This window comes from Dermacentor albipictus, chromosome 7 (genome assembly GCF_038994185.2).
Source record: "Dermacentor albipictus isolate Rhodes 1998 colony chromosome 7, USDA_Dalb.pri_finalv2, whole genome shotgun sequence".
Taxonomy (NCBI): domain Eukaryota; kingdom Metazoa; phylum Arthropoda; class Arachnida; order Ixodida; family Ixodidae; genus Dermacentor; species Dermacentor albipictus.
In genome coordinates, this window is record NC_091827.1 from 117,246,264 (window position 1) to 117,306,842 (window position 60,579).

A 60,579-nucleotide genomic window follows, 5' to 3' on the forward strand; every position below is an offset into this window, starting at 1 on the left:
GTCCCATAAGAAAACCGCCGCCCAGCAATGCAAGAAAACATGATCAATGGTCTCCGGCTTCTGACAGATCAAGGAGTGGGATCCCCACGGCACAAGAAAGCCTCGTTCTTCGAGAAAAGTTTTCACAGAGAGCGTTCCTATGTGGAGCTTAAAAAAGAAGGTTTTAACACCTGGTGGCACCTGCATTCGTTTCACCCGTTTAAGGACGTCTTGTCCAGGCCCTCCACTGTATATGGCTCTGTATAACGGCACAGGAAACACAATGTCGCACACATCTTTATACAGTGTTTTCCTTTTAACGTGACACAGATAATCGTTTGAAAAACGAACTGAAAGGAAACGCACACTGTCGGCCACTTCCTTAAAATAACCACGCAGTGTTCCGGTCATGCTTGCCGTACTGACAACATATGCAGACAATGCGTCGCTCAACCTGAGCTGACATACGGTGCACAAAAAAGGATCGCGCACATCGCGAAAAAACAAAAAGCGGTTGACAAGCTGTCGAACAAAAAGATGCGCCAAGCCCAGCCCCCCTTCCTTCACGTGCCTGAACAGATTTGTTCGGCTACACCTTTCCCAGGTAGAGCCCCAGATAAAAACCACGAACACTCTGTGCAGCTTTTGCACGTTTACCCTTGAACAGTACAACGTCTGCATGACATACCACAACTTCGTAATAAAAAACATGTTACACACCGTTGCCTTAGCGAAAATCGACAGGTTGATGCCTTTCCACCTTTCTGCTTTTTCTCTAGTTTCTTTTGTTTGGTTCATCCAGTATTCGTCGCTATTTTTGTAACTGTCCATGGGAACACCTAGATACTTGGTCGGGGTTTTCATCCAGTTCACATTTGCAAAATGGTCCGGGGTGGAAGACCACTCTCCGTGCCACAAACCGATGGACTTCCCCCAGTTCACTCTACTGCCCGTCACACCACAAAAACTTTTCACTACGCTTATCGTTTCCGTTACACTTTGTTTGCTTGTACAACACACTGCGATGTCATCTGCATATGCCAAGAGCTTGACTTCTGTGTCTGCCAAATTATACCCGCGTATTTGATCATTTTGAATTATGGCCAAACACATAGTTTCTATGTAAATGCCAAACAAAATAGGACTGAGGGGGCAGCCCTGACGCACAGAACGCAGGACATTAATGGGGGCCCGCAATGATTTATTCACAATTAAGCGTGTTGTGCAGTTCTGATACGCCAACGCCACTCCCTCAGCGATGATGGAACCAATATTAACGTGATTCAAAATGGCAAGCAAAACACCATGCGAGACACAATCAAAGGCTTTCTCGAGGTCGAGCTGAAGCACTGCGACTCCGCCCTAGGTGACGTCGCAGCACTCGAGCACGCAGCGCATCGTGTGAATATTCGAAAAAATCGACCTTCCTTTGATCCCACATGTTTGGTGATCTGCGACAATTTCCTTTATTACACTTTGAAGTCTGGCTGCCAAAACCTTCATGAAAATTTTATAATCTACATTGGTTAAAGATATCGGCCTGTAAGATGTCACCAGCCTAAGTTTCTCTACTTGATCACTCTTAGGGAGGAGTATGGTATGCGCTTTGCCAAAAGAAGGTGGCAAAACTTTGTTCTCATGCGCAGCATTAAACAGCCGTGGTAGCAACGGTGACAGTTCCTTCTTGAAAGCTTTATATAAACAAGCGCCCAGGCCGCCAGGTCCAGGTGATTTGCCTTGATTCAAATCCTCAATTGCCTTTTCAACTTCGCTTTCTGTTATTTTCACTTCTAATCGTTCTTTTGTGTCGTGAATCAATCGCGGCATGCGACTGAGGAAGACCTTTTTGAACTCGTCTACATTCGCTTCTTGAAACGCAAAGAGTGACTGGTAATATTCTAAAAACGCTTGGGCTATACTCTTACTGTCGTCGGCAGTTGTGCCATTCCATAGAATCTTATCGACGTGATTCCTTCGACCGTGAGCTTTCTCAAGTCCAAGCGCCCTTTTAGTGGGCGTCTCTCCAGCTACTAATGCATTTGTTCTTGCACGCACAATCGCACCTTGATACCGTTCTTTGTCGAGCTGCTCGATCTTTTCTTTAATGGTTCGCACATCTTGTTTATACGACCCTGGCTCTTCGCACTCAAGCGCTATCAGCTGCTTAAGTGTCTTTCGCAAGCTCTTTTCTTTCATTTCCTTCTCAAACTTTAAGCAGCTCGATCTTTCACAGGCTTTCATTTTTACGTTTTGTTTGAACCCTTCCCATTTCTCTGCTGTTGTTTGACTATTATCCTCACAAACCTCCCTTACGGCCTCATGTACTGCCTCTACAAATGGTTCGTCTTTTAGTAGTAAGGCGTTCATTTTCCATAGGTCCTAATTAAAAGATTCTCTCTTCTTCTCCGTGCCTATGTTACATTTCACCAAGCAGTGATCTGAGAACGATACTGGTGCCACAGAATAACTATGGCACTTTGCAATCATGTCTTGCGATATGTAGTACATGCGGTCTAACCTCGCGTGACTGTTACCTTGAAATCGCGTGTACATTACTTCCCGCTCCGTCTCCAGACACTCGCAAACATCGTCCAGTTCATTTTCACGTATTAGTTTAGTCAACACACAGCTGCTTCTATCACGAATACCGGCATTATTGGCTCTATCCCGAGCACTCAAAACACAATTAAAATCCCCCAACAAAATCATGCACTTCTCGCTGCAAATATACTGAAAAAGGTTCTCAAAAAATAAGGTGCGCTCTTCTACAGAATTCGGCGCATATATGCACATGACTCGAAATTCAATTTCACGATAAACAAAATCACAAAAAACAATCCTTCCAGACTGGCATGAAAATAGACTTTGAACAACAAGATCAGGCACCTTCTTTACAAACAGAACACAACCAGCGGACGTCCCTACCGCGTGACTCACGACCGCATGATATCTAGTCGTGAAACGCCGCACCATGCTCCCGGTCTCTTCCTCTCCGTCAACCTTGGTCTCCTGGACGGCTAGTACGTCTAAGTCTTGGTCAGTGACCAACCGTAGGACCTGACTTTGCCTACGACTAGCCACCAACCCTCTCACGTTCAATGTGGCGATAGTAAGTGACGGTAAGAGAGCCATCTTAACTAAGGAAAAAAAAAAAGTAGGCCCGGAGCATGGTGCTTACCCTTCACGACTAGCCCTCGGCTAGCCGCCTCCGGGACCTTGCAGCTTGCTGGCGTTGGTCACCGCCCCCACTTTGACAACAGGCTTTTTTTCTGGCGGAATATTAGGTTTTGGTTTGAAGCCCATCCGCTTCCCATGAGGCGCCTTCGGCGGCGGCCCCTCGTTGGTGCTGGTTGCACTACCGTCCCGGTCCTTCGTCGCGTCGTGGGGGCGCAGGACTAGGGCACCGAGAGTTGCAGTCTGCTCACCGTCGTTGGTGTCCTCGCCCTGCAGCATTGCTGTCGTGTCGTCATCGGGTGCCTCGTCGTTAACGCCCCCCGTAGCATGACCCACTGAAGACAGGACCTGTACCATCTTGCTCGTTTTCTCGCCAGCCTCAGTCACCGTGCCTTCTGCGCCAACGGTCGATGTCCCACTGACTGTCGCTGTCGGAACCAGGTCTCCGGTTCCTTTGGCGGCGTCCTCCGTCTCGACCACGTCCATAAGGTGCTCTGCAGCAACGTCACTCGCTGCTGGTCCTGTCACGGCTGCATACGATTTGACGCAGTCAGCATCAACGTGGCCGAAACGCCTGCACCTTGAACAGCGGGGAACTTTACAATCTCGGTGGACGTGTCCCGTGCATTGGCAGCGCAGACACTGCATGGGCCTCCCGGGAACGACCACCAATGCTAGCTCTCCGCCGACGCGCACCTGATGAGGCAGGTCTTCCAGTTTTACGCCGCTGTTCAGCTTCAGGAGCACGGTCCGGGTAGTAGACGACTTGTCTCCCATGCCTTGGACACGCCACCGCTCTCGGCTCACCTCTTCCACCTTGCCGAATGCAGCGAACGCCGTCCGGATGTCCTCATCAGAAACGCCGTGCAGCAGCCAGTGAAGCCTAAGCTTCACCTGCTGGTCTTGTGGGTCAACAATGACGCACCGTCGTCCCTTCACTTGCATTTCCTTCATGGCCAGCAGGCGTTTTGTGGCAGTCGCATCATTGAGAGTCACCGCCCAGACGTGGTTAATTTGATACGCCCCTATGCATACCACGTCAGGTAGCAGGCCCGTCGGCAATAGGGCGTCCCTGAAGTCTTCAACCTTGTAGGGTCTCGCACGTACATCCCCGTGTAAAAACACGGTGTTGATCGTTACTCGTCCTTTCGGCAGTTGCGGCGAAATAAACGGGTACTCCTTGTCTTCGTCAGTAAGCCTGTTTCCGCGAGCAAAAGTGGCCGCTGTCGCTGCTCCACTGGAGCCCATGATTCTGCTGACCGCTCAGCTCGGCTGCCGGAAGCAGAATGACTGAGCTATAACGGCGACTCGAAATGGCGCACGAGATGGTTCAGCTATGTAGCGCTTGAATTACACTCAGATGAAATATGTGAATAGAAAAAGTATGCACTGCCACTAGTGAGGATTGAACTCACGACCCCTGGTTTACAAGACCAGTGCTCTACCACTGAGCTATAGCGGCTTTTTTTTTCTTTATTACCTTCTTGGTACATGAGAATGAAAGACATACAAAACACTAATATCGCTTTACAAGTAAAAGATGCGAGCGGTGCACTGGCCAGCTCACACCAAAGGATTAAAAGCGTTTCAGTTTGGCGAGGTCATCCATTAATGGGAGCCATTACGGCTGTTCTTTTTGAGCCTTAAACACATCTCTTACATAAGACACATTTTCAATGAAATACTCTCGTACAGGGAGAATAATTTCATCTGCATGCCTAAACGCCATTCGATTTTTCCATATACTGTGTAAGCTGATAAGCATAAACATGTCCCACGGCACTTCGTCACCGCTATCTACCGATAGAAATCTTATGCCGTAAGGTGATATTGGAAGCTGCTTTTTTAAAGTTCGCTCCAAGACGTCCCAGTGAAATACAGCGTCTGTGCAGTGAAGGAACATGTGATCTATAGTCTCCGGTTTTCTACAGATTAGACAATTTGTGGACCATGGGACAAATATTCCTTTCTCTTGTAGCGATGGTTTCACGGGCAGTGTGCCAGTGTGCAGCTGAAAGAAGAATGATTTCATTGAGGGCCGCACCAACATCTTTTTGACCCTCTTAAGTACATTCCCTTCAGAGCCAACACAGTATATGGAACGGTACAAAGGTATAGGCAACATAGTATCAATAAGGTCTTTATAAAGTTGTTTCCTTCTAACATCAGCAAGATACTGTGCAGAAAAGCGAACTTTCAAACACTGAAAAGCGCGCACAACCTCCCAAAGAAAGCCCCGCACCCGTACACGTTTCACAGGGCTGGATGATACAACATATTCAGGCAGTGCCTCTTTCAAGCAAATTTGCATTACCGTACGCAAGAAAGCATCTTTTTGGTCTCGGAGGAACATAAATCTTGACACAAGTTGCATAAGAAACAAATGAGCCAAACCTAGGCCACCCTTTCCAACGGACAAAAATAGATTTGTGCGACTTGTCCGCTCCCAACTCGACCCCCAAATGAACACTGCGAAAGCTCGGTGCAATCTCTGGACGCTGGTCCGTGACATACACAGTGCCTGCAGCACATACCATACCTTGGCCACCAAAAAGAGGTTACATACTCTGGCCCGAGCAAAAATTGAAAGATCGCGGCCACCCCATTTGTGCGTACATTCGCGTGTGCGCTCATTTTCCGCTTCCCAATATTTTGCAGGTTATTGATATTGGTCTAGGGGCACTCCCAAGTATTTGACAGGTGACGTTGCCCACTGAACGCGCTCAAACATTTCAGGCGCATAATCCCATTTTCCGTGCCAGAAACCAAAACACTTTTCCCAGTTTATCACACTTCCGGAGGCTTTGCAAAACCTAGCCGCGTCCTTCACTACTTCAGTTAGACTTTCCCTATCTTCGCAAAATATGGCGATATCATCCGCATACGCAAGTACTTTAACTTCAGTGGACAACATCGTGAAGCCACGCACTTTTTCGTTTGATATAATTTTCAGGCAAAAAGGTTCGAGATACAGTGCAAACAACAACGGAGACAATGGGCACCCTTGCCTCACGGAAGAACGAACTGTGATACTTTCACTCAGCTGCTTATTAACAATAAGGTTTGCCGTACAACCACCATATGCCATTTTGACACCTTCCAAGAGCACTCGGCCGACATTCACGTGTTCGAGGATACAAAACAGAACATGGTGGTTGACGCGGTCAAAGGCCTTTTCCATGTCCAGTTGCAACATGGCTACACGTTTATCAAAAGCATCGCAGCATTCTAATATGCTCCGTGCTACGTGAATATTTGTCGTTATCGTACGTCCTTTAATCCCGCACGTTTGGTGCTGGCCTACAATAGCTTTTATGACATTCTGCAACCTTCTGCCCAGAACCTTCATGAATATTTTATAGTCCACATTCGTGAGACTTATGGGCCGATACCCTCTGACTGACAATCTCTTAACCGGGTCTTCACTCTTCGGTACTAGGACGATGTGACTTCTTCGGAAGGACGGAGGCATCATCTGCTTTTCGTATGTTTCTTGAATTACGCTGTGTAGAATATGCGCCATGTCAGACTTAAACGCTTTGTAAAAAGCTGCGCCCAGCCCGTCGGGACCAGGTGATTTTCCGGAGCTTAACTCGTCGATTGCGCGCTCTATTTCCGCTGCACTAATCGATGCCTCGAGCCCCAGCTTGACTTCATCCTCTAAGATAGGCATCAGTGCCAAGAACTCCGCCGCGAGGCCTTCTTCAACACGTGACTCGTGACCCAGTAGTCCTTCGTAATAATCCACAAACGCACGTTGAATAGTATTAGAGTCACGAGCCATTTCGCCCTTGTACTCTATCGCTTTTATATCGTTCTTTACTGCATATCGTTTTTCGTCGCACAGGGACCGCTTTGTCGGCGTCTCGCCAAACCACAACCGTTCTGCACGTGCGCGTATGACCGCTCCTTTATATTTCTCTTTATCCATCAGTTCTAACTTATTTTTTGTTTCTTTTATTTCTTTTTCGTACTGGCCCGGCTGAGCACTTTCCCACCTCAGCAGCAAATCTAAGCGGCTCTGAAATTCTTTTTCGTCTGCCTTGTTGCTTTGACGCAGCGCACTCGCTCTTTCTATAGCGATCATTTTTATTTCTTCTTTAAAATGTTCCCATTTCCCAATAACGTCCCTCTGATCACCCGTTTGCAAACAGTCTATTTTTTCTTTTACTTTAAACACAAAACGTTCATCCTCAAGAAGCCTTATATTAAATTTCCATAGTTCCCAGTTGAACTTCGACCTTTTGGTCTTCGTTCCTATTGTAACCATTACCATGCAATGATCGCTGAACGCAACGTTTTTAATCAAGTAGTCACTGCACATTGGGACCAGGCCAGCAGACGCATAAACCCTGTCAAGTCTTGCATGACTTCCTTGTTGGAAATGTGTGAACTGCAGACGGGCACCTTCTGACAGAGCACTACCGACGTCTTCTAAATTGTGCTCCAGGACAATTGCGTTCAAAAGTAAAGAGCTCTGGTTTCGAATGGTCGCGTTAGTAACTCTGTCTTCGGGCATGCATACGCAGTTGAAGTCACCCATCAGAATAATGTATCTAGGAGACTTCAGATAGGGCTGAACCATTTCGAAGAAAGCTTTGCGCTCATTTTCCTTATTTGGGGCATACACACACATTACGCGCCACTGTAAATCAAGATACGAAAAATCACACATCACAAAACGCCCGGTGTTGAAAACTGTAACAGATTCTTCAATAACACCTAAAGAATTTCGAATTAAAATGGCACACCCTCCTGACGTACCAACAGAATGACTGACGCATACATTGTAACGGCTTCTAAAAGGCTCAACCATGCGGTTCGTCTGAGCTTCACTTTCCACCTTGGTCTCTTGCACTGCCACTACGTCCACATCGTTCTCAAGCAGGAGGCGGCTTAATTGATACTGACGCCACCTCGCTGCCAGTCCCCTTACATTAAAGGTGGCAAATTTAAGTGCTGCTTCTGTTCTGCCTGCCATTTGCGCGATAAATTAAATAGGCCGAACGGCTTCGTGCTCACCTTCAGCCTTAATACACCGATAAGTGAAGCTCAGCCATTTTCCCTTCTCAAGAGTTCTCGAGCCCGCCCAAGAGGCGTGCTCGCGTTCTGCAGCAGGCTGGCGCAGCCTCAGCGCGCTGGCCGTCGTAGTCCCGTTGTGGGTCGCCTCTCGTCCCTTGTCAAGCCAGAAGGGAGCCATGGTTGCTACGTCGGTGTAGTCTTCGCCGGCTTTTTGTCCGGCGGGATGTTGGGCTTCGGGCGAAACGTCGGCCGGCGCTGCCCTCCCGATTTGGGGGGCGGTTCGTCGATACTCGCAGAAGGATGCTGAACCTCTTCGACACAGGCCTTGTCGTGTGCCCTCTTTCCTGGAGCGCTACTCATGCTTGTTTGGACGACGTCCATGCCTTCTCCCTCCTCTTGAGGTTTTCCATGCACTGCTTCCGTAGCAGTACTTGTGCTTCGCTCCGCTGCGTCAATCTTCGGGGCTACAACAGCCTGCTTCGACGCAGTGGTCTGGTCTTCAGTCAGTATCGCTGCCACGCCCCCCTTGACGGCGTTAGGCGCTGCCTGCGGCGTATTCTTTTCTGCTGTTCTCGCTGCCTCCTCGGATTCGTCCGCATCCATGAGAAGTTCGGAGTCGTCTTCTCCTCTCATGTGCCCTGTGACATTTGCGTACGTTTTGACGCACTGCGATTGGTCATGCCCGAAGCGACGGCACTGACTGCAACGGGGAACTTTGCATTCCCGTCGGACGTGTCCTGAAGTATGGCACGTTAGGCAAAGCGGGGCTCTTCCAGGAACCACAACGAGGGCCCGCTCTCCAGCAATGCGCAGCTGGTGAGGCAGGTCATCAATTGTGACTCCAGGCTTCATCTTCAAAGACACACAACGCGTTGACGAACCTTTGTCCATGACTCCCTGAACGCGCCAGCGTTCCTTGGCGACTTCCGTCACCATTCCGTAAGGTGCAAAGGCTGTTCGCACATCTTCGTCTTGCACGTTGTACAAAATCCAGTGGATCTTCATCCTCACGTCCTGGTCGTCGGGATCAATGACAATGCACCGTCGTTCTTTAACAGTCACTTCACGGACTGAAAGCAGCTTCTTCATTCCGTCAACACTCTTGAACGTGATAGCCCAGATGTGATTCATCTGGTACGCCCCCAAGGCGACAACCTCGGGGAGCAGTGCCAAGCGAACCAGTGCGTCGCGAAAATCCTCGACCTTGTAGGGCCTTGCTCTGACGTGGGCGTGCAAAAACAGCGTATTTGCAACAATTCGACCTGTTCGTAGCCGCGGCAAAATAACTTCATAATCCTGGTCACTCGAGCCAGCAAACCTGTTTCCACGGCCAAGCTGGGCCGCTGATACCGCTCCGTTGGAGCACATGATGCGCACGTCCGTCACGCTCGGTGGCCGGAAGTGGATCTCCGAGATATAGCGGCGACTCGAATGGCGAACGAGATGGTTCAGCTATGTAGCGCTTGAATTACACTCAGAGAAAATATGTGAATAGAAAAAGTATGCACTGCCACCAGTGAGGATTGAATTCACGACCCCTGGTTTACAAGACCAGTGCTCTACCACTGAGCTATAGCGGCGACTCGAAGTGGCGAACGAAATGCTTCAGCTATGTAGCGCTTGAATTACATTCAGATAAAATATGTGAATAGAAAAAGTATACACTGCCACCAGTGAGGATTGAACTCACGACCCCTGGTTTACAAGACCAGTGCTCTACCACTGAGCTATAGCGGCCACTCGAAGTGGCGAACGAAATGGTTCAGCTATGTAGCGCTTGAATTACACTCAGATAAAATATGTGAATAGAAAAAGTATGCACTGCCACCAGTGAGGATTGAACTCACGACCCCTGGTTTACAAGACCAGTGCTCTACCACTGAGCTATAGCGGCGACTCGAAGTGGCGAACGAAATGGTTCAGCTATGTAGCGCTTGAATTACACTCAGATAAAATATGTGAATAGAAAAAGTATGCACTGCCACCAGTGAGGACTGAACTCACGACCCCTGGTTTACAAGACCAGTGCTCTACCACTGACCTATAGCGGCGACACGAAGTGGCGAACGAAATGGTTCAGCTATGTAGCGCTTGAATTACACTCAGATAAAATATGTGAATAGAAAAAGTATGCACTGCCACTAGTGAGGATTGAACTCACGACTCCTGGTTTACAAGACCAGTGCTCTACCACTGAGCTATAGCGGCAACTCGAAATGGCGAACGAGATGGTTCAACTATGTAGCGCTAGAATTACACTCAGATAAAATATGTGAATAGAAAAAGTATGCACTGCCACCAGTGAGGATTGAACTCACGACCCCTGGTTTACAAGACCAGTGCTCTACCACTGAGCTATAGCGGCGACTCGAAATGGCGAAGGAGATGGTTCAGCTATGTAGCGCTTGAATTACACTCAGATAATATATGTGAATAGAAAAAGTATGCACTGCCACCAGTGAGGATTGAACTCACGACCCCTGGTTTACAAGACCAGTGCTCTACCACTGAGCTATAGCGGAGATTTTTATTTCTTTATTGCCGTTTTTGGACGCATAACACAAAGTAACATGATAAAACACTTCAGCCACACTTGGACTGACGCGAGTGGTGCTAAAAACTTTTCATTTGTGACAAATCATCAAACAGTGATATCCACTCTGGTGGATCAGTCTGAGCCCTGAAACATTCGCGAAGATAAACAACACTTTCGATGAAGTTTTCTCGTGTGGATCTTGTATTTATGTCTGCATGTCGCACCTGCATTCGCGTTTTCCACAAACTGTGGAGGCCAAGAAGCATAATTAAATCGTAGGGCACTTCTTCACTTTCAACTGATAAGTACCGGATGCCGTAAGGACTTAAAGGTAGTTCCTTTTTAATCGTCCTCTAAAGGACATCCCAATAAATATTTGGATCCCAACATTCTAGGAAAACATGTTCCACTGTCTCGGGCTTCCTGCATAACAAGCAGTTTGTTGTCCATGGCACGAAAAGACCCTTATCATGCAGCCAGGTTTTAACAGGCAGCGTACCGGAATGTAGTTTTAAAAAAAAAGTTTTGACCACAGGTCTAACGGGCATGTTCTTAACTATTTTTAAAATATCTTGCCCTGGGCCTCCAAAGTGAGGTGTCCGATAAATGGGTACCGGCAACATCACGTCAACCAACGCTTTGTACAGCTTTTTCTTATTGACATTACACAGGTATTCAGGGCTGAAACGTACTTCCAACATCTTTCACGAAAGTACAACCTCGCGCAAGTATCCTGTCACAGCCCCACACATGTTATCACAGGAGACTATCCTTCCAGGGAGCAGTCTCTGTAGGCGCACTTGCATACCAGATCTTAGAAAGGGATCACTTTGATCACGCAAAAACATAAATCGCGAGACCACTTGACGCAAAAAAAAGATGCGCCAGGCCAAGGCCTCCGCTTTTAACGGAAACAAACAGGTTAGTTCGGCTGGTTCTTTCCCAGGTTGACGCCCAAATAAAAACAGCAAAAACACGATGCATTTTTTGAATAGCTGTTCGGGTCGCACACAGCACATTCATGACATACCAGAGCTTCGAAATTAAAAAGACATTACAGATAGAGGCACGGGAAAACATTGATAGCTGTCTTCCTTGCCACGCGACCGCTTTCTCTTTCATTCTCGAAGTTTCTTCTTTCCAGTACGAGCTGGGATCCCGATAACAATCCAGAGGTACTCCTAGATACCGCGTCGGCAAGGTGGACCATCGAAGCCGAGAAAAACAACCCGGTGTTACGTCCCATTCGCCATGCCAAAAACCGGAGCCTTTTCCCCAATTGATCTGACTTCCAGTCTGAGCGCAGAATTTTTCAATCACAATTGTCGCTTCACAGATGCTCTGTCTATCAGCGCAAAACACCCCTATATCGTCAGCATACGCGAGTACTTTCACGTGTGATGAGTGCAGTCTGTAACCTGAAATTCGGTCAGAGTTGATAATTGACAGGCATAGTGGCTCTAAATACACTGCGAAAAGCAAGGGGGAAAGCGGGCATCCCTGTCTTACTGAAGAACGTACAGCAAGTTTGTCAGTGAGATCGCCATTAACTATTATGCGGGTCGTACAGTTCTTGTAGGCCATTTTTACGCCCTCTACTATAATGTCCACTAGTTTGGAGTGTTCCAGGATGGAAAAAAGGATTTCATGGGAGACGCGGTCAAAGGCTTTCGCCAAATCGATCTGCATCATTGCTATCTGACCGCCAACTGCATCGACACACTCTAATACGTTGCGTGCGACATGTATATTTGTAGCGATGCTACGGCCTTTAATTCCACACGTCTGGTGAGACCCTACCAATTTCGTGATCACAGACTGCAGTCTTTTTGATAGAACCTTCATAAATACTTTGTAGTCGACGTTGGTGAGACTAATCGGTCGATATGACCCCACCAACAGTCATTCTTCCGGATCATCAGTCTTGGGAATTAGAACGATGTGGGACGTATTGAAAGACAATGGAACCCGTTTGCGCTCATAAGCCTCAGTTATCACATGGAGCATGCACTGTGCAACAGGAAGCCGAAAGGTTTTATAAAAGGCCGCACTTAGCCTATCTGGCCCAGGAGCTTTCCCAGATGTTAGGTCGTCTATTGCCTTTTTCTATCTCCTGTAAAGATATAGGCAGTTCAAGACGTTCCTTAATTTCATCATCAAGTCTTGGAACCAGCCTCAAGAAGTCTACATGGATGCCTTCCATGGTTTCGGGCTTCTTTCTAAGAAGTTCTGTGAAATGTTCGGCTATAGCACACTGAATGTCTCTCGCATCTTCCGAAGTCCGGACGTCAAATCGGATGCTCCTAATTTCTTTCTGGCAAGCGTATCTTTTCTCGTCTGATAGCGCTCGTTTTGTCAGCGTTTCGCCAGCCCACAATTTTTCAGACCTTGCGCGTATGACGGCGGCCCTATACCTGTCGGCGTCGATTCTTTCGAGCTGGCATTTCACTTCCCGTATTTCTTTCGTGAAAGTTCCCGGCGCGCTATTTTCCATGCTCAGCATCCATTCAAGTTGCCCGTTCATTTCTTTTTCTTTTTCTTTCGCTTTATAGCGAGCCACGCTGCTCTTTTCTATTGCTTTCATTTTTACCCACTCTTTGAACCCCTCCCATTCAGTTGCAAAACTAGCTGGCTGCGCGTCTAGCAATTTGTCTAGCTTGGTCTTTACTTGCATAATGAACCCTTCATCCCCCAAAAGCTTTGTGTTCAATTTCCATAAGTGCCAGTTAAAGCGCGATTTCCTGCCCTTCATTCCTAAAGTCATGCTCACGAGGCAGTGATCACTGAAAGGCACAGGTTTAACGTCATAACTTGAGCATAGCGGCATAAGATCGACAGATACATACATTCTGTCTAGTCTCGCATGGCTCTCCCGCTGAAAGTGCGTGTATTCTGGGTGGGTCCCAGTGGAAAACACATTGCCAACATCCTCGAGACCATACTCATGCACAAAAGTATTCAAAACTTCAGAGCTCTTGTCTCTAAGTGGCCTAAACTTCACTCTGTCAGCTGCGGCGCACACACAGTTGAAGTCTCCCAGTACAAGCAAAAACTTGTTGCCATTCAACCATGGCTCAAGGGATTCAAAGAAAATTTTACACTCGCTTTCTACATTAGGAGCATATACACAAACAATTCGCCAACAAAAATTCGAAAATGTGAAATCAGCAATCAAAAGGCGACCACTTGGGCATGCAAATACAGCCTATACGTTCACTCTTAAGGTCTTACGTATGAATACAAGGCACCCACCCGACGTCCCAACAGAATGACAAACGCAAACATGAAAGTTTGCTTGAAAGGAAGACACCATGTGGTCAGTGTGCTCTTGGCTCTCTATTTTCGACTCTTGTAAAGCAATTATATCAATATCGTTATCCAGAAGAAGGCGATTAAGCTGGTATTGTCGCCTTCTTGCTCCCAGACCTCTGACGTTCAAGGTCGCAAATCGAAGTGGAGCAATAAGATTAAAAGCCATGTCTTAGAAGAAGAAACGCCTCTATCCGCATGGTGCCTACCTTCATGGTTGACGTAGCCTTCCTCACGACTGCCAGGACCTCTTGACACCGGTCAACCAACACAACCGGCGCTGACACCGACCAGGACACTGTGTTACTACAGAGGCGGTTTCCCCGCCTTCCGCGGGTCGGCCGGAAGGTTCGGCCGTGGTTTTAACGACGAGCGTCTCACTCCCCCTGCCTTCGGCGGAGGCTCATCGCCGCTACCGCCAGGCTGCACCTTGACGTCTCCGCTTTCTTCATGCGGACGTTTTCCAGCAACGGTGCTCGCCGCTTCCTGGTTCGTCTCCATGGTGTCAATGCCGGGGGTCTCCACGCTGCTTTCTTTAGCGTCCGCGGCTTTCGCCGCCTCCTTCGCATTGTCATCGTCGTCCTGTTCAGGCTTATGCTGCGCCTGCTGCGCCTGCTGCGCCTGCGCCATCTGTTGCGCCGGAGGGACCCGCCTTCTGCTTCACCAGAGTCGTGAATGATGGCCGAGTCTGGCGCTGTGGTTGTCCACCCACACGGGCTGCTTCCTCAGCATCCGCCTCGTCCATGAGCATCTCGGACGAGTCCTCGCTGGTTCCAGGGCCTGTAATGCTCGCGTAAGTGCGAGTACACTGGTCGTCTTCGTGCCCGAAGCGTCGGCAGATTCCGCAACGCGGGACTGGACATTCCTTGCGCATGTGGCCCGTACCGCGACACCGAAGGCACAGCGGGGGTCTGCCTGGTACCACGACAAGCGCCAACTCACCGCCAACGCTCAGCTGGTGTGGCAAGTCATCAAACTTCACGCCCGCATTCAGCTTTAGGGTGACAAGCCGGGTGGTTGATCCCTTCTCTGTCATACCTTGCACACGCCAGCGCTCCCGGCCTACTTCGGTAACTTTCCCATAGGGCGCAAAGGCGACACGCACGTCCTCATCAGGCACATTGTGTAGACGCCAGTGGAGCTTCAGTCGAACTTCCTGGTTCGCCGGGTCAATCACCAGGCAGCGCCGGTTTTTTACACGCAGCTCCCTGATGCTCGAGATCTTCTTCACCGCGTCCGCGTCCTTGAAAGTGATAGCCCAGACATGGCTCATGCGATACGCCCCCAGGGCGATAACATCCGGAAGAAGCGAATGCGGTGCCGATGCGTCACGGAAATCTTCAATCCGGTACGGTCGCGCCGTAATATCAGCGTGCAAAAAAACTGTATTTAAATCATAACGACCTGTTGGCAGACCTGGCAGAACAACTTGGTAGGTGCCCTCCTGTTCCATCGTCCTGTTTCCGCGGCCAGAAAAGGCCGCTGAAGCCGCTCCAACGGAGCCCATCATCATGCGTCCGTCACGCTCGGTGGCCGGAAGCAGAATCGCACTGAGCTATAGCGGCGACTCGAAGTGGCGCACGAGATGGTTCAGCTATGTAGTGCTTGAATTACGCTCAGATAAAATATATGAATAGAAAAAGTATGCACTGCCACCAGTGAGGATTGAACTCACGACCCCTGGTTTACAAGACCAGTGCTTTTTTTTTATTACCGGTTTTCAATATAACATTGCACATATGAATTTCACACTAATGACACAGATGCAAGCCTCTTGCAAGAGAAAAAGGGAGACGAAGCAAAAAAGCGCTAGACAGCCGTCCATCCTCATAGGACTGACGTTGTTAAATTAAAAGCCCTTCATGACTGTCAGAGGTTCGAGCCTCGACAGCCAATCCGGTACACACTCTTGCATTTTGTGCATTTCAATAAATGAGGACATACACTCTCTGAAATACATACGCGCTGGCCGAGCGTCGGTGTCGCAATGGTACCCGGCCATGCGAGCTCGCCATATAGAGTGGAGGGCATTCAACATAATGAGATCATACGGCACTCCATCTTCATCTTTAATTGGCAGATACCTGATCCCTTGGGGGTCCACCGGTAACTCCTTTTTCAGCGTTCGCTTTAAAACGTCCCATAGGAAAACCGCCGCCCAGCAATGCAAGAAAACATGATCAATGGTCTCCGGCTTCTGACAGATCAAGCAGTGGGATCCCCACGGCACAAGACAGCCTCGTTCTTCGACAAAAGTCTTCACAGAGAGCGTTCCTGTGTGGAGCTTAAAAAAGAAGGTTTTAACACCTGGTGGCACCTGCATTCGTTTCACCCGTTTAAGGACGTCTTGTCCTGGCCCTCCACTGTATATGGCTCTGTATAACGGCACAGGAAACACAATGTCGCACACATCTTTATACAGTGTTTTCCTTTTCACATGACACAGATAATCGTTTGAAAAACGAACTGAAAGGAAACGCACACTGTCGGCCACTTCCTTAAAATATCCACGCAGTGTTCCGGTCATGCTTGCCGTACTGACAACATATGCAGGCAATGCGTCGCTCAAACTGAGCTGACATACGGTGCGCAAAAAAGGATCGCGCACATCGCGAAAAAACAAAAAGCGGTTGACAAGCTGTCGAACAAAAAGATGCGCCAAGCCCAGCCCCCCTTCCTTCACGTGCCTGAACAGATTTGTTCGGCTACACCTTTCCCAGGTAGAGCCCCAGATAAAAACCGCGAACACTCTGTGCAGCTTTTGCACGTTTACCCTTGAACAGTACAACGTCTGCATGACATACCACAACTTCGTAATAAAAAACATGTTACACACCGTTGCCTTAGCGAAAATCGACAGGTTGATGCCTTTCCACCTTTCTGCTTTTTCTCTAGTTTCTTTTGTTTGGTTCATCCAGTATTCGTCGCTATTTTTGTAACTGTCCATGGGAACACCTAGATACTTGGTCGGGGTTTTCATCCAGTTCACATTTGCAAAATGGTCCGGGGCGGAAGACCACTCTCCGTGCCACAAACCGAGGGACTTCCCCCAGTTCACTCTACTGCCCGTCACACCACAAAAACTTTTCACTACGCTTATCGTTTCCGTTACACTTTGTTTGCTTGTACAACACACTGCGATGTCATCTGCAAATGCCAAGAGCTTGACTTCTGTGTCTGCCAAATTATAACCGCGTATTTGATCATTTTGAATTATGGCCAAACACATAGTTTCTATGTAAATTCCAAACAAAAGAGGACTGAAGGGGCAGCCCTGACGCACAGAATGCATGACATTAATGGGGGCCCCCAATGATTTATTCACATTTAAGCGTGTTGTGCAGTTATGATACGCCAACGCCACTCCCTCAGCGATGATGGAACCAATATTAACGTGATTCAAAATGGCAAACAAAATACCATGCGAGACACAATCGAAGGCTTTCTCGAGGTCGAGCTGAAGGACTGCGACTCCGCCCAAGGTGACGTCGCAGAACTCGAGCACGCACCGCATCGTGTGAATATTCGAAAAAATCGACCTTCCTTTGATCCCACATCTTTGGTGATCTGCGACAATTTCCTTTATTACACTTTGAAGTCTGGCTGCCAAAACCTTCATGAAAATTTTATAATCTACATTGGTTAAAGATATCGGCCTGTAAGATGTCACCAGCCAAAGTTCCTCTACTTGATCACTCTTAGGGAGGAGTATGGTATGCGCTTTGCCAAAAGAAGGTGGCAAAGCTTTGTTCTCATACGCATCATTAAACAGCCGTGCTAGCAACGGTGACAGTTCCTTCTTGAAAGCTTTATATAAACAAGCGCCCAGGCCGTCAGGTCCAGGTGATTTGCCTTGATTCAAATCCTCAATTGCCTTTTCAACTTCGCTTTCTGTTATTTTCACTTCTAATCGTTCTTTTGTGTCGTCACTCAATCGCGGCATGCGACCGAGGAAGACCTTCTTGAACTCGTCTACATTCGCTTCTTGAAACGCAAAGAGGGACTGGTAATACTCTAAAAACGCTTGGCCTATACTCTCACTGTCGTCGGCAGTTGTGCCATTCCATAGAATCTTATCGACGTGATTCCTTCGACCGTGAGCTTTCTCAAGTCCAAGCGCCCTTTTAGTGGGCGTCTCTCCAGCTACTAATGCATTTGTTCTTGCGCGCACCATCGCACCTTGATACCATTCTTTGTCGAGCTGCTCGATTTTTTCTTTAATGGTTCCCACATCTTGTTTATACGCCCCTGGCTCTTCGCACTCAAGCGCTATCAGCTGCTTAAGTGTCTTTCGCAAGCTCTTTTCTTTCATTTCCTTCTCAAACATTAAGCAGCTCGATCTTTCACAGGCTTTCATTTTTACGTTTTGTTTGAACCCTTCCCATTTCTCTGCTGTTGTTTGACTATTATCCTCACAAACCTCCCTTACGGCCTCATGTACTGCCTCTACAAATGGTTGGTCTTTTAGTAGTAAGGCGTTCATTTTCCATAGGTCCCAATTAAAAGATTCTCTCTTCTTCTCCGTGCCTATGTTACATTTCACCAAGCAGTGATCTGAGAACGATACTGGTGCCACAGAATAACTATGGCACTTTGGAATCATGTCTTGCGATATGTAGTACATGCGGTCTAACCTCGCGTGACTGTTACCTTGAAATCGCGTGTACATTACTTCCCGCTCCGCCTCCAGACACTCGCAAACATCGTCCAGTTCATTTTCACGTATTAGTTTAGTCAACACACAGCTGCTTCTATCACGAGTACCGGCATTATTGGCTCTATCCCGAGCACTCAACACGCAATTAAAATCCCCCAACAAAATCATGCACTTCTCGCTGCAAATATACTGAAAAAGGTTCTCAAAAAATAAGGTGCGCTCTTCTACAGAATTCGCGGCATATATGCACATGACTCGAAATTCAATTTCACGATAAACAAAATCACAAAAAACAATCCTTCCAGACTGGCATGAAAATAGACTTTGAACAACAAGATCAGGCAACTTCTTTACAAACAGAACACAACCGGCGGACGTCCCTACCGCGTGACTCACGACCGCATAATATCTAGTCGTGAAACGCCACACCATGCTCCCGGTCTCTTCCTCTCCATCAACCTTGGTCTCCTGGACGGCTAGTACGTCTAAGTCTTGGTCAGTGACCAACCGTAGGACCTGACTTTGCCTACGACTAGCCACCAATCCTCTCACGTTCAATGTGGCGATAGTAAGTGACGGTAAGAGAGCCATCTTAACTAAGGAAAAAAAAAGTAGGCCCGGAGCATGGTGCTTACCCTTCACGACTAGCCCTCGGCTAGCCGCCTCCGGGACCTTCCGGCTTGCTGGCGTTGGTCACCGCCCCCATTTTGACAACAGGCTTTTTTTCTGGCGGAATATTAGGTTTTGGTTTGAAGCCCATCCGCTTCCCATGAGGCGCCTTCGGCGGCGGCCCCTCGTTGGTGCTGGTTGCACTACCGTCCCGGTCCTTCATCGCGTCGTGGGGGCGCAGGACTGGGGCACCGAGAGTTGCAGTCTGCTCTCCGTCGTTGGTGTCCTCGCCCTGCAGCATTGCTGTCGTGTCGTCATCGGGTGCCTCGTCGTTAACGCCCCCCGTAGCATGACCCACTGAAGACAGGACCTGTACCATCTTGCTCGTTTTCTCGCCAGCATCAGTCACCGTGCCTTCTGCGCCAACGGTCGATGTCCCACTGACTGTCGCTGTCGGAACCAGGTCTCCGGTTCCTTTGGCGGCGTCCTCCGTCTCGACCACGTCCATAAGGTGCTCTGCAGCAACGTCACTCGCTGCTGGTCCTGTCACGGCTGCATACGATTTGACGCAGTCAGCATCAACGTGGCCGAAACGCCTGCACCTTGAACAGCGGGGAACTTTACAATCTCGGTGGACGTGTCCCGTGCATTGGCAGCGCAGACACTGCATGGGCCTCCCGGGAACGACCACCAATGCTAGCTCTCCGCCGACGCGCACCTGATGAGGCAGGTCTTCCAGTTTTACGCCGCTGTTCAGCTTCAGGAGCACGGTCCGGGTAGTAGACGTCTTGTCTCCCATGCCTTGGACACGCCACCGCTCTCGGCTCACCTCTTCCACCTTGCCGAATGCAGCGAACGCCGTCCGGATGTCCTCATCAGAAACGCCGTGCAGCAGCCAGTGAAGCCTAAGCTTCACCTGCTGGTCTTGTGGGTCAACAATGACGCACCGTCGTCGCTTCACTTGCATTTCCTTCATGGCCAGCAGGCGTTTTGTGGCAGTCGCATCATTGAGAGTAACCGCCCAGACGTGGTTAATTTGATACGCCCCTATGCATACCACGTCAGGTAGCAGGCCCGTCGGCAATAGGGCGTCCCTGAAGTCTTCAACCTTGTAGGGTCTCGCACGTACATCCCCGTGTAAAAACACGGTGTTGATCGTTACTCGTCCTTTCGGCAGTTGCGGCAAAATGAACGGGTACTCCTTGTCTTCGTCAGTAAGCCTGTTTCCGCGACCAAAAGTGGCCGCTGTCGCTGCTCCACTGGAGCCCATGATTCTGCTGACCGCTCAGCTCGGCTGCCGGAAGCAGAATGACTGAGCTATAACGGCGACTCGAAATGGCGCACGAGATGGTTCAGCTATGTAGCGCTTGAATTACGCTCAGATAAAATATGTGAATAGAAAAAGTATCCACTGCCACCAGTGAGGATTGAACTCACGACCCCTGGTTTACAAGACCAGTGCTCTACCACTGAGCTATAGCGGCGACTCGAAGTGGCGAACGAAATGGTTCAGCTATGTAGCGCTTGAATTACACTCAGATAAAATATGTGAATAGAAAAAGTATGCACTGCCACCAGTGAGGATTGAACTCACGACCCCTGGTTTACAAGACCAGTGCTCTACCACTGAGCTATAGCGGCGACTCGATGTGGCGAACGAAATGGTTCAGCTATGTAGCGCTTGAATTACTCAGATAAAATATGTGAATAGAAAAAGTATGCACTGCCACCAGTGAGGATTGAACTCACGACCCCTGGTTTACAAGACCAGTGCTCTACCACTGAGCTATAGCGGCGACTCGAAGTGGCGAACGAAATGGTTCAGCTATGTAGCGCTTGAATTACACTCAGATAAAATATGTGAATAGAAAAAGTATGCACTGCCACTAGTGAGGATTGAACTCACGACCCCTGGTTTACAAGACCAGTGCTCTACCACTGAGCTATAGCGGCGACTCGAAATGGCGAACGAGATGGTTCAGCTATGTAGCGCTTGAATTACACTCAGATAAAATATGTGAATAGAAAAAGTATGCACTGCCACCAGTGAGGATTGAACTCACGACCCCTGGTTTACAAGACCAGTGCTCTACCACTGAGCTATAGCGGCTTTTTTTCTTTATTGCCTGTTTTCTTTTACATGTGGTGGAAACAGAGAAACATAAATGATAAAAGGAAACACTTGGATCAAGTCTTGATCTAGTGTGCTCACATTAAAATTTCTTCAAGTTGCACAATTCGTCCAAGAGAGGTAGCCAGTCAGGAGGCTCTGGTTGCGCTTTATACAGTTCGCGTATATAATCCACGTTTACAATGAAATTTTCCCTGACAGGACGTGCGTGAAGGTCGGCATTGCGAACCGCTATTCTAGTCTGCCAGATGCTGTGAAGTGCTATCAGCATGAACATGTCGTACGGGACGCCGTCTTCATTGTCCACACTCAGAAAACGAATGCCATAACTCGTGATGGGTAGGTCCTTTTTCAATGTGCGCTGCAGAACGTCCCAATGGAATACGGCGTCCCAGCAGTAAAGAAATACGTGTTCTACCGTTTCGGGCGTCTTACAAAGTAGACAGTTTGTTGTCCATGGAACGTAGAGTCCCTTATCAGCTAACCATTGCTTTACTGGGAGCGTCCCAGAATGAAGTTTAAAGAAGAAAGTTTTTGTTCCCGGTTTTACGTTCATCTTTTTAACCCTTCTTAGCACGTCCTGTCCGGGTCCGACAATGAATACAGTTCTGTACCGCGGTGTTGGCAACAAACAGTCAACAAGGTCTTTGTAAAGTGTTTTCCGTTTTACAGAGGACAAATACTCAAGTGAAAAGCGCACTTTCAGAAATTGAAAAGACTGCACTACTTCACGCAAGAATCCAGTCACATAATGGTACATATTGTTATTCGATGACACAACAAATTCTGGAACGTGTGAACACAGCCTTTATTTTATTACAGTTTGTAATAAGCCATTTCTTTGGTCGCGGAGAAAAATAAAACGAGACACAACTTGCCTAATAAATAAATGACACAAACCCAATCCACCGTTTCGGACCGGTTAGAATAAATTTGAGCGACTTGTTCGTTCCCAGGTCGATCTCCACACAAACACGGCGAAAATCCTGTGAAATTTCTGCACATTCACCCGTGACATACAAAGGACTTGGAACACATACCATATTTTGGTTATTAAAAACAGGTTGCATACACACGCCAGTGCAAAAATAGGGAGCTCCCGCCCACCCCAGGCGTTTGTTTTTTGCCTGATTGTTTCTGCTTCGTCCTTCCAGCACTCGTTGTTGTCACGATAAACCTCGAGTGGCACCCCTAGGTACTTCAGTGGGCGGGTTTCCCATTTTACATTTACGTATACATCAGGCTTCATATCCCAATCACCATACCAAAACGCAGTTGTTTTATCCCAGTTAATCATGCTACCTGTCATGGAACAAAATTGTTTGGCTGTGTGAACAACTTCACGTATGCTATGCCTATCTTGACAGAGTACGGCCACATCGTCAGCATATGCAAGAATCTTTACTTCAGTACTCTGTAATCTAAATCCGTGCACGTTTGAATTTTGGATAATTGATAAGCAAAAGGGTTCTAGGTATATGGCAAAAAGTAAGGCTGAGGCCGGGCATCCTTGTCTTATAGAACTGAGTATGTCAATTTCTTCACTCAGCGTCCTATTAACGACCAGGCGTGTTACACACTGCGAGTACGCCATCTTTAATCCATCAAGAAACACAGTTCCAACTTGCACATGTTCTAACAGGTTGAACAACACTTCATGGGAGACACGGTCAAAAGCTTTTTGTAAGTCTAATTGCATCATTGCTATTCGGTCTCCAAAGTCATCGCAAATCTCTAAGACACTTCTTACTACATGTATATTTGTCGTAATACTAAGACCTTTGATGCCACATGTCTGGTGCGGTCCTACAATGTTCTGAACGACATTCTGCATTCTTTTGGCCAACACCTTCATGAAAATTTTGTAATCCGTATTCAAGAGGCTAATGGGGCGATATGACGTCACAGACTGAAGTTTGATGTCATCGTCTGATTTGGGGATTAAAACAGTGTGCGCTTCAGTGAAAGACCGTGGTAGCTTCTTCTTTTTATACCCCTCTTCGATAACTTCGAACAGCGCGCTGGCAATCTCCTCTTTAAACATTTTATAGAATTCTGCTCCGATTCCATCTGGGCCAGGTGTCTTTCCAGTGCTTAAGTCATCGATAGCTTTTTTAATCTCCTGTATACTGATAGGGGCCTCCAAACTTTTTTTAGTTTCGTCGTCAAGCTTGGGCACTAAAGAAAGGAAATCTTCACTAAATCCACTCGCCATCGGAATACGTTTTCCAAGCAAATCGCGATAGTGGTCAACAAACGCGTTAATTATCTGACTTTTTTCTTTCGTCAGTCTGCCATTGTACATTATTTCCTTAACTTCTTTTCTTCGTGTATATTGCTTTTTATCACTCAGTGCCCGCTTTGTCGGCGTTTCGCCCATCCAAAGCTTTTCTGTTCTTGACCTAATAATAGCACCTCTGTACTTTTCTTTATCTAAAAGTTCCAGCTTGTTTTTGGTATTTTTGATTTCTTCAGTGAACGAGCCCGGTTTCACACTCTCTTCCTTTAATAGTGCTTGCAGTTGCGACTGCAATTTCTTCTCGTCTTGTTTCTTCTCAAAATTTAGGATAGTCGTACGTTCTATAGCACTCAATTTAACAACTTGTTTAAAACCTTCCCACCTCGTTTCCCAGTCGTCTTTTCCATCTTCATACAGCACCGTTAATGCTTCACTTACTTTTCTAGGAAATTTTTTATCTTTCATGATGCTATTATTTAATTTCCAAAGGTGCCAGTTGAACTTAGTCATTTTTTCCTTTGTCCCAAGCGTGAATTTTACCAAACAGTGGTCGCTGAAAGACACTGGTATAACAACATATTCGTCACAACACATCACAAGGTCAAGTGGGATGTAGGCTCTATCCAAACGCGCGTGACTTTGTCCCTGAAAATGTGTGAACTCAACCCCGCCATTAGACATGCAGAGGGCCACATCTTCTAGTCCATTCTCTGCAATCAATTCCGTCAATAACAGTGCACTTTGATCGCGTAAATTTACACGTTTAGACCGGTCCTCAATCGCGCACACACAGTTGAAGTCACCAATTAATATAACATATTTACTACAATCAAGGAAACCACCAATCTCTTCAAAGAACGATTTCCTTTCGTTGTCACAATTTGGGGCGTACAAGCAAATCACGCGCCATTCAAAATTCATTAACGACAAATCGCAAACCACGAAGCGCCCGTTCTCACTGCTTCTTATACTTGTCTCAACTGCACCCATCGATCTTTTAATAAAAATTGCACACCCTCCCGATAAGCCATCAGCATGTGACACACAAACATTATACGTTGCGCTGAAAGGCGCAACCATTCGATCAGTTTCGTCCTCCCTGTGTACTTTTGTTTCTTGCACGGCGATCACGTCTAAATCATGTTCCGCAAACAGCCTACTTAATTGGTACTGGCGTCTTCTAGACGAAAGCCCGCGCACATTTAGAGTGGCGAAACGAACTGCTCTATCAAGTCTAACAGCCATCTTTATCTTTAAAAAAGGATGCGCTCACCAAACAGTCTGTGCCCCGATATTGGGGTACACCCTCGGTGCGTTAGCCGTGCTGTCAAGTGGGCGGCTTAGCCGCCCTCTTCTCCCCCTCCGTAACGTTTGGCTTTGGGGTGGGCCGCAGCCGGCGACTGGTGAACGCTTTCGTCGGCGGTTCACTGCTGTTGGCGTCCTTTGTCTCTGCACCGGCGTCGTCTCGTGGTCTCTTTCCCAGCGCACTGCCGTCTTCTGGTTCACGGCAATCCATGGCGTCCACTTCGTCACTCTTGTGGTGAACTCCCGCTGTCTCTTTATTTCCACTTGTGTTGTTGGCACCACCCTCGATGATTTCGGAGCCCTGTATCTTGGCTTTTGCGTCTGCTGTAATTTCTACCTGTGCAGCGGCTGTCAAATTTTCCGCGCTGGTGTTTTCCGATGGCTTACTTCCTTTGGTGCTGGTGCCTTGTACTCCTGATGTTGTTGCAGAATGCAGAGATTCTTCTGCTTCCGCTTCGTCCATGGTGAGCTCGGATTTCTCCGTGCTCAACGTGGCCATGGCAGCTGCCGCATACGTCCTCGAGCAGTTTTCTACGGCGTGTCCAAAGCGTTTGCAGACGTTGCACCGCGGTACGCGGCAGTCCTTTCTTATGTGGCCAATCTGTTGGCAGCGCAAGCACCTTGGCGCTCTTCCGGGCGCTACGACAAGGGCTAGCTCACCTCCGACGCGCAGCTGATGTGGTATATCATCCAACGTAACGTCAGCCTTCAGTCGCACCTCAACTGTGCGTGTCATGGTGCTCTGTTGTCTGTAACCGTCGAGGCGCCATTTATCCATTCCTATTTCCAAGACGGTTCCGTAGGGGTTCAGGGCGTTTCGCACGTCTTCTTCGCGTACATGGTAGAGCAGCCAGTGAAGCTTCAGACGGATGTCGCGGTGACTTGGATCAATTACCATGCATCTCCGACCCTTGACCGTCAATTCCGGTTCGGCCAAAAACTTCTTGGCGCCTTCAGCAGTCTTGCAGGTAACCGCCCACACATGATTCATTTGATATGCGCCGAGCGCAAGAACCTCGGTGGGCGGGACACGTTGAAACAGTGGTTCACGAAAATCTTCTGCGCGACATGGTCTACCTTTTACATCAGCATGTAGAAAAACGGTATTTTGAACAACGTACCCAGTTGGCAGTGGGGGCAAAATGATTGCATAGTCCTGCGACATTTCGTTCCTGGTACCGCGGCTATGGTGGGCCGCTACATCCGCTCCGACGGAGCTCATATCAGCCACGTCCGTACACTACGGTGGCCGGAAGTGAACCAGCTATAGCGGCGACTCGAAATGGCGAACGAGATGGTTCAGCTATGTAGCGCTTGAATTACACTCAGATAAAATATGTGAATAGAAAAAGTATGCACTGCCACCAGTGAGGATTGAACTCACGACCCCTGGTTTACAAGACCAGTGCTCTACCACTGAGCTATAGCGGCGACTCGAAGTGGCGAACGAGATGGTTCAGCTATGTAGCGCTTGAATTACACTCAGATAAAATATGTGAATAGAAAAAGTATGCACTGCCACCAGTGAGGATTGAACTCACGACCCCTGGTTTACAAGACCAGTGCTCTACCACTGAGCTATAGCGGCGACTCGAAGTGGCGAACGAAATGGTTCAGCTATGTAGCGCTTGAATTACACTCAGATGAAATATGTGAATAGAAAAAGTATCCACTGCCACCAGTGAGGATTGAACTCACGACCCCTGGTTTACAAGACCAGTGCTCTACCACTGAGCTATAGCGGCGACTCGAAATGGCGCACGAGATGGTTCAGCTAGGTAGAACTTGAATTACACTCAGATAAAATATGTGAATAGAAAAAGTATGCACTGCCACCAGTGAGGATCGAACTCACGACCCCTGGTTTACAAGACCAGTGCTCTACCACTGAGCTATAGCGGCGACTCGAAGTGGCGAACGAGATGGTTCAGCTATGTAGCGCTTGAATTACACTCAGATAAAATATGTGAATAGAAAAAGTATGCACTGCCACCAGTGAGGATTGAACTCAGGACCCCTGGTTTACAAGACCAGTGCTCTACCACTGAGCTATAGCGGCGACTCGAAGTGGCGAACGAGATGGTTCAGCTATGTAGCGCTTGAATTACACTCAGATGAAATATGTGAATAGAAAAAGTATCCACTGCCACCAGTGAGGATTGAACTCACGATCCCTGGTTTACAAGACCAGTGCTCTACCACTGAGCTATAGCGGCGACTCGAAATGGCGCACGAGATGGTTCAGCTAGGTAGAACTTGAATTACACTCATAAAATATTTGAATAGAAAAAGTATGCACTGCCACCAGTGAGGATCGAACTCACGACCCCTGGTTTACAAGACCAGTGCTCTACCACTGAGCTATAGCGGCGACTCGAAATGGCGAACGAGATGGTTCAGCTATGTAGCGCTTGAATTACACTCAGATAAAATATGTGAATAGAAAAAGTATGCACTGCCACCAGTGAGGATTGAACTCACGACCCCTGGTTTACAAGACCAGTGCTCTACCACTGAGCTATAGCGGCGACTCGAAATGGCGAACGAGATGGTTCAGCTATGTAGCGCTTGAATTACACTCAGATAAAATATGTGAATAGAAAAAGTATGCACTGCCACCAGTGAGGATTGAACTCACGACCCCTGGTTTACAAGACCAGTGCTCTACCACTGAGCTATAGCGGCGACTTGAAATGGCGAACGAGATGGTTCAGCTATGTAGCGCTTGAATTACACTCAGATAAAATATGTGAATAGAAAAAGTATGCACTGCCACCAGTGAGGATTGAACTCACGACCCCTGGTTTACAAGACCAGTGCTCTACCACTGAGCTATAGCGGCAACTCGAAATGGCGAACGAGATGGTTCAGCTATGTAGCGCTTGAATTACACTCAGATAAAATATGTGAATAGAAAAAGTATGCACTGCCACCAGTGAGGATTGAACTCACGACCCCTGGTTTACAATACCAGTGCTCTACCACTGAGCTATAGCGGCGACTCGAAATGGCGAACGAGATGGTTCAGCTATGTAGCGCTTGAATTACACTCAGATAAAATATGTGAATAGAAAAAGTATGCACTGCCACCAGTGAGGATCGAACTCACGACCCCTGGTTTACAAGACCAGTGCTCTACCACTGAGCTATAGCGGCGACTTGAAATGGCGAACGAGATGGTTCAGCTATGTAGCGCTTGAATTACACTCAGATAAAATATGTGAATAGAAAAAGTATGCACTGCCACCAGTGAGGATCGAACTCACTACCCCTGGTTTACAAGACCAGTGCTCTACCACTGAGCTATAGCGGCGACTCGAAATGGCGAACGAGATGGTTCAGCTATGTAGCGCTTGAATTACACTCAGATAAAATATGTGAATAGAAAAAGTATGCACTGCCACCAGTGAGGATTGAACTCACGACCCCTGGTTTACAAGACCAGTGCTCTACCACTGAGGTATAGCGGCGACTCGAAGTGGCGAACGAGATGGTTCAGCTATGTAGCACTTGAATTACACTCAGATAAAATATGTGAATAGAAAAAGTATGCACTGCCACCAGTGAGGATTGAACTCACGACCCCTGGTTTACAAGACCAGTGCTCTACCACTGAGCTATAGCGGCGACTTGAAATGGCGAACGAGATGGTTCAGCTATGTAGCGCTTGAATTACACTCAGATAAAATATGTGAATAGAAAAAGTATGCACTGCCACCAGTGAGGATTGAACTCACGACCCCTGGTTTACAAGACCAGTGCTCTACCACTGAGCTATAGCGGCTTTTTTTTTTTTTTTTAATTCGCTGATTGGTACATCACACGTTAAAGAACAACAGAACAAAACGCATTTACAGAAAATATGACACTGAAAAATGTTTAAAAACCTCAAACTCGCTTTGTTTGACGTGGGGATGATTATAATGACATGAGGTCATTCAGAACGGGTAGCCATTCTGGCTGTTCTTCACCTGTGCAATATACATCCTTGGTGTGAGCTATACTTTCTATAAAGTATTCTCTGGCTGGGCGTGCGTTTACATCCGCATGCCTCACCGCCATACGCGTCTTCCAAATAGCGTGCATACTCAGCAACATAAACATATCATACGGTATGCCACTTTCACACTGAACCGGCAGAAAACGAATACCGTATGGTGTTATAGGGAGGTCTTTCTTTAATGTTCGCTGAAGGATGTCCCAGTGAAATACGGCATCCCAACAGTCCAAAAAGATGCGATCAATACTTTCCGGCTTGCGGCACAAGAGGCAATTAGTACTCCACGGAACAAATAGGCCCTTTTCCTCTAGCCATGGTTTCACGGGCAACGTACCAGTATGTAGCTGAAAAAAAAAAGGTCTTGGCTGATGGCCGTACTACCATTCTTTTGATTCTTTTAAAGACATCTTTTCCGGGCCCGATTGCATACATGGTGCGATACAAGGGTTCTGGCATCATTACGTCAATAAGATCTTTATACAGCCGTTTTTTCTTGACTTCGCACAAGTACTGCAGAGAAAAACGAACCTTTAATATACTGAACGTCAATACTACATCGCGCAGATAACCACGTATACCCATTCGCCCCGCACAAGAAGTCGATACAATGAATTCAGGTAAATAACAGCATAGTCTAACTTGTAACATGGTGCGCAAGAATGGATGACTCTGATCACGTAGAAAAGTAAACCTCGACACTATCTGTCTTACAAACAAATGGGCCAATCCCAGCCCACCAGCTCTCGCTGATCGAAAAAGATTTGTACGACTTGTGCGTTCCCATTGGGATCCCCAAACAAAAGTGGCAAAGATTCTGTGTATCTTCTGAATGTTTAGCCTATTCATGCACAGCACCTGAAGCACGTACCAAACTTTCGCTGCTAAAAAGATATTGCAGACTGTTGACCGGGCGAATATCGAGAAGTTTTTCCCTCCCCACTTATTTACTTTCTCTCTCAGCATTTCTGTTTCGTCCTTCCAATATTCAGCTGTACCTTTATATCCCTCTAGTGGCACCCCAAGATACTTTGTGGGTACGTCCCTCCATTTCACATTTTCGAAAAAATCTGGCATTGCCTCCCAGGTGCCATGCCACAGACCTACACATTTATCCCAGTTTATTGCACTACCGGACCACTTGCAGTTCTTGTCGGCAACCCTCACAGCTTCGCTAATACTTTCTCTGTTTTCACAGAAAACGGCAATGTCATCAGCATAAGACAATAATTTGACCTCAGCCATCATAAGCTTAAAACCACGTACTTTGTTATTGTGAATTATGCTCAAACAAAAGGGCTCTAAGTAAATAGCAAACAATAAAGGAGAAATTGGACACCCCTGGCGAACGCTCCTGGCAATATGAATACTTTCAGTGACTTCTTTGTTAATGACAATGTTAGCCCCACAATTTTTGTATGACATTTTCACACCTTCTAAGATAACATTACCGACATTTACATGTTCCAATACTTTAAAAAGTACGTCATGCACTACACGATCGAAAGCCTTTTCGAGGTCTAATTGTAACATCGCGATTTTCCTGTCCCATGCATCACAGCATTCTAGGATGCTCCTCGCTGTGTGAATGTTCGTTCCTATTGTTCTGCCCTTTATGCCGCATGTTTGGTGAGGTCCTACGATTAGTTGTATTACAGTCTGCAGTCTTTTGGCTAGCACCTTCATGAACACCTTATAATCTACATTGGTGAGGCTTATAGGACGATAAGCACTCACCGATAAAACCTTCACTGGATCATCACTTTTGGGTATCAGTACAATATGCGACCTTCTAAAGGATGGTGGTGCATCTTTTGTTTCGTACGCCTCAGCGAAGAGCCGCCAAAGAGCCTTCGAGAGGTCATGCTTAAACGCCTTATAAAAAGCAGCACCAAGTCCGTCTGGACCCGGCGTTTTCCCTTCACTTAGATCGTCTATTGCTCTTTCTATTTCGGTTAAGCCAATTGGCATTTCAAGGCGTACTTTGGTTTCGTTATCTAATGTAGGCATTGGTGTCAAAAATTCACCGTGTAAAGAGGCCTCACTTTTACCGCTGCATCCCAGCAATCCCTTGTAGTATTCGACAAACGCTTGTTGGATCATCAATTTGTCCCTTGTGATCTCTTCACAGTACGTTATCTGCGTTATTTCCTTACGTGAAGCGTACCGCTTTTCCTCGCTCAAGGATCGTTTCGTCGGTGTTTCGCCGAGCCAGAGGTGTTCTGCGCGTGCGCGTATAACTGCGCCTCTGTATTTTTCTATATCCATTATTTCAAGCTGATTCTTTATTTTTCTTATTTCTTCATTGAAAGTGCCTGGCTGCACGCTCTCGACTGTCAACAAGAATTCCAGCTGACATTGTAGTTCCCTTTCTTTTCTTTTTTCATTCTGGTGTAAAATGGAAGATCTCTCGATTGCGCTAATTTTTACTTCTTCCTTAAACCGCTCCCACGCGTCAACAAATCCCCCCGACTCAAACAAGTGCAATGTTTCTATAAGTACTTTCACATTGTCTACAAAGACTTTATCGTTAAGTAGTTTGTTATTGAGTTTCCACAACTCCCACGAAAAACCTGACCTACTTTTTTTTCGCCTATTGAAAACATCACGACACTGTGGTCAGTAAACGCTACCGGCTTAACCTCATAACTGTTGCAATGTGGTCCAAGCACGTCTGCCACGTACGCTCTGTCTAAACGTGAGTGGCAATCACGTTGGAAATGTGTATAGCCAGTGCCACTTCCTTGTTGCAGTACATTTCCAACATCATCTAGTCCACACTCCTGCATAATCGTAGATAAAAACAAAGCACTTTGATCCCGAACTGGCAATCCCTTGCTCCTATCTTCCTTCAGGCATACACAGTTAAAATCACCGAGCAGAATCACTTTTCTTTCACATTTTAAATATGGTTCAACAGTTGCAAAAAATCTGATACGATCTTTAACGCTATTTGGTGCATATACACAAATGACGCGCCATTTCTGAAACAAGAACAGAAAATCACAAAATACAATTCGGCCGTCTTCACTAGAATAAACATATTCTTCCACAAGACCTAAAGAACTACGCAAAAAAATGGCACAGCCTCCAGAGGTGCCAAGGGAGTGACATACGCAAACATTGTACAAAGACCTAAAAGGTTCGACCATGCGATCCGTTTGCTCCTGACTTTCAACCTTGGTCTCCTGAACAGCTATCAAGTCAAGGTCATACTCGCGGAAGAGACGACTGACCTGATATTGCCTTCGTCTAGACCGTAGTCCACGAACGTTCAATGTGGCAACTCGTAACGCGGTTCTAGATTGCGAAGTCCGCGTGCCAGTAGGAACAGATCGCATGGTTCCTACCTCACACATGGGCCCGGCGTCGCCGGTGCAAAACCTTGAAGGACTTGCGGGTATACACGCACACGGCGTGCACCCGCCACACACGTCACATGATGCTGAAGCCATTCGAGCCGTGTCCTTTTCCGTCTATGGTTTTAAGGCCCTTGGTTAAAGCACAGCCCTCGTTGCTACGAAGGCGGCTTCCGCGGCGGTCGGGTGCCCGCTCCGATGTTAGGTATGGGCTTAGTGCTGGGTCGCCTGCCCGTGGCCACCTTCGTCGCCGGCTCACTTCCTGCCCCCTTGCCTAGTCGGCCGCCGTCAGGAGCGACCTCTTCAATCGGTCGTTTTGGAGTTGCGACACTTACGCCAGCACTCACGACGTCCATGTCTTCTGGCTGGCTGTTTGACGCGGTGGTTTCCTTTCCTTCGTCTTTGTTGTTTTCGTCCACTGGAGCATCGTTGACCACTTTGGTTGGCTCGATAGAATGCCCGACCTCCTCCGCGCGTTCCACATTCTTTTCTTTTTCCGTCGACAATTTAGAAAGGGGCGTGTACACGGGTTCCCCCATTCTGCTGCTGGCTGCTTCCTCTGCGTCAACTTGGTCCATGATGTGCTCCGAGACACGGTCGGCTGTAACCGTACCTGCCACCTTAGCATATGTCTGAGTGCATTCGTTGTCTTCATGACCATAGCGCCTGCACTGACCGCACCGCGGTATTCGACAGTCACGTCTAATATGCCCCGTTCGGCGACACCGTAGGCACAGTGGCGCTCGGCCTGGCACAACCAGAAGTGTTGTCATGCCACCCACTCGAAGCTGATGTGGTAGGTCCTCGATAGTAACTCCGGTTTTCAGTTCCAGTGCTACGGTACGAGTCGAAGTTCCTTTGTCCGTGATACCATGCACGCGCCATCGCTCCTTCAATACTTGTGTCACCTTCCCGTAGGCCGCAAACGCGGTGCGTATATCTTCATCCGGTACATAATGCAAAAGCCAATGTAGCTTTAGGCGAACGTCTTGCTTATTTGGGTCGATAACGAGGCATCGCCTCTCCTTTATCTTGACGTCACCAACCGCGAGCATCTTCTTCATTCCTTCTGCTGTGCTGAAGGTCACCGCCCATACGTGGTTCATCTGGAAAGCCCCCAAAGCAAGCACCTCGGGCAGCATTCCCAGACGAACCATGATGTCGCGGACATCTTCCACACGATAAGGTCTTGCCCTGATATCTGCGTGTAGAAAAACAGTATTTGTAATACACGCACCTTTAGGTAACTGTGGCAGAACGACTTCATATCCTTGGTTTTCTTCGGCAAAAAACCTGTTTCCACGACCCATATGGGCCGCTGTATCCGCTCCATCGGAGCTCATGGTGACACAACCTTTCGCTAGCGCGTCCGGAAGTGGAATCACTATACTAACGAGGAGACACCCTGAGCTATAGCGGCGACTCTAAATGGCACACGAGATGGTTCAGCTATGTAGCGCTTGAATTACACTCAGATAAAATATGTGAATAGAAAAAGTATGCACTGCCACCAGTGAGGATTGAACTCGCGACCCCTGGTTTACAAGACCAGTGCTCTACCACTGAGCTATAACGGCGACTCGAAATGGCGAACGAGATGGTTCAGCTATGTAGCGCTTGAACTACACTCAGATAAAATATGTGAATAGAAAAAGTATGCACTGCCACCAGTGAGGATCGAACTCACGACCCCTGGTTTACAAGACCAGTGCTCTACCACTGAGCTATAGCGGCGACTCGAAATGGCGAACGAGATGGTTCAGCTATGTAGCGCTTGAATTACACTCAGATAAAATATGTGAATAGAAAAAGTATGCACTGCCACCAGTGAGGATTGAACTCGCGACCCCTGGTTTACAGGACCAGTGCTCTACCACTGAGCTATAGCGGCTTTTTTTTTCTTTATTGCCGGATTTCCCCTCGTACAATGGACAGGAATTCTTGCTGGAATTCCACATACATACACAAAAGTTGCATTAAAAACGAGACTCGTACTTTGCCTCGTGTTGTTAGGTTAGTAGGGCTCTTGTGTTAGCAACTGATCAAACACAGGTAGCCATTCTGGAGGATCGGAAAGTGTCCTGTAGACGTCGCGGACGTACATGACAGCCTCTCTGAAGTACACTTTTGACGGTTGTGATTTAACATTCTCGTGTCTTACATCCACTCGTGTCTTCCATACACTGTGCATTGTCAACAACATCAGGAGATCACACGGCACGTCCCCTATCTGATCAAACGGCAGAAATCGAATCCCATGAGGTGTAAGTGGAAGTTGCTTTTTGAGTGTCCGTTGTAAAATGTCCCACAGAAAAACAGAGTCTCAACAGTCTAAAAATACGTGCTCGATGGTTTCGGGCTTATTGCATATTGTACAGTTAGTACTCCAAGGGACGAAAATACCTTTTTCTTTAAGCCAGGGTTTTACAGGGAGCGTGCCGGTGTGAAGAAAGAAGAAAAACGTCTTGGTCGACGCTCTAACAGGCATCTTTTTAACGCGACTCAAAACATTACGTTCTCGTCCTAGTACATATAAGGAACGATAGATCGGCACAGGACACATCACATCAAGCAAGTCTCTGTACAATTTTTTCTTTGTTACATCCGAGAGATATTCAATCGAAAAGTGGCTTTTCAAAAAACGAAAAGTATCAACGACTTCTTTCAAAAACCCTTTCATTGGAACATCATTAGTAGAATACGATGACACTATGTATTCGGGTAATGCCTGGCTCAAAAACACTTGACAAATACTCTGCAGGAAAGCATCGTTCTGTTTCCTCAAGAAAAAGAACCGTGTAACGACTTGTTTAAGAAATAAATGCGATAAGCCTAGCCCTCCGTTTTTAACCAACTGAAACAACTTCAGACGACTAGTACGCTCCCAGTTCGACCCCCAAATAAAAACAGCAAACAGTCTGTGTAACTTTTGCACAGACATCCTTGCCATGCAAAGCACTTGCATCATATAGAAAACTTTTGTTACCATGAACATATTACACACAGTTGCACGTGTAAAGATTGAGAAATCGCGTCCGCCCCATTTTGTTGTTTGGGATTTAGCCCGGTCAATTTCACCCGCCCATTGGTCTTTGTTTCCGCGATAGTGTTTCAATGGAATGCCAAGGTATTTGCCCGGCGTATCAGTAAACCTTACACCTTCTAATTGTGTCGGCCTCTCGTCCCATTCGCCGTGCCAGAATCCTGAGCACTTTTGCCAACTAATGGCGCTTCCAGTTAGGCTGCAAAATGTTTTTGCTTCCTTAATGGCACTTTCGATGCTTTTTTGAGTTCGGCAAAAGATTGCGATGTCGTCTGCGTATGAGAGGATTTTAATTTCGTGCGTTAAGAAGCGATAGCCGCATATCGTTTTGTTGTTCAGAATCTTTAAACAGAACGGTTCAAGATATATGGCGAATAGCAGGCTTGAGGCTGGGCATCCTTGGCGCGCACTACACTTTACTGGTATTCCTTCGCTAAGCTTTTTGTTAATGATAAGCTTAGTAGTACAGTTTTTATATGCCATTTTCACGCCTTCACTTATTATGCTGCCTACGTTAACTTGTTCTAGCACTGCGAACAGTATGCTATGTGCGACTTTGTCGAAAGCTTTCTCTAGATCTAGTTGAAGCATTGCTATCTTTCCGGAAAAAGCGTCACAGCCTTCTAGTATGCTTCTGGTGGTATGTATGTTTGTGAATATGCTTCGTCCTTTAATCCCGCATGTTTGATGTGGGCCAACTATAGCTGTAATTACTGACTGGAGTCTTCTTGCTACTACTTTCATAAAGATCTTATAATCTACATTTGTCAAACTTATGGGCCGATAAGATTCTACTGACTGCAATTTGGAAGGTTCATCGGTTTTAGGAATTAGAACTACGTGACTTAGTTTGAACGATGGAGGCATTTTTTTACTATTGTAGGCTTCTGCTATAACATGGTATAGTATTTCTGCTACTTCATTCTTAAAAACTTTATAGAACGCTGATCCGAGGCCGTCTGGCCCAGGCGTCTTTCCTTTGCTCAAATCTTCAATTGCTTGTTTGATTTCATCTCTAGTAATTTGTCTTTCAAGCTCTAGTTTAATATCCTCGTCAAGCCTTGGCATTTGCTTAACATAGTTGTTTATAAATATGTCATTTACTTGCACTTCTGTGCCGAGTAAACTACGGTATCGCTCTACAAATGCTGTTTCAATGACGCTCTTATCTGTCCACACTTCGTTAGGGTAGCGAATTTCATTTATTTCGTTTTTTGTTGCATATCTTTTTTCTTCACCAATCGCCCTCTTAGTTGGTCTTTCGCCTAACCAAAGCCTCTCTGAACGCGCTCTAATAACAGCGCCTTTATATTTTTCTTCTTCCATCTGTTCCATCTGTCTTTTAACAACTTCGACTTCACTTTTAAACAAACCCGGTATTGTAGTCTCTGCATTCAAAAGGAAATCAAGTGTGCACTGTAGTTCCTTTTCCTTTTGTTTTTCTTTATGTCGTAGTATGCATGATCTGTCTATTGCACTTAGTTTAACTTCGCACTTGAATTGTTCCCAAGCTTCGATGAAATTTGTGTGACTCGTGGACACTATTTCCAATTTCTCGCGTACTATTTGGACAAATGTGTCGTCGGTTAAGAGCTGTTCATTTAATTTCCACAGTTCCCAGTTGAATGCAGAGACTTTGCGCTTTCTACCTATTTTAAACATTACGAAGCTATGATCACTAAAACTAACATGTTTCACGGCATAGTTGCAGCACATAGACATAACATCCGAAGAGATATAAACGCGATCTAATCGTGCGTGGCTTTCGCCCTGAAAGTGAGTAAATTGCACTTGATTTCCACGGAATATGTCCCCTACATCAACAAGGCCACATTCATCCACCAACGCCTTAAGCTGTAGGGCACTTTTGTCTCGTACTGGTTCATTCTTAACTGAGTCTTCGGGCATGCAAATACAATTAAAATCGCCAAGCAAAATGAGTTGCCTGTCACACTTTAGAAAGCCAGCGACACAATCAAAAAAAACTTTTCTTTCTGAAATTTGGTTCGGCGCGTACACACATATAATTCGCCATTGTACTTGGTTTAAAGAAAAGTCGCACAATGCTAACCGTCCGTCATCAGAGGTGATAACACCCTCTTCAACGATTACGATACCTCGTTTCAGAAAGATAGCACTACCGCCAGACTTTCCAACGGCATGGCAAACACAAACGTTGAAATCTAATGCGTAAGTTTGGACCATGTGGTCCGCTTGCTCCTCGCTGTCTATTTTCGATTCCTGTAAGGCTAGAATATCGATGGTATTTTCTTTTAGCAGACGTCTTAACTGCACTTGCCGCTTTCTTGCCGTGAGACCGCGCACATTCAGCGTGCCTATTCTTAATGCCGATAAGGACGTTGAGTTCATAGAATGCGAAAGGGCAAGCGGACCGCTGGGTGATTGTGCTGAATTGACAGGCTGCACACTTACACAGTTATATTGCTCTAATTCTGAGTGCTTCGTCAAGCATGGCGAAGCCGGGGCGTTTTCCTTGTCGGTAGGCATGGCGACGTTTCGTGCTGCGCGTCCCGCTCCAGTCTAGCGGTAAAGTCGTCTCTCGGACAGCGCCCTCCGCTAACGCGGAGGCCCTGTCGGTGTAGTCCTCCTGTCTGGAGGCACGTTAGGCTTCACCTTCAGGGGAGCCCTACGATGGGACCCTGCCTTTGGGGGCGGTTCACCGGCGTTGACCTTCTCGCGGTTGTCGTCTTCTATGGTGATTTCCCGTGGTCTCTTTGAGACGGCGACGCCAGGGTTGGTTTTTCCTTCTTCCGGGTTGATGCTCTCCATTGCAGTTCCGCTCTCTTCCGTCTCGACTGTTTCGCTAACAGCAGCACAGTTGCTAGGGGTTTTCTCAGCCTCTGGCGTATTCTGTGGTTCGTCGTTCTTTCCATTTACACTAGACGCAGATTTCATAGGTCCCTTGTTTTCGGATGGGACAGAAGGCGTGGCACCCGACGTTGTCGGCTTTTCGCCTCCACTGACGATCTCCTCCGCGTCGACTTGGTCCATGAGCTGCTCATCGACGGTGTCGCTTCGCCCAGTTCCGGTCACACTGGCGTAGCTACGCGCGCATTGACTCTCGTCGTGGTCATAGCGACGACAGAGCTTGCAACGTGGGACTCGGCACTCGCGCCGTATGTGACCGGTGCCATGGCACCGGAGGCAGAGCGGGGGTCTGCCTGGGACGTGCACGAGCGCATGGTCTTCCCCGACGCGGAGTTGATGAGGCAGGTCCTCCACGGTAACGCCTACCTTCAGCCGTAGGGACACCAGGCGCGTGTGGGAGCCTTTGTCGTTGCAGCCTGCAACGCGCCACTTTTCCCTCGAAATTTCGCTGACCTTGCCGAAAGGCGCCAGGGCACCTCTGACTTCGTCGTCCGGAGTCGTATGTAGAAGCCAATACAGTTTCATCCTGACGTCTTGATTTCGAGGGTCTATTACCATGCATCGGTGGTCCTTTACGCTGAAGGTTGGAGCAGACAAAATCTTTTGTTTGCCCTTTTCGTCCTTGAAAGGATGGCCCAAACGTGGTTCATCTGATAGGCGCCGAGGGCCTACACTTCGGGCATCAGCTGCAGATAGTCAAGTGCCTCACGGAAATGCTCGACTCGGTAGGGCCTCGCCTTCACGTCTCCGTGCAAAAAAACAGTCGTTGTAACTGTCGATCCTGTAGGTAGTTGCGGCAAAATAACCTGGTAGTCATCCTTCGGTGTGTCGTTCAACCTGAGACCGCGGCCCTGCTGGGCCGCTGTAACCGCCCCTTCGGAGCAAAACATTCCGCGACCGTTCACTGCGGTGGCCGGAAGTGGAATCCTGAGCTATAGCGGCGACTCGAAATGGCGAACGAAATGGCGAACGAGATGGTTCAGCTATGTAGCGCTTGAATTACACTCCGATAAAATATGTGAATAGAAAAAGTATGCACTGCCACCAGTGAGGATTGAACTCACGACTCACGACCCCTGGTTTACAAGACCAGTGCTCTACCAATGAGCTATAGCGGCTTTTTTTATTATTTATTGCCTGTTAGCGATACAATACGAAAAAACATGGAATGACTCATTCACAATTTTGAATTCAAAGGAAAAGCACATTCACAATGAAATGAGGCGATAAAATCATCGGCTGTATTACACATTATACAGCTTGGTTAAAGGTATTTTGTTGTCGTGAGATGGTCAAAGATCCATAGCCATTCTGGGGGCTCGCATAGAGACTTATATGCGTCACGGACATATACAATATTTTCAACAAAATACTCTTTTGCTGGTTGTGCAACTTGGTCTGCATTTCTGACCGCCATTCGCGTCCTCCAGAGACTGTGCATGCACAACAACATTATTAGGTCATACTGCACCATCTCTGTTTGCTCAACAGGCAGAAACATTATCCCGAAAGGCGTTAATGGGAAATATTTTTTGAGAGTTCTTTGTAGGATGTCCCATAAGAATATGGAATCCCAGCAATTCAAGAAAATATGCTTTATTGTCTCTGGCTTTTTACAAATGATGCAGTTGACGCTCCCAGGCACAAAGGTACCTTTTTCCTGGAGCCAAGGTTTGACAGGTAGTGTGCCGCAGTGTAACATAAAGAAGAAAGTTTTTGTAGAAGCCTTCACAGGGAAACTTTTTACACGCTTCAGCACATTCCGCTCTTGTCCTAAATAATATGCTGAAATTGGTGTAGGGCACATGACATAAATAAGGTCCTTGTAAAGCTTCTTTCTGGAAACATCTGACAGATAATCTACTGAAAAATGCGCTCTCAGAAAACGGACACTATCAACAACTTCACCCATAAATCCTTTCACAGCTACATTACGTAGCGTGTGTGACGTAACAATAAAATCAGGCAATGCATCACACAATCGCAGTTGAATAACAGTGCGCAAGAACGCGTCACTTTGGTCGCGAAAGAACACAAATCTCGACACGACCTGTTTCAAGAACAAATCAGATAAACCTACACCTCCATTCCCCACCGCATGAAATAAGTTTACATGACTCATCCTTTCCCAACCAGATGCCCACAAAAAAGCAGCAAATATTCGGTGCAATTTCTGCACACAAATCCTTGACATACACAACACTTGTAACATATAAAACACTTTCGCTACCAAAAACAAGCTACACACCGTCGCACGGGTGAAAATTGACATACTTCGTCCGCCCCACTTTGATGTCTGCGCTTTCATTTTTTCAGTTGGCTCTGCCCACTGTCTCGTTGCATCTTTATAATGTTGAAGCGGAACACCAAGGTAGCTGGATGGCACAGTTGTGAACTTTATGCTTTCATAGCATTCTGGCTTATCTTCCCATTTTCCGTGCCAGAAACCTAAACACTTCTGCCAGTTTATGGCACTGCCAGTAAAGCTACAAAATTATTTGGCATCTTTTACTGCTTCTTTAATGCTTGTTTTGTCTCCACAAAAAATTGCAATGTCATTTGCGTAAGACAAGATTTTAATTTCATGCGTGAAGAAACGGAAACCTCCTATATTCTGGTTGTTGTGCACTTTAAGACAAAAAGGTTCCAAGAACGTTGCAAATAATAATGCTGAAATCAGATCTCCCTGTTTCACCCCAGTTACAACTGATATTCGATCACTTAATGTCTTATTAATTATTAGATTGGTAGTACAATCAGTGTAAGCCATTTTTACCCCATCTAGGACCACCTTGCCAACGTTAGTATATTCCAGTAATCTAAAGATCGCCTCGTGCGCTACCCTATCAAAGGCTTTCTCAAGGTCCAGCTGTACCATCGCCACGTGCCCGCATACCCTATCACAGCACTCCAGTACACTTCGAGCTGTATGAACATTCGTAAAAATTGTCCTCCCCTTTATGCCACATGTTTGGTGTTTACCAACTACCAACGTTATTACACTTTGCAGTCTTTTAGCTAACACATTCATGAATATCCTGTAATCCACATTTGCAAGACTTATCGGCCGATATGCTTCCACCGAAAGTAATTTCGAGGGGTCATCTGTTTTAGGTATTAGTACAATATGGCTTGTTTTAAAAGATGGAGGCATTCCACGGCTGTCATACGCTTCATTAATAACATGGTAGAGTATTTCAGCCAATTCCTGTTTCAAAGCTTGGTAGAATGACGCGCCAAGGCCATCAGGCCCAGGCGACTTTCCTACACTTAACTCTTTTATTGCTGTTTCGATTTCATTTACACTAATGGGAGCTTCCAGTGTCTTTTTCGCATCGTCGTCTAACCTCGACATTAGTGGCATAAATTCTGTAAAGAAGCCTTCGTGTACAGGTATCTTACACCCCAGCAAACCCGTGTATCTTTCAACAAATGCTTTTTGAATCACATTTTGATCAGTCGTGACTTCATCACGATAGCAAATTCTTTTGATTTCGTTCTTTGCGCCGTAGCATCTTTCGTCTCCCAGTGCACGCTTGGTTGGGGTTTCCCCCAGCCAGAGCCATTCAGCCCGCGCTCTTATCACGGCCCCTCTATATTTTTCAGCTTCCATGGCTTCCATCTTTCTTTTAACTTCTTTAATCTCTTTTGAGAACAGCCCAGGTATTGTGGTTTCAGCGTTTAAAAGATAGTCCAGAGTATTTCGCAGTTCTTTTTCTTCTTGTTTAGATTTGTGCCGCAGTGCGCATGCTCTATCAATTGCAGTAATTTTTACATCGATTTTAAATTGTTCCCACAACGCACCAATCCTGTCAGACTTATCAGAGTTAACAGCTTCAATTCTTTCTGTCACTGCCCGCATAAAAGTTTCATCATGTAGCAACTTTTCGTTAAGCTTCCAAAGATTCCAATTAAACTGTGAAGTTTTTCGTTTCGTGCCTATTTCAAACATGACCAGACTATGGTCGGTGAAGCTTACATGCTTTACCATGTATTTGAAGCATAATGGCATAAGACTTGCTGAAATGTATGCGCGATTTAACCTGGCATGACTCGCACCTTGGAAATGCGTATACTGCACACAATTACCACGGAGTACATCCCCCACATCAAACATGTATTTTTCTTGTGTAATTGTGTTCAATAGATCAGCGCTCACATCTCTAATAGGTACATTTTTGACTGTGTCCTCAGGCAAGCATACACAATTACAATCGCCAAGAAGCACAACTTTCCTTTCACAAGACAAAAACGGTTCAACATACTCAAAGAAAACCTTGCGCTCCCTCTCTCTATTCGGGGCGTAGATGCACAAAAGGCGCCACTCAGCTTCATTAAAAGAAAAATCACACAGGACTAGCCGACCATTTTCACTGGTGAGGACTGCTTCCTCTAATATTCCTATACTATTGCACAAAAAAGGGCACATCCTCCGGACTTGCCAGCAGCATGACACACACAAACGTTATATCTTGCTTTAAAGGTCTCGACCATCCGGTCTGTTGCTTCCTGACTCTCGATTTTTGTCTCCTGAATAGCCAAAATATCTATGTCATTATCGAGCATCAGGCGACTAACTTGCACTTGCCGTCGTCTTGCTGTCAATCCCCGTACATTCAACGTTGCAATACGAAGGGCAGAAAGATTTGGGTCCATTGTCTTATTTTTTTTTACAATACCTAATACGCTATGCAAAAACAGGCGAGGGAGACTTACATCACTGGTCAGTGTGCACAGCAGGCGGATTCGTCCACACTGGTAATTAGCCCGGCTTCTACCTTGAAGACACTCAACTCAATCAAAGTCTCAACACGATTGTCCTCGTACATACAGTTGAACAAGAAGGCAAAAAAGTACCCCCGTTAACGCGGAGGCACTCGCGGCCCTTGCAACCGTTCTGGTGGGACCGTCGGCTTGGGCTTGAAGCTGCTTCTACGAGTGGTCGTTGACTTTAGCGGCGGTGGTCCCACAGCGCTCGTTGGGTAGGAGCAATCCTCGTCGCTAGCCACCTTCTCATGAGGTATCTTAGAAACGGCTGTTGCAGGTTGACTTCCTTTTTCACTTTTCGGTAGTGTCTCGTTCGCCGAGTCATTCTGCGAAGCCGATGCGCTACCTCCGAGATTTGTTTCCATCTCGGGAGTACTTTCGGGTGTGCTTGGGTGGGCCGGTTGTTGTTTTTCGTCCTCCGTTCTTACTTCATTGTCCTTTTCAGAAGACGCTACAGGCGGGTTCTCTTGCCTGCTCGCCTGATGCCCACTTCCCACAGAAGCTTCTTCGGCGTCGGCCTGGTCCATAAGGTGCTCTTGCACAATCTCGCTTCCGCCTGTTCCGGTTACATTGGCATAGCTGCGTACATACTGGCTCTCCTCGTGGCCATAGCGACGGCAGGCACCGCAGCGCGGTACCCGGCACTGGCGCCGTATGTGACCGGTGCCGTGGCACCGGAGGCAGAGCGGCGCTCTACCAGATACGAATACAAGTGCGTTGTCTTCGCCTATGCGCAACTGGTGCGGCAGGTCTTCGACCGTCAAGCCGGACTTCAGGCGCAAGGACACCAAACGTGTGTGCGAGCCCTTCTCGTAACAGCCTGAGACACGCCACTTCTCTTTGGAAATTTCAATAACTTTGCCAAGAGGTGCCAAAGCCATTCGAACTTCGTCGTCGGGCGTGGTGTGCAGGAGCCAGTGAAGCTTCATCCGCACATCCTGTTTGCACGGGTCAATAACGACGCACCGGTGCTCCTTGACAGTGAACGCCTCGAGTGAAAGTATCTTTTTCTTTGCGTCTTCATCCTTGAAGGTTATCGCCCACACATGATTCATTTGTTAGGCCCCAAGGGCCAATACTTCCGGCATAAGCTGTACTCTGACAAGCGCATCGCGAAAATGTTCTACGCGATACGGTCTTGCTTTTAAGTCTCCGTGCAAAAACATTGTCTTAGAAACCATCATACCTGAAGGCAGATGAGGCAAAACAAGCTGGTATTCCTGTGTAGTCGACTCCGTAAACCTGATTCCACGGCCCAGCTGGGCCGCTTCAACCGCCCCAAACGGAACAAGACATTAGGGAGTTTTAGTGTTGGGGACGCAAGCGGCTTGCGTACGCAAGAGCTAGGGGCGACGTTACTGCGCATGCGCAGACCGCAACGTCTACTTGCGTCCTTGGGTTGGGGGAGCGGCCGAAAACATCGCTGCCCCTAAGAGGTCACGTTGCACACGTGACTCTCGCGGTGTACGAGAACTTACGAGAAGCGAGACCTGCCGAGTCAAGCCGCGCTCCATGTGCATCTCGCCAGAGAGACGGAGATAATGGCTGCGCCAACTGCACCGACGAGGCCGAGTGCGCGTGTACACTTCACGGCCGACGTGGATGTTCAAGTTCTGCGTGAAGTAAGTGCGATCAACCCATTTGAGGATGTGTCGCGGTGGGCGGTGATCGCACATAACCTCCTGCTGGCGCTTCTAAAGCATTTTTCTGCCCGGAGCCTGCGGGACCGCGTGGACCTGCTTCTCGCACAGTTCGCCGCACGTGACCGAGCGAACCTAAGAAAGTAAGTGTGCTGTTCGCTCCGCTGCTTCCAGCAATTGTTCTCTGAGTTTGTGTTGCCAAGTTGCAACCTTACCTGTGGAACGTTCTTTTAGGTCCGGAACCGAGGAGGACTACAACGAGAAGGAACAGCTTCTCGCAGAGGTGTACGAGCTCGCACGAGAGAGTGGTTACAAGCTGAAGCACTCCGCTGTGCGCAAAGTTGCGGCGACACGGCGGCAACAGCAGCAGCAGGGTCAGTCCCGGCGGCCGGCCACGGATAAAAGCATGGCGTCGGCTGTCCGGGACCTTGCTGCCTCGGAATTGCGCGAGTCTGATGATGCGGCCACCTCTTGTGACGACGACAACCTTTGTAAGTTCCTCGTTAATCAACAAGAAATAATGCTTGTATTAGTAACCCTAGTATTTCGAGTATAGTATTTAACGGTTGTTTAGCTTATATGCTGGCAGTTAAAGGCCTGTATTTGTTAAGGCAAAAATATCGTGATGAAACGGCCGCGCTGTGCACAAGTGTCGCGGTACTACATAAATTTTGAACGTATTAGCCTACCTTTCCGTCGTGCTCCATGTAAAACAAAGATTGTACTGCCACTATTGCAGCGATCTTTTCCTTAATTAGTGAACAAGGTCGAGCCACTGTTTTCGCCTGATTATAGAGCTAGTGGCAGCTCATCCTCCATGCTCCCATTGACGAAAAAGAAAAGATTGTGGTAAAGGCTTCATATGGTCAGTATGGATGGAAGCTTGGACTAGTTGGTTTGCCATTGGAAATGATTAAGTAACACCAAAAACAAACGAAGGCATATGTGCATTCACATTGCCTGCTTGTGTCTGTAGGTCACTTTTTATATCTGTTTGATTTGCTGTACACTCTATTCATTACATATATATGTACCGTCTCTTTCAGGGTCTGCAAATGGCAGTGATGCTGCAGTAGTGTCTGAGGCAGAGCCTCTTCACGGTGACTACGAGGTGCTGGCCATAGCTCCAGAGCTACATGCCAGTGCTTCGGCAAGTATGTCACCGTGGAGGGCAGTCTCTACAACCTCTTTTTGCCCCATCCGAGGCTCCACCACTAGCCCTGCCACTAGCCCCACACCTGGCACTACCCCTGGACCCACACCTGATGCTACCCCTGGACCCAGCCCAAGCCCTTTTCATGACTCCACCCCAGGCCCTCTTCGTGACTCCACCCCAGGCCCTCTTCGTGACTTCACCCCAGGCCCTCTTCATGACTCCACTCCAGGCCCTCTTCATGACCCCACCCCAGGCCCTATCCGCAACCCCACCCCAGGCCCTATCCACAACCCCACCCCAGGCCCTATCCACAACCCCACCCCAGGCCCTATCCACCCCACCCCAGGCCCTATCCACCACCCCATCCCTGTCCGCCTCTCGGGTACCACCCCTGCAAGTACCACGACTCCAACTGGCACGCACCGGCAAATTCGTACGTTTTAGTAAACCATTGATAGACCTTCATGAGATGGTGCGCACCAGCCACCAGCTGTTGGCCGCAAGCACACGGCATGCTGGGGTGGAGCATCTTCTTTGGCGGCGCCGAGTGTGCTACAATTCGCTTTGTATGGGTGCGGAATTTTGGCCGGTTGTAGCAGTATCTTTTATGTGCAAGGGTTTTTATTCTGATTCAGCTGTTCTGTAGACTGTGTGATACATTCCGGTGTTTTTCTATGCCTTTTTATCAAACTTTCATTGTAGTCTGCCCAAAGTGAATTTAGCCCTAAGTAACATTTGGGCTTGTCTCACTAGGTTTAGTACTACCAGTAATTTTGCGCCTGTGACAAATAGCACGATTCTAGCCCTTGAGCTGATCTACTCGAAGGGGCAGACATTACTTGCACAAGAAATCGAAGTGCTTAATCTACTTCACGAATGAAGATTTTAACTAACTGCCTTGCATCTCATGTTGCAATTTACAAATTTTAGCTTGTGATACTGGCATTCTGTGGATAACATCATTTTTAAGATATGCAACATCAAACTTGCTGTAGAACTGTCATTCCACTTACATTTTAAACGAAACTCCATTTTGTGCATTAAAACACAAAATTAACTGCACCACTAATGCATTTCTTTGCAACGTTTGCGAATTTGTGTCTCAAAACTGCTGTTATCATGATCACTTGTTACAATTGGATCTACCTTGTGAACTATCCGGCTTGAATTTGCAAATTGCAGTATGTGTGATAATCGGTGAAAAACTTTGTGCATTATTTGAATGATTCAATAATGCATTTTGATTTCTAGTCCCAGTAGTGTCCACCTGTTTGGCCAATCCAGCCCAATGATTATAATTGTGCTATCTGCCACCGATCTGCCACCTAGATTAACAACCATGTCTTGGTCAGGTGTATGCTGCCTGTACCGCAACTATACATATGCTGGGGAAGTAGACAGACAAGCACGATAGCTTCTCCGAGAGATGTTGTTAATCAAAAATGTATTATTGCTTTTAAAGCATACACATTTGTATGCAAAATAATGGGTCCTGGCCACAGTGATGTTTTCGGACACAGGCATATGTACATAATTGATATTAGAGCAACAAATGACTAACAAAAAAAAAAGACACAAGATGAGCACTGTGTGTCCTTTTTGGGTTGCCATCATGTTTTGCGCTGATTTCAGCTATGCACCCATTCAAAGTAGTCGTATGGCAAGCAGCGCATACGGTGTCCCAGTGTAAATCTTCAGCGCTTAGCAGGCTTGAACATGAAAGGTAATCCTCCCAGTAAGTTTGAAGAGCTCATTCATTGCTGGTGCGCTACATTCCCAAGCACATGAGCACCCATCTGTTACTTCGTTGGTCCAATCAAGTCATTGTATTTGCCTGTGTATATGTACATGCTATTTCATATGTGCACAACTGTGATGTAAACATCTAGGGCAAAGTTCTGTTAGCCTTGCCATGAGTTGTTGCTTCTGGATTACTTCGTGGCTGAATGGAGATCAAACACAATCAAATTAATGAGCCTCATCTGTCTTGTAGTGGGAGACAGCGCAAGAAAGGACAAAAGATACACAAGCGCTGTGTTGCGTGTTCGACATGTTCAGCAAGCTAGTAAATAGGCATGAATTTCTGCAAGAAAGTCTGAGACCAAGCGGCATGTCTGGGTCATTTCGCATGCAATGACTAACATATATGTCCCACTTGTAAAGGCCATATTTCGTTTCGAGTCACAAGGCAAGCAAAAAACTATTTTTGGTCACTTTCACACGGGCTGTGCAGCTCATTTGATGAGTGCAAGTGGTGGCGATAATCTTGTGTAGAGAGGTTTTGTGGCACCCACTCCTAGTGACTGCTGATGTGCAGAACATTTTAATTGCCCCTCTTGACATGTAACCATAATCTACATATCTGTTTTATTTACAGGAAAACGGCATGCAGACCCCCATTTGGAGTTCTTCGAAAAAAGGCTGCAGGTGGAAAAAGGGACCAGAGGTGCAGAAATGGAGCTTGAGAGGAGCCGCCTTGCTCTTGAGGATAGGCGTATTCGTCTAGAAGAAGACAGGCTGTCCTTCGAAAAAGAGCAGTTTCTCCAGAAGAAGCGCGAGTGGGAGGAGGCGCAAGAGGAGAAAAAAGAAGAGCGTCTCCAGCAGCTCCAAGAAAGGAGGGAGGAGCGAGAGTTTTTTCTCGGTCAGCAGCAAGCTCTCCTGGAAATTATAAAATCATATTCACAAAATTTGAACCAAACTTCTGGTTGATGAGCAAAAGTTGAATGAGGGATGTCTTTGGAGCCAGTGTTTCAACAAGGGAACTTGTCTTCACCGGGAAAACAATTGCTTTCCTTGAGAGCATTTATGTACTTTCCTCTCAAACAACTCCTATGGGGGAGAATAAAAAGAGGCCCATAGAGAAGAGTAAGGCACATTGTAATTTTTCTATGTGCTTTACGCTACTCTCTGCACCTCTCTTTATTCTCCTCCCCCGAAGGGGTGTTAGAGAGAAAGGTACATAAACACTGCCAAAGAAAGCAATTGTTTCCCTGGCGAAGACAAGTCCCTTTGTTGAAACACAGGCTCCTGAGACGTCCCTTGTTCAACTTCTGTTGACCACTTCATCCACGTCTTCCTACGGTTCTACCAGTTCACCAGCCTCGGTCTGGCAAGCAACACAAAACCGTCCTTATCAGGACCACCCTTCATGTCTGCATCGGCCACGGGGTCACATGAGACTCCGCACTCCACCGTTACCCTCTTTGCATGCTCGGCAGAGCTTTATATTGCATATATTTTTATGAGAACGAAGTAAGTTGTGAGAGACTCCCTATGCTACTGTTGGTTTCTTCTTGCTCTGATGCTTTTGGTACCCTCTTAGTCTGTCTGTATGTCTGTGCGTGGTGAACTGGCTGCTTTGGAGGCCTCAGCTTGAGATGAGACAGCAATGACTGCTTCCACCATTTGTTTCTTGCCGACAGGACGGAAAGGCACTAAAAAGTGCGAATTCAAACCGAAACGGGTAGTCGGTGCTGTAAGGGTGCTGCCATGTTGCTATTGTTGATAATGGTTAGGGTGGCTATTACGGTTAGCAGGGTTAACTGCCACAGTAATTCTCTGTATACGACACGTATGCACAAAAGGCCACGGCATAAGGTGACGTAAAGCGTATTCTGGCAACAGAATACGCTTTCAGGCAACATCAATAATTTTCAGGTTAGAAAACCTTGGGTTCAGATTCACGAGTTTTAACCCAACGAATTACCATCTGCTGTGATGGCAGAGTGGCAATGGTGTTCTGTTGGTTCAGTGCAAAAATATGTGAATGCAAAGGCATTATCTTATGCTACATGCCTGTTTCAGTGTTATTTAATAAGCCTACAAATATCACACCTGGGTAGCAAATGGCATGAGACACCATTGTGATGTTCTATCCTTGCATAACATTACTTGCAACTAAAATTCGGATAATTACGATTCAAAGTGGAAAATTCAGGCTATAAGAGGTTTAAGGAAAAGTCAGATAGCAAGGCTCCAAACTAAGCTAGTTCATAATACTTCATATTAACAAGTAGAGATGACAGAAACAAACTAACAATTGTTTATTCTCACATATCTGCTTTTTCTTGATGACACAAAAGCAAACCTATCGCTTCTTTATCTATGCATGTGAGCAATCTCCCACTCTGTTTATGCAGTGGTGCGATAGTGAACGTATATATTTTCATAAGCCAGCCTGACGGTGTGGATATCTGAAGTTTTGAAAACGAATGGAAATAATACTGATCGTATTTGAAAATTTACGATTTGCTACATTTGAAATTAATGAAATATTTTGCAACCAACACCTCTTAAAGTCTGGTTACTGCTTTCCATATGCTAAACTAAATATTACAAATTATCAGAAGTGAAGCAAGAAAAATTTTTGGAGCAATGCAGAAAGAAAGAGTAATGCAACCTTTGTTTATGCTTTCGTGGCGGAAGCCTATATCACATTCTGACATTCACTTGTAATCTATCATCCAGTGTTTTTGGCAGTCTAGTCAGAGGCAGATGTATCTTTTAAGCTACAACAAAGGATGTTTTTCTTGCAATGGGCCCTCTTACACGTCACTATGACAAACAACCTTCAGCAGTTTTTTTTTTCAATAGTTCAGTGTTTTTGGGAAAGCACTCGTACAGAAAGCAATGCGTTGTTGGAAGGTTTGTTTGCCATCAGGCCCTAAAATGTTGCGAATGACCAGTGCGATGATTTATGTAAACAGGGGGCACAATGTGCGGTGGGTGATTAAGGGAGCTGTAAAAAAATTGACGGAAGAGAGAGCGTGGTGACCTGATGACAGAAAGAAAGCGTTGCCAAGCCAGATTCCGCTTGCAACGATGAATATGATGAGTAAATAAATCTGGTAGCACGATTTTGTAGCGGCTCGAGTGCATTCATGATATAAGCTTGATGCGGGCTCCAGATGGGAGATACATACTCAAGTTTTGATCTTACAAATGATTCATAGGCAAAAATTTTTTACTTGTCGTGGAGTATGACATAGATGTCTCCTAAGAAATCGCAGTGATTTATTAGCAGCTCAGATGACGTTAGTGGTGTGCAAGCGACAGTACAGATCACAAGATAGAGTGACACCGAGGTGTTTCCGTGATTCGACTGATTCGATTGGCACACTTGCAATGGGATAGGTAAATCTATAGGGCGCCTGTTGAGGTTACGGCCAAGAGTTCTTGCCTCTCGGCGGCTTTCACGGCCCGCTGGACTGCCCAGAGTTGGTCTTCCAGGTTCGAGCTGAGCCGCGTGGCCTGCCATCATGCGCGGAGGCTGTTGATGGAGGCTTCGCTCTCATTGTCCTGTATTAGTGCCTAGCATTCCCGTAGCATGTGTTCTAGCATGGCTCTGGTGCTACACACTTTGCATCTATCTGTTGAGTATATGTCTGGATAAATAGTGTGCATTAGTATTGGACTCTTCTATGATTTGGTTTGTAGTTGTCGCCACTGGACAGCTTGCAATCTACTGAGTTGTGAATAGGGTGGCGGATAAGTGCATCTTTGCATCTTGTAATGGTTGGTGATGTCGTTGAACCTGGTCATTCTGTCTTCCCATTCCCATACTTCGGAGGGCCCTGTCGCCCTGTCGAGGGGTCTATGTTTGTCGCAGCTCGGAAAGCGAGTCCTTGAACTACGTTGTGTGCTGCCGCATTAGGGTTGTCCTCTCCCGTTGAGTCAGTGGTGTGGGCTGGCATCCGTAGGATTTGGACACATCTGTCTGCCCCTGTTGTTTTGCCTTTTCTCAGGATGTTTAGCGCCTCAGCTGAGATCCGGCCATTCGTGAAGTTGCGTACTGCCGTCTGGAAATCTCTGATTATATAGCATGTGTTGGTTTCTGCTATGGCTAACGCTATAGCCGCTTCCTCCGCTGTTTCGATGCGTGTTGTGTTCATAGTCAAGATTGTGTGGCATTATCTGTTGTGGTTAAGTACTGCTGCGACAAAGTTGCGTTTGTGTTTGTAACGTGCAGCATCTACAAAGACCACATCCTTGTTTCTTCCATACTTCTTTGCCATGTTCTTTGCTCTGATTTTTCTCGTGCCCTCGTGGCATATTCTTGGGCAAGATGGGTACCGTGAGTTTAGCCCTCATTTCTTTGGGTGTGTGCCGTTTGTCTCCGTGTTGTTTATGGTAGCGGATCCCTAGTTTATCTAGGATGCATCTGCCCGCTGTCGTTTTGGACGCATTCATATTGCACCATACATTGCGCTTCTATTAGCTCCTCTAGCGTGTTGTGCAGACCCAGCTCAAGGAGTTTCGCCGTGCTTGTGCTTAGCATGAGTCCGATCGCTTGTTTATACATCTTCCTAATCGGGCAGTCTATTTTCTGCGGCGCACCATCTGTGGTATGCCGCCACATACATGATCTGACTTATGACGAACACCTGGATGATTCTCATGGTGCTTGCTTCTTTCATTCCCTCGTGCCTGTTGGTGATTTTCTTGATCAATCGCATCATCTGAGAAACTTGGGCTTCAATTTTGCGAGTGGTTTCCCCATTGGTGTCCTTGGCTTCTATGATTAATCCCAACACCCTTATCTTCTTGACTTTGGGTATGGGTCGCCCATCTTGGTTCACGAGTTGTATGTCTTTGTAGGTTTGTGTGCTGTGGTTCTTGGGAGGTATCCCCTTTAGCGTTGGTCTGTGCAGCAACAGTTCAAATTTTTTGGCCGAGCTTGTTAGACCGGTGCCTTCTAGATATTTTTCGACTGTTTCAACTGCTTCTTGTAGTCTCTGTTCAATCAATCCATCACTGCCATCGCTAATCCATAGCGTCATGTCATCTGCATAGATTGTGTGGTTAAGTTCTTTGATTCTTTGTAATTTGCTAGGAAGACCAATCAGAGCCAGGTTAAAAAGCATAGGTGATATAACCGGTCCCTGTGGTGTGCCTGCACTGCCAATAGGCACTTTCTGGGACATCAGATCTCCTATCGTGATTTTTGCCTTTTCTATCTGTTAAGAAGTTTCGTACATAGTTGTACGTCCGCTCGCCCAAACCAAGGTTGCTGATTTAATGCAGTATGGTTTGTTGTGCCACATTGTCGAATTCCTTCTTGAGATGTAGCCAGAGGATGGCTCGAGTCGATCTCCCTGGTTCGTCTATTACTTGGTGCTTCAGTTGCAGCATGGCAACTTATGTAGACAGGTTTCGTCGGAATCCTATCATCATGTTTGGGAGTAAGTCATTGTCTTCTACGTAGTTGGTGAGCCTTGCTAGGAAGGCATGCTCCATTAGTTTGCCCATGCAGGAAGTTAAATATATGGGTCTTAGATTCCCGAGTTGTAGTTGTTTGCCAGGCCTTGGTATTAAGATGAGTTGTGCCATCTTCCACTGCTGCGGTAGCTTTCCTTGTTTCCAGCGCTCTATGTATTCTGTTAGTTTGCCAATGGATGCGTTGTCCAGGTTTCTGAGTGTCTTGTTTGTAAGGGCGTCTGGGCATGGTCCGCTTTGGTGTTGAGTTTGTGCAGGACTGCTGTTATTTCTGCATCACTAAACTCTTCATCGAGGTTGGAGTTCTGTTCCCCCTCGTATTTGGAATGAATACATAGTGATGCCTGTGATATGTATGAGAGTTCGACCTCTCAAGAATTCTTGCTCTGTTCCTTTACACGCGCATAGGATCTTGTGCTTGTTTTGCCTGTGCACAGTTTTTGTTTCGTCTGGGTTAAGGAGGTATTTGAGTAACCGCCATGTCTTGCCCGTGCGCTTGTGCTGAGTTGCTGATCCATCTCCGTACATAGTTCCTCCCATTGTCGTCATTGGAGCTATTGTGCATATTGTTCTACTTTGTTTAGTAAGGCTACCTTCTTCCTTAATCTTGTTTCTACGTTTTCCATTGTTGCAGCCCTTTTTTTGGACTCCCAGATGTGAGGGAAGCCTGCTGTCTATCATTTCTAGCTGAGCCTCTTGAGGGTTCACCTCCGTTGATTTGGAGACATCTTTCTTTAGGTTGACTGTCCACTGATCAATGTCTGTAATGGTTTCTGTATTCATCTCTTCCCTTATTTTCCTGAATTTCACCCAATCAACTAGTTTGAGTTGATTATCCTTGATGGTATAATTTCAATTAGTATGTTGTCTATGTCTGTGACTCGTGTATTATGCACAACCGCGTGATCTCTTCCGACTAGGGTGGTAAGGACCTTGGTTCCTCCTACGGCATTGCCTATGGGTTGGTACTCTGATAGTATGGCGAGACCATTCGTTTCTTGTGGAATTATGTCTGGCTTTTCTTGCATTTTTAGATACTAATAGAGATTCGATTTTTTATTTTGGTAACTTCTGCAATTCCATTGCCATATGGTACATCTACGTTTTCTTTGCCTGGCCATGATGACGCTGTGATTTTAGAGGTTGTTGGATCTAGTATCAACGGCTTGGGAGAAGACTTGGGAGTTGCCTGGACTGTTTCTATTTCCTTTGCAGGGCCTACAGAGTCCATTCTTTCTTCTAACCTCATTACTCTTATGTTTATATGTTGGTGTACGGTTTGTAGTTGTTGTGTGACTATGCTGACCATGGCCGCCTCAATTGATTCTTCCATCTGGCACATGTGCTCTTCTATCTTTTTGTCAAGTTTGTGGTTCAAATACTTCTAGACGTTCCTTCGTTATGCTTGTGGTTTTAGTTTTCTTGGGTTTGGTCCCATTGTCCTCGATAATCTCTGCGGTCTTGCGTTTAAGTTGTGGAGTATCGCTGTTTTCTTCCATGTTCACATTCTTGCTCTCTATTGTTTGTTGTACATTCGCTCTGTTTTCGGTTTTCAACTTATTGTTTGAAGACTTCTTTTAATCTTTATTCTTTATTCAGACATATCCCCGCTTAGCCCGAAAGCGTTACAGCAGGGGGGTTACAAGCATGAAAGGATACATCTTGATTCTCACTGCACACCTGTTCACATGACAGTCTATTCAACTGAGCGATAGTTTTTACAAAAAAAGAGTTGGCATACAGGCCCGTCCTAGCCCGGTATTCTCTAATTTTGCACAGGTGGTCAGTGCATGCCGATATATAGTTTGGCGGTTTCAAGTACATTTCTCTATCAATTCCAGTTTTGTTATGATAGATTTCATACAGAAGCTTTAGCCGCAGCCTCTTTCGGCGAGACGACAGGGACTCCCAGTTGAGCTCTGTTTTCATTGCTGTGCAACTGTGCCTCCTCCCGTACCTACTCAAGACGAACCTGGCTGCTCTGTTTTGTATTTTTTTCTAGTTTATTTATCAGACATATCTGTGACGGGTCCCATAGGGTACAAGCATATTCCCAAATAGGTCGTATACAAGTTAGGTACGCCGTGCTTCTAAGGTTGGAATTTGCGCATTTCAATTTCTTTGAATGTAATTCAGAGCAACTGCCGCTTTGCCAACTACATAGTCCACGTGTGCCCGCCAAGAGCAGTCGCCCGACAGCATTACGCCGAAATATTTAGTCTTGGATTTAGTACTTAATATATTATTCATTAGACTGTAGCTGGCATCGATTACTTTTTTCTTCTTAGTAAACCGCACATGGACGCACTTTCCGGTATTCAAAGTCATTTTCCACTTTGAGCACCATTCGCAAATACGATCTAGGTCGGCCTGCAGTTTGAGAACATCGTCTTCATTATCGATTTTTCTATACATAATACAGTCATCTGCGAAGAGCCGCATGTTAGAGTCAAATACCTAAGTTAATATCATTAATATATATAATAAAAAGAAGAGGCCCCAGAACTGATCCTTTGTGTTCTCGTGTTCTCTTTACTCAATACTGCCATTTGTTGTTTCATTGCTGCAACAACTTGATTTAGTTGTGCCAGCTCTTCCTCTAATTTGTGATTAGCTACAGCCTCCGCGCGCTTCCCCTTAACCGCAATTGCCCAGTTCACTCACCGTTGCTGTTGGCGGGGGGTTACGGTGAGTCTGTTCGAATAATGGTTATTAACGAAGACAAACTGAGAGCGGTTATTCAAGAATGTTTCAATCCACTTTACCACATCAGGGCGTAAATTTAACTGAGACAGTTCTGGGAGTAAACATTTATGAAGAACGTGTCAAATGCTTTGGCGAAATACAGGAATATGGCATCAATGTGAAGGTTATGGTCAAGATTAACATGCAGGTCGTGAAGGAAAATGGCCAGATGGTGTCCTGTTGTAAATGTATGTGTTTGCATTTGAATACATGTACTATAATTTGGTATTTGCCCATTTCAACAATAACATAATATTGTTGGAGTGCATGCAAATGCTTAGAAAAAAGCTTGTACACAAAAATGCAGCAGCCAAACACAAAACATCACTAGTTTATTGATGCAAAGAACAAGCATGCTATTGGACAACTCTTTGAAGGCCACTTCATGCTTGGACATGAGCGCACTGTATCACAAACAAGGTACTTTTGATGTTAACATGAATTTTTCACATGAATGTACCGTATAAACCAGAATATAAGTCGAGATTTTTTCTTAAAAACAGCGAGTGTAAGTCGCCCCTCGTCTTACATAGTGGCCATTAGCAGAATGTGAGTCGCAGTCTGGCAACCCGCGGTGTACGTGTTCGCAAACAGATAGCCAAAGCCGTACCGACGTGCAGTACATCCACAGCTTGAGGACGCACTGCGCACTCTGTGCAGCACCTTTGTGCGCGGTCACTACTCGTGATTGTGCATTCAATTCAATGCAAAGCCTTGGAGCTTACGCGTTAAGCCGGACTACGCTGAGAAGAGTTCAGCGCACCGAAGTCATGGGTGCGTCGTTTTATGAGGCGCAAGGGATTTTCTCTCTGCGGTCGCACATCTACCTATACTCCAGAAGCTGCCAGAGGAGTTCGCCGAAGCTCGTCAGCTTCCAGCGGTATGTGATTCGGCTTTGAGAGGAGCATGATTACATGCTCGGACAAATTGCAAACGCCGACGAGACCCATCTGGTTTGATATGCCTTCAGCTGCCACAGTCAGCGAACGCGGCGCCAAAGAAATGACAGTCCTGTCGACAGGAAGTGAGCACTCGTGCTTCACTGTCATGCTTGCGTGCACGGCAGATGGCAGAAAGTTGCCTCCTTTCGCCATTTTCCAAAGAAAAACCATGACGAAGGAAGCCTTCCCTTCAGGTGTTGTTGTTGTGCACGTGAATGAGAAAGGGTACATGGATGAGGCTATGATGATCAAATGGGTTCGTGTGGTGTGGAATTGCCAGCCCGGTGCACTGCTGTGTCATTGGAGCACACTGATTTTGGATGCGTTTCGCGGTCACCTGACAGAATCAGTAAAGCGCGCGCTCACGGAAGCTAGAACCAACCTCGTCATCATTCCTGGTGAAATGACGTCTACCCTTTAGCCACTCGACGTCGCACTAAACGAGCCCGTTAAGGACAGAGTGCGACAGGAATACAATGAGTGGATGGCCGGCGACAATCCGAAGACGCCGACGGGTCACCTACAAAGGCCTCTGCTTGCGACCGTCTGCATCTGGGTGTTGTCGGCCTGACGTTCTTTGCCAGATGCCATGGTGCAGAAAGCTTTCAAGAAGTGCGGCATAAGCAACACGCTGGATGAAACCGAGGACGATGCACTGTGGGAGGTAGTGAGCGACAAAGAACCGTCTTCCGACGACGCTGATGAAAGTTCGGACTAAAGTCGCAGCTCCGGTGGTCCAGGGACACAGCCGACGTTGCAAATAAATGCGTTTCGGCAATATTTGCTTCATTTCTATTTTTTCTATTTTTGTCACTTCAAGGTAGGGGGGTCGACCTATACACGGTTTATACGGTAAAAGGTGTCGGCTACACCCTGGGGCATCAAATTAATAGATATACAGATAAATATTGCATGGCACTGCAAACTGACATGCAGAGTTCAGATTGTGAAAGCATGCACACAACATATTTTACACTACTTTGCACTAGAACAACAGCAGCAGCTTAATAGTTATTTTCTCACATCACATAGTGAGACAAGTTCGTACTGAAAATGAAGACGTCAACGATCTGCTCATTTTCTCCGAACACGTACAATGTCATAAAAAATGGGGGACAAACACTGAGAATTAAATGTTATCAGGCTGATCTTGGATGTGTCGCCCGTAAATTCATGTAAAGCAGATTCAACATAATGTCGATAAGTAGACACAAACATATCTCGACTACTGACACTGAAACATTTATGCGGCCGATTCCACAGGCATCATATTGAAAACAGCTACAAATGTTCGTGTGCACCTTCACTTAGGCTACATTTTTGAGTGCTTTGTAATGGAGCATTTGCTAATATATCTCTTCTTTATATGGCGACGCAGACACAGCGAGTTGACCGGCAATGGCAGAACCAGCATGAGTCTTGCACTGTCAAAATGTCTTCTTTCTGCACAAGCAGTGCCCTCTGCTCCGTCAAGTAGCACCGGTGTTCGTTACATTCACTTCCCGTCCAGAAAAGAGCCACCCTGGTGACTTAGGGGCTCGACACGACTGTAGGGTCATAGTAAGGCTTTGGCCAGTCTATACGCACAATCTCACACCCTCACCGTCGTTGAAGGCTTCGAGACATCTCGATGGTGTTTTTTCTCTCCCCGCAGCACTGGTCATGTTCACTGTTTCTGGTTAGAACTCAGTTTTGAGGAAATGGTGTCCAGCTCAGCCGCCTCAACCACCTCTCCTATGTGCATTTTTTTGAAGGTTCGTACATCGAAGTGTCACGGCATGCCAGCAAGTAATTGCAAATATGTAAGCCCATACCAGGAAGCATTTCCCGGAGAAGTACGTCCGGGAAGTACAGTGTTGTGAGTGAGGACACTGTAGTATGTCCCCACACAGTCATCAAATCCAAGGCGGAGCATCTGTGTGGGCCTTTGGCATCCCCAAAGAAAAGACCTCGCAACATGAAGTTTTCAAGCTCGCAAACCATCAAGCTTGACAGCTTCTCAGTCCATGTCATCTATCTGAAAGTGCACAGCATGTACATGAAGAGGAAGGAGCAAAAGGCTGTCAACGAAGACCGATCTGCCGAACTTCAACAATACGATGGACATCGCAATGAGGGGCGATCTAACAATCTGAAAGCAGTGCTTTCAGTGCAGTTCGCACGGTACATTGGTGTTTCGGAGAGTGGCGCGTCATAGAGCTATGGAGGCAGCCTGTTGTAGCTTGATACCAGGCACAGGTTAGAAGATAAGTTATTATCGAGCCGCATGCTGGCAGCCTCAAGTCAACCACAAGAAGAGCACACATCATCTCTTGGCGCATGCGCAGCCAGCAGTAGCTTGCGAGCACACAAATATGCCACGCAAATGACTGATGACGTTACATTTACTTCACGCACAATTTTAGAAATGATAAGTTAGGCAATCAGGTGGGCGCCAATCCCTTGCGCTCCTTCGTAGGGTTACCAGCTGCTCATGACTGCCGGAATGCAATGGAGTCGTTGCTGGTGATGATTACTCCTGGCTTTGGTCTGTCGTCGGTGTAGTATCAGTGATGTCAGGTGCATGTGGCAGTTCTACTTCAACCAGTGGGTCACGTATCGTTGGATCTATGTTCAGTGGTCACAGGTGGTCCGCGTGCACGAGCCGCAATTTCTTTCGCGCATTCACTAGATATGTTGAAGACCACTTCTCCGCGCACAGAATGCACTAGTACACGATCACCTACAGCAGACACGCGCGGCGGACCTCTGCGTATATCAGGAGACGTTCTTATTTTGGCACTCAGCGGCTCAAAACTCTGGCCCGTTGTCCGTCACTACCTCCAGAGGAAGGCCATGCGCTGCGAACGAAGAGTACACCACTGTCTTCAACTGTCTTCGGGGTGGTTGTTCCATTCATGATCTTAATTTCCAACAATTTGGAATACGTGTCAATAGCCACAAGAAATGTCTTCCCTTTTTCTTGGGTGAAATCTAAACGCACTTGTTCCCACGGTGTTTCACACACTTTCCACGGCGATAAAGGTATGGGTGGCGCTACAAGGAGTACAGTCTGGCATATATCACATTTGTGCACAATGTTTTTGAGGGCCTTGTCCATTCCAAGCCACCGTACTATTTACCTTGCTAATACTTTCATTTGGGTTATTCCCAAGTGCTGTTCATGCAGCAATTGCAGAAGATCAATTGCAGGTCCAACTGGCATATCCAGAATGGCTTTAGCTCCCTGGACACTGCTTTGGGCCATCCATGCCAAATCATGTCACGCACAGCTGTCAGCACTTCATTGCGCCCCGTTTCCGGGCTGACATCCTTTGATGTTAACAGCAAGTCACTTAGGGCCGAAAAGTAAAAGATTTCCTCAGGGTTGCTGCCTGTGTTGGGTAGGGGTAAGCGAGACAATGCGTCGGTTAGCTGCATTGCCAATCCTGGCTTGTGTTAGGTTTTATAGCTGTAGTCGGCCAAAAATGTCAATCAGCGATGCACTCTTGCAGTGGCCACTGCACTGCCCGACTGTTTAGGATCAAACAAAATTGTCATGGGCTGGTGATCGGTAATTATATCAAAAGACCGTCTGTGCAGGTACTTGTGAAATTTTTTTACAGCAAACATGATACCAAGTGCTTCTTTTTCAATTTGTCCGTAGTTACGTTCGGACACGAACAGTGACCGTGAAGCAAAAACAACTGGCTTTTCCTGCCCGTTCACCAAGTGCGCTACCACAGCACGTAACCTATAATCGGATGCATCGCATGTGATTGATTTTTTTTTTCCACATCATAGAGTTGCAGCATACTCTTATCAGTCAACATTTCTTTGCATCTGCCGAATGCCTCATCACATTCACGTGACCAGTGCCATTTGGT

General features: G+C 46.8%; 33 non-coding genes and 1 pseudogene across 33 annotated transcripts; all 34 read right to left on the bottom strand.

Annotated features, from left to right (window-relative positions):
* Positions 1 to 4,543: 4,543 nt before the first annotated feature.
* On the bottom strand, positions 4,544 to 4,615 carry TRNAT-UGU (transfer RNA threonine (anticodon UGU)). The gene has a single exon. It is a non-coding gene; the product is annotated as a tRNA-Thr (tRNA).
* Positions 4,616 to 9,683: 5,068 nt separating this feature from the next.
* On the bottom strand, positions 9,684 to 9,755 carry TRNAT-UGU (transfer RNA threonine (anticodon UGU)). Its single transcript has one exon. It is a non-coding gene; the product is annotated as a tRNA-Thr (tRNA).
* An 85-nt stretch (positions 9,756 to 9,840) lies between these two features.
* Positions 9,841 to 9,912, bottom strand: TRNAT-UGU (transfer RNA threonine (anticodon UGU)). Its single transcript has one exon. It is a non-coding gene; the product is annotated as a tRNA-Thr (tRNA).
* An 85-nt stretch (positions 9,913 to 9,997) lies between these two features.
* On the bottom strand, positions 9,998 to 10,069 carry TRNAT-UGU (transfer RNA threonine (anticodon UGU)). Its single transcript has one exon. It is a non-coding gene; the product is annotated as a tRNA-Thr (tRNA).
* An 85-nt stretch (positions 10,070 to 10,154) lies between these two features.
* Positions 10,155 to 10,226, bottom strand: TRNAT-UGU (transfer RNA threonine (anticodon UGU)). Its single transcript has one exon. It is a non-coding gene; the product is annotated as a tRNA-Thr (tRNA).
* An 85-nt stretch (positions 10,227 to 10,311) lies between these two features.
* Positions 10,312 to 10,383, bottom strand: TRNAT-UGU (transfer RNA threonine (anticodon UGU)). Its single transcript has one exon. It is a non-coding gene; the product is annotated as a tRNA-Thr (tRNA).
* Positions 10,384 to 10,468: 85 nt separating this feature from the next.
* TRNAT-UGU (transfer RNA threonine (anticodon UGU)) lies at positions 10,469 to 10,540 on the bottom strand. Its single transcript has one exon. It is a non-coding gene; the product is annotated as a tRNA-Thr (tRNA).
* An 85-nt stretch (positions 10,541 to 10,625) lies between these two features.
* TRNAT-UGU (transfer RNA threonine (anticodon UGU)) lies at positions 10,626 to 10,697 on the bottom strand. The gene has a single exon. It is a non-coding gene; the product is annotated as a tRNA-Thr (tRNA).
* A 10,001-nt stretch (positions 10,698 to 20,698) lies between these two features.
* On the bottom strand, positions 20,699 to 20,770 carry TRNAT-UGU (transfer RNA threonine (anticodon UGU)). The gene has a single exon. It is a non-coding gene; the product is annotated as a tRNA-Thr (tRNA).
* An 85-nt stretch (positions 20,771 to 20,855) lies between these two features.
* Positions 20,856 to 20,927, bottom strand: TRNAT-UGU (transfer RNA threonine (anticodon UGU)). The gene has a single exon. It is a non-coding gene; the product is annotated as a tRNA-Thr (tRNA).
* An 83-nt stretch (positions 20,928 to 21,010) lies between these two features.
* On the bottom strand, positions 21,011 to 21,082 carry TRNAT-UGU (transfer RNA threonine (anticodon UGU)). Its single transcript has one exon. It is a non-coding gene; the product is annotated as a tRNA-Thr (tRNA).
* Positions 21,083 to 21,167: 85 nt separating this feature from the next.
* TRNAT-UGU (transfer RNA threonine (anticodon UGU)) lies at positions 21,168 to 21,239 on the bottom strand. Its single transcript has one exon. It is a non-coding gene; the product is annotated as a tRNA-Thr (tRNA).
* Positions 21,240 to 21,324: 85 nt separating this feature from the next.
* Positions 21,325 to 21,396, bottom strand: TRNAT-UGU (transfer RNA threonine (anticodon UGU)). Its single transcript has one exon. It is a non-coding gene; the product is annotated as a tRNA-Thr (tRNA).
* Positions 21,397 to 26,320: 4,924 nt separating this feature from the next.
* On the bottom strand, positions 26,321 to 26,392 carry TRNAT-UGU (transfer RNA threonine (anticodon UGU)). The gene has a single exon. It is a non-coding gene; the product is annotated as a tRNA-Thr (tRNA).
* An 85-nt stretch (positions 26,393 to 26,477) lies between these two features.
* TRNAT-UGU (transfer RNA threonine (anticodon UGU)) lies at positions 26,478 to 26,549 on the bottom strand. Its single transcript has one exon. It is a non-coding gene; the product is annotated as a tRNA-Thr (tRNA).
* An 85-nt stretch (positions 26,550 to 26,634) lies between these two features.
* Positions 26,635 to 26,706, bottom strand: TRNAT-UGU (transfer RNA threonine (anticodon UGU)). Its single transcript has one exon. It is a non-coding gene; the product is annotated as a tRNA-Thr (tRNA).
* An 85-nt stretch (positions 26,707 to 26,791) lies between these two features.
* On the bottom strand, positions 26,792 to 26,863 carry TRNAT-UGU (transfer RNA threonine (anticodon UGU)). The gene has a single exon. It is a non-coding gene; the product is annotated as a tRNA-Thr (tRNA).
* An 85-nt stretch (positions 26,864 to 26,948) lies between these two features.
* TRNAT-UGU (transfer RNA threonine (anticodon UGU)) lies at positions 26,949 to 27,020 on the bottom strand. Its single transcript has one exon. It is a non-coding gene; the product is annotated as a tRNA-Thr (tRNA).
* Positions 27,021 to 27,105: 85 nt separating this feature from the next.
* On the bottom strand, positions 27,106 to 27,177 carry TRNAT-UGU (transfer RNA threonine (anticodon UGU)). Its single transcript has one exon. It is a non-coding gene; the product is annotated as a tRNA-Thr (tRNA).
* Positions 27,178 to 27,260: 83 nt separating this feature from the next.
* On the bottom strand, positions 27,261 to 27,332 carry TRNAT-UGU (transfer RNA threonine (anticodon UGU)). Its single transcript has one exon. It is a non-coding gene; the product is annotated as a tRNA-Thr (tRNA).
* Positions 27,333 to 27,417: 85 nt separating this feature from the next.
* On the bottom strand, positions 27,418 to 27,489 carry TRNAT-UGU (transfer RNA threonine (anticodon UGU)). The gene has a single exon. It is a non-coding gene; the product is annotated as a tRNA-Thr (tRNA).
* An 85-nt stretch (positions 27,490 to 27,574) lies between these two features.
* Positions 27,575 to 27,646, bottom strand: TRNAT-UGU (transfer RNA threonine (anticodon UGU)). The gene has a single exon. It is a non-coding gene; the product is annotated as a tRNA-Thr (tRNA).
* An 85-nt stretch (positions 27,647 to 27,731) lies between these two features.
* Positions 27,732 to 27,803, bottom strand: TRNAT-UGU (transfer RNA threonine (anticodon UGU)). Its single transcript has one exon. It is a non-coding gene; the product is annotated as a tRNA-Thr (tRNA).
* An 85-nt stretch (positions 27,804 to 27,888) lies between these two features.
* Positions 27,889 to 27,960, bottom strand: TRNAT-UGU (transfer RNA threonine (anticodon UGU)). The gene has a single exon. It is a non-coding gene; the product is annotated as a tRNA-Thr (tRNA).
* Positions 27,961 to 28,045: 85 nt separating this feature from the next.
* On the bottom strand, positions 28,046 to 28,117 carry TRNAT-UGU (transfer RNA threonine (anticodon UGU)). The gene has a single exon. It is a non-coding gene; the product is annotated as a tRNA-Thr (tRNA).
* Positions 28,118 to 28,202: 85 nt separating this feature from the next.
* TRNAT-UGU (transfer RNA threonine (anticodon UGU)) lies at positions 28,203 to 28,274 on the bottom strand. Its single transcript has one exon. It is a non-coding gene; the product is annotated as a tRNA-Thr (tRNA).
* Positions 28,275 to 28,359: 85 nt separating this feature from the next.
* TRNAT-UGU (transfer RNA threonine (anticodon UGU)) lies at positions 28,360 to 28,431 on the bottom strand. The gene has a single exon. It is a non-coding gene; the product is annotated as a tRNA-Thr (tRNA).
* Positions 28,432 to 28,516: 85 nt separating this feature from the next.
* Positions 28,517 to 28,588, bottom strand: TRNAT-UGU (transfer RNA threonine (anticodon UGU)). Its single transcript has one exon. It is a non-coding gene; the product is annotated as a tRNA-Thr (tRNA).
* An 85-nt stretch (positions 28,589 to 28,673) lies between these two features.
* On the bottom strand, positions 28,674 to 28,745 carry TRNAT-UGU (transfer RNA threonine (anticodon UGU)). The gene has a single exon. It is a non-coding gene; the product is annotated as a tRNA-Thr (tRNA).
* Positions 28,746 to 28,779: 34 nt separating this feature from the next.
* LOC139047903 (uncharacterized) lies at positions 28,780 to 29,924 on the bottom strand (annotated as a pseudogene).
* Positions 29,925 to 33,822: 3,898 nt separating this feature from the next.
* Positions 33,823 to 33,894, bottom strand: TRNAT-UGU (transfer RNA threonine (anticodon UGU)). Its single transcript has one exon. It is a non-coding gene; the product is annotated as a tRNA-Thr (tRNA).
* An 85-nt stretch (positions 33,895 to 33,979) lies between these two features.
* Positions 33,980 to 34,051, bottom strand: TRNAT-UGU (transfer RNA threonine (anticodon UGU)). The gene has a single exon. It is a non-coding gene; the product is annotated as a tRNA-Thr (tRNA).
* An 85-nt stretch (positions 34,052 to 34,136) lies between these two features.
* Positions 34,137 to 34,208, bottom strand: TRNAT-UGU (transfer RNA isoleucine (anticodon AAU)). The gene has a single exon. It is a non-coding gene; the product is annotated as a tRNA-Thr (tRNA).
* A 5,080-nt stretch (positions 34,209 to 39,288) lies between these two features.
* Positions 39,289 to 39,367, bottom strand: TRNAT-UGU (transfer RNA threonine (anticodon UGU)). Its single transcript has one exon. It is a non-coding gene; the product is annotated as a tRNA-Thr (tRNA).
* Positions 39,368 to 60,579: the final 21,212 nt, after the last annotated feature.